This window comes from Leopardus geoffroyi, chromosome B3 (genome assembly GCF_018350155.1).
Source record: "Leopardus geoffroyi isolate Oge1 chromosome B3, O.geoffroyi_Oge1_pat1.0, whole genome shotgun sequence".
Taxonomy (NCBI): Eukaryota; Metazoa; Chordata; class Mammalia; order Carnivora; family Felidae; genus Leopardus; species Leopardus geoffroyi.
In genome coordinates, this window is record NC_059337.1 from 91,181,145 (window position 1) to 91,253,233 (window position 72,089).

Genomic DNA, 72,089 nt, shown 5'->3' on the forward strand with positions numbered 1-72,089 from the left:
CAACTGTCAGTGCATTCCTGACAGCTGAAAAACACATACTCTATTTAAGAGGCTTCAGTGAAACTAAGAGACAACAGGGGAGGGGAAAAAAAGAAACCCATGTGAGGATATTTAAGCCTTGGACATCTACACTTGTAACAACCATCGAATATACCAGCAACAAACCACATTAACGTAAAACCTCACATTAGAAACCTAGTGACCTTGGTTCTTATTGACTCATGTACTATGTTCAGCATTCAACAAAAATTTACAAGACATGCTAAATAACAAAGAAAAAGCACTGGCGATTTGGCTAAGCTGAGGACCAGGATTGCTCACTGGACTGCTCGAACTGTTCTGCCTCACTGCCAGCTGAGCAGATCCCAAAACAGATGTAGTTGCCCTACTCGATGTGTAGAATTCAAGGCCATCTCCAGCCTCCTGCCAATCCTCGCCCAGATTAACTTTGGCATATTTTCCCTCTGATTCTTGAGATGTTTCCAGTTGCGTTCCTGTTTGGTGTGCCACTTGGAAGATAAAGACTGGCAAATACAGACACTCCTCTTTGGGGTGACAAAATGTAGAAACAAATCATGGCTGCTTGTGAAAATGTCTGGGTCACTCATGTAGATGTCCATGGTAGAATATCACTCTTTGATAGAACTGATTATAATTAAGTTGCTGATCAAGGCTGTACTCCTCAGATCACTGCCTAGGTCAACCATGATATCATACATGGAAACACATACATCCTTAGGAAACTGAGCTATCATTATATGATACACCTGTGGCTTCTGCCAAAGTTTATACCGAGTTCCTCCCAGTGAAGGATGTCTCCTTGTGGTAGGTGTTTCCCAGTGTCTGCTCCATACTGCAGATTGAGTGTATTGGGGCTTGGACCTCAGCTCAGGGCTATAGATCATGTCTTACCACTGTTGGTACGTTCCCAAGTTACTGTTACCATTCCAATGGCCGACTGACCCCAGTCACAATATGGTGCCCTTTGAAACTAATCTGTATCTTTTTTGCCTACTTTATTAATTACCTACAGCCTGACAATGGTATTATTTTATCACAAAAGCAATTCAATAACAGGCTGATAGGGTATTCAACGGTCCTTCCATACTTCCTGTCATCTGTAGGTATATCTTTTATTATTGCACCCTGGAATATATTTCTCCAAAATTAACTCAAAATATTTTTTACTCTACCTACTTCACCCCCATAGGCTCTGAAGGTCACTTGGTCACTGAATGCAGCTGCTTTCAGAGAGGAATAATCTCGTCTTAGTTGCTTACTGCAATTATGATATGGATACAAATTGGAACATTATATAGGTCTGTTTAAGAAAACTCAGTATTTCAGTCTCCTTTCTGACAGAGAAACTAATCACATTCTCTCCATTTTTTGTCTTAGATTTTATATTAATTAAGGTTTTTGCTGTTGCTCTTGATATTTTTGCTTTTTCCTTTGACTGGAAGTGGTCCTCTGAAAAATACCATACATGTGAGTAGGGGTTGAGAAAATTTCTGGACTGTATCAAATGGCAGAACAAATGGGCACTTACATACTTGAGTTTGTAGAACACAGAACATAAAGGCAACCACAGAGTAGACACATTAATACATTAATTTCTACAAACATCAATCTTCTCCTTTTGACCTCAATATTAAATATAATTAAATCAGGTAGTCATTAAATAACTTTAACATAAATATGCCCCCTACCCCTAACATTGACCCTAAATTTTGGTCCTTTTTCTATTTGGACTAGGATTTTTCTTTTTTTAAGTTCTGTGCTAATCACCAATTTTTGTTTTTGTTTTTGTTTTTTGAAAAACCTGATTTATTCTAGGCTGGATCCTTTTATTTTACTTGTTTTTATTTATTTATTTTTTATTTTTATTTATTTATTTTTGTCTTAGTTTGGCAGCTAAGATCTGGATCAAATTGCATGATTCTTAACTAGAAATGAGTTTGTAAACAGCATTGGAGTTTCATTATTTTTTGGCTTTGGTGTCCTGGTTTACACCTGTTTGGATTCATCCTGCTATATTTCCCTACCTTTATGGAAATAGATTAAACAGTACTCAAAAAGCCATTTTCTTAATTCATCAATGGATTAGTAAAAAGAAAAAAAAACCTCACAGGTGTTTGACCCTCCTTCTTCAATTTTTCCACTTTATCTAGTGTGACTAAGAGGTTGGAGAAAGGAATATGGTTTATCGTCCCCGGAAGTGATTGGGCCTATAACTATGAAGGAAGAGAGTAGATTTCAAGGATGTTAGTTTTATTAATAAAGATAAACTTGTCAAAATATTTTTTTTATATCTTGACATTTGTGCATCCCCTGTGCACTTCAGCAAAATTATGTTTGATGGTAGAGAATAAGTACGTAAGGTCACTTTCTTTATGTTCCTTAGTTCATACAGAAAACAAAGGAACATGTTTAGTTACTGGTATTTTTGTAATGCTTTATTTCAACAGTGTATATATGCTTTGAGTGTTTTTAAGTCTATATATCAAAAGTAAAAGACAGAGGAATTTATGATGTATTCTATTCAAGGATGATCTTAATAAAGTTTGAAAATTAATCTTCAGAATCTCTGTATCCTTGGGATCCGACTCTGCATAAGCACATAAATCTCTGATGAAATATAGCCTGATATAACAGGGGAAAACCCTAGTATGAATTACTTTGGAGCAGTTTTCCATATTGTGTTCTCCATTCCCTTGTCATGATTTGCCTTAGTATAAACCCCGAAAGTTCTTTTTACAGCAGCTATTTAAACATAATTTATGAAAATGTGCTAATGGTTTTCATTCTCTGATAATATTACTTTTGAACAGGGTCCCTCTAGAGATATACTACATCACAACATTAAGGGCAGAAGGGAATTTACACTTTCCATCTTACAGTAGCTCATGTTTCTTTACAAAATGTGTCCCATAATGAGAAGTTACTTTGTATCTAAAACTGGCTCTTTTCTAACCACGTAACAAATTTCCTCCTACCATCCAATCATGCTGAGTTGAATGGCAATTATTTAGTTTTTCCGGGCCCTGGATTCATCTCTCAAGACTTTCTCATATATTAATACTTTCACATAAATACATACATAAAGAGACATTAATGGCTATTAAAAGCTCACCATGATGTGTGTAGTCACTATATAAGGTTATTAAATATTACTGATACATTTCCTATGCTTTTCCTTTCATCTCTATGGCTTACTTATAATCGGAAATGTGCACCTTTTAATCCCCTTCACCTATTTCTCTCATCCCCTCAAACATCCTCCTCTGGCAACCATCAGTTCTCTGTACTTTTTTGTTCATTTGTTTTTTCGATTCTACATATAAGTCAAATAATATGATATTTGTCTCTGACTTATTTCACTTTGCCTAATTCTCTTTAGGTCTATGCATCTTGTTGCAAATAGTAGGACCTCATTTAAAAATTGCTTAATGTTTATTTTTGAGAGAGAGAGAGAGAGAGAGAAAGGCAGAGTACAAGCAGGGGAGGGTCAGAGAAAGAGGGAGACACAGAATCTGAAGCAGGCTCCAGGCTCTGTGCTGTCAGCAGAGAGCCCAATGCGGGGCTTGAACTCACAGACCACAAGAGCATGACCTGAGCCAAAGTCAGACACTTAACCAACTGAGCCACGCAGGCATCCCTCTATTCATTTTATATTTGGAATTTTGTTCTACTGGGTTGTGGATTTGCTATGAGAAATGTTTGATGTATTACTTCACTAATGTGATTTGACATAAGAATTCCCTTTAATTATCTACACAGACTTACAGAGAAATATGAAGAATAATTAATATAATGAGTTACACCATCACGTTTGTAGGAATTTAGGTGGAATCACAGTAATAGATGCAGTCTAGTGAATAAGAAGTATGAATTTTACAAATGCAAATTGTCTTTATAAAATTTTTAAAAACTGTCCCTTTAGATGGACTGAATTACCCTAACACTGTACTCCATACTAGCAGAAGACTTTTCCAGGAGGAGAATCCTATACATTATTTTAGCTAATCACAGAATTATGTATCCTGTTGACAAGATCTGAATTAAAGAGGGACAGATCATACTTTTTATATATTTTAATTTTGACTATGATAATAGCATGATCTGTCACTCCATTTTCTATCTGAGAGCAGGAAGAGCTACTTCATAAATATTGGCAAAGTTTTAATAGAGGATTTTATGCCCAAATGAAGATTATTGTGAAAAATAAATGAGAAGTTGCTTGTTCTGGTCTTGCTTATCAGAAAAGGAAGACATCAGATAGATTAGGATAAATAAATCAGTCCCATAATATTTCTTTGCCTCAGTTTTTGCATATACCTCCAATCCATACATATGATTTCAAGGTCTCAGTAAATTTATTCTTGAAACTTGACCAAACAACCTCTTTTTTTCATCTTGTAAAGGAGTACACATTTTTCCTGTTCATCATCCTGGTTAAGTCTTTGTTTCAAATGGTAGAAGATATGTTGCAGAGGATAAACTAAACGTAAGCATAGTGACTTCTTTTTCCCTCTCAGTAATGCATTCCTTCTTAGATGTTAGGGTATGATGTCACATTTATTTATTATTCCTTGTCTCTATATTCTCAACACTTACTCATACTTAAATATTTTACCATTCATGGACTCTCAGACATGCCCTGCTTTTCCAGCCCATTTCCACTGGTAGCCTCCAATGAGTTTGCTTTCTCCTTTGCATAGCATGATTTGCATTAACAATTTTTAAAGCATGATGACCTTTGATTTTCATTATGGTTAATTTTGCATGCGTGTGTGCGAAACAAAGCTTATTGTCTGTATTTCAAGAAGCATTTAATCCAGAGAATTTTGCAATGCGCCATTAAATATTAATAAAGTCATGTTATACACTAGGTACTTGTGCGCAAAGGGGACTGCATTGGGTAATTAGAGCGAAATTCTAGTGTTGGGTACAAAATTTAAAGCCACATAGATTTTGGCGTAAGATTGGCCTGGCTTTGAATATCAGGGTTGAAAATACATGTGTAATTTGAGCACTTTACCTGTTATTACTGTGATACAGAGCTCAGTCATCTCAAACCTGGCCTCTTGTAGCCTCTTATACCTCTTCCTGCTTCAGTGCCTGTTTGCTTAGTTATGTTTTCAACATTACATCCAGAATGCTTCTTTAAAACAAAGATTTTTTTTTCTCCTCTGTAGAAAACACTCCAACGAGTATTCTGTTTACTATAGTAAGTTACAAAAATTGATAAGATTCTCTATGGTGTGCCCCCTCCACCCCACCCTAACTTTTTGATCCTATCCCCTACTACTTTTTCCTCAGGTTTCCTCATTGTCTTCATATTTTAATGCGAAAGACACTCACAGAGCATCTCCTAGCTACACTGTCTGAATTTTAATTACTCTCAGATACTATCTATGCTACTATCCTGCTTTATTTTCTTGTAGAATTTACCGTATCTATAATATTATAGATTTTACTCATTATTATTGCTTTTTTTCTGCACATAGCCACTAGAATGTAAGCCAGTGGGCTTTTGCTTTGTTTTATTGCTATGTTCTTCAAGCCTGGCTTGGTTGGCATTCAAGAATAATTGTTGAATAAAAGAATGAAAAAGTACAGAGCTGCTATTTCTTACATATGTGACATCATAATCTTGTCAGTAACCTGAGCATCAGTATTTTCATCTTTGGAAAGACTACAATATTATAATAATCAAAATGTCACTGAAAAAATAAAATATAATTTACCAATGGCTTAATGTAAATAATGATTGCATTGATAGTAGTTATTACTATTACTGGTTACTGTATCACTGATATTAATTATTACAATCTAGATAAATTTAGTTACATTTTTGTTTGAACCAACTACAGTAAAGAGATGCCTTCAAAGGAAATGCAAATCTGATTTTTGATAAAAATAACGCTTATCCTCCTATTATAAAAATCTTGGACACTGTGCAACTTTCAGATGATGGTTTTCAAACACTGCACAACAGTCAACAAAGAATTGAGATATATCACTAACAGAAGCAAAATAAATGGCAGAACGTGTTGGAAATCCCTTGCCTTCTACCTGGAGACAATTTCCAGACTACAGAGCTGGAAAGGGGCAAGAGACAGAGCCTCACGGTCTTCTTGAATTGAAGAGAGAAACACCAGTGTTCCAGGAGACAGACTCAACTAGAATTTTCAGGGCAAAGTGTTAGGATTGAGGAATATGCAGATAAAGAGCTTCAGAAATCAGTAAAGCATCCTTTTGTGTCTTTGAATGCCAACCTTTATATCCACAGGGTAAAATTCCATGAATTCGGGCAAAGAACAAAAGCAGGAAAGAATAATTTCTGGAAAATCATGAATGAAGCAGTTCAGTCAAATGCTTATGAAACATTCAAGTTCATACCAGTCAGACTGAAACAATTTTCTGACTATATAGGGCATTCACTAGACATAAGAAACATTCACTTCTTAGTAGTAGACTATACACTTTGCTCCAGAACTGCCCTAAAGGGGCACCTTCATGGCTCGGTCAGTTAAGTGACTGACTCTTGGTTTCAGCTCAGGTCATGATCTCATGGCTGGGGAGTTTGAACCCCACATCGAGCTCCATGCTAACAGCACAGAGCCTGCTTGGGGTTCTGTCTCCTTTTCTCTCTGCCTCTCCTCTGCTTGCGCTTGTTCTCTCTCTGACTCTCTCTCTCAAAAAATATATACTTAAAAAATTGCCCTTGTGGCGCCTGGGTGGCGCAGTCGGTTAAGCGTCCGACTTCAGCCAGGTCACGATCTCGCAGTCCGTGAGTTCGAGCCCCACGTCAGGCTCTGGGCTGATGGCTCAGAACCTGGAGCCTGTTTCCGATTCTGTGTCTCCCTCTCTCTCTGCCCCTCCCCCGTTCATGCTCTGTCTCTCTCTGTCCCAAAAATAAATAAACGTTGAAAAAAAAAATTGCCCTAAAATATGTATGTTAATAAGGCTCAAAAGTTATAGCTTAATAAATAAATCTGCCAAAACAAAGCTAGATACTCCTTAGGTTTTTTGAAGTTTATTTTTATTTATTTTGAGGGAGGGAGGGAGAGAGAGAGAGAGAGAATCCCAAGCAGACTCTGTGCTGTCAGTGCAGAGCCTAGCACAAAAGATCAGTCCCATGAATCGTGAGATCATGACCTTAGCCAAAATCAAGAGCCAGACGCTTAACCCACTGAGCCCCAAGCACCCAAGCAATGGATTTTTTTTTTTAATTCAGCTTTTGAGAAAGTTTAAGAATATTCTCTTTTTTTTAAAGCTTATTTTAAACTTTGAAAGAGCATGCACATGTGAATGTGCAGAGAGAGAGGAAGGGAAAATCCCAAGCTGCCTCCATGCTGACAGAGTGTGGGGCTCAACCTTAGGAAATATGAGATCATGACCTGAGCTGAAACCAACAGTCGGACACTTAACCATTTGAGCCACCCAAGCACCCCTTTAAGAATATCGTCTATCAAAATTACTAATCAGACAGATAAGCAGGAAATATGATTCTGGAAGAAAAATAGATGATAGAGACATGATTCATAATCATAAATTCATAAAGATAAATGTGCTCAAAGGTACAAAGAAAATAATAAACATGAGAGAAATGAACATATAGAAAAGAACCAAATATCTAAAATAAAAATTATCTGTTAATATTAGCAGATTAGACACATAGTTAATATCAGTGAAACTGAAGATATATAAATAGAAATTATCCAAATCATAGAAAATGATTATCTGATCTTAATGCTGAAAACATAATTAACAGCATTGGTGACCTGTGCCACATTATTAAGTGTTGTAACACATGTGTAATTGGAATCCAGAAAGAAAGGTTGTTCTCCACTCAGGGGAAAGAAAGCATAGTTGCAAAAATAATCACCAAAAAGTTTCCAAATTAGATGAAAAATCTTTAAACCTATAATTCTAATTTGGATAGTAGATCCCAAGCTGGATAAACATTTTCAAGAAATGAACACACACACACACACACACACACACACATCAATATATGTCATAAATGAGTTCTAGGAAACCGCTGATAAAGGGTGCTTTTTAATAATAGAGTTAAAGAGAAAATATAAAAAGGCACATTATGTTCAGAAAAAGATAAGGAAAATTAGAAAACTAAATATTCTTATCAAAATCAATGTTACTATATATGGAAAGCAATAGAATTGCATATTTGAAATACTTAAAGATTAAGGAAATGGTCTAAATCTATCTAGGATTCTATTGTTTAACAAACATATGGTACAACCACATTATGGAATAGTGCTCAACAATTAAAAAGGAACTGACTTTTAAAACTTGGGAACAACTTCGATGAACCTTAAGGGAATTGTGATGTGTGAAAGATAATTTCAAGTGAATACATGCTTTGTGATTTCATTTATATACTATGCATAAAATGATATTATAGAAAAGGAAAGCATATTTGTGGTTGTTAGGGATTAGAATTGGGGGTGGGTGGGGATACCTATGAAGAAAAATCATGAGGGAGGCCTTCAATGATGGTAGATTAATATCTTCATTGTGGTGGTAGTTACATGAGGCTACACATAATACAATTACAGATATTCTTTCTCTTTGATTGTCTCACACACACACATACACAACACACAAAAACACATACCAGTGACTCTATAACTAGTGAAATCTGATTATACTCTGTGGATTCCCTAGCTTTCATATTGTTCCATAGACATGCAAAATGTTAACATTGGTAGAGACTGAATGATGGGTACACATGACCTCACTGTACATTTTTTTGGTTATTTCCTTTAAGTCCATAATTATTTCAAAATAAAGTTTTTATTATTTATTTTAAAAAAATGTTTATTTTGAGGGAGAAAGTGAGTACGCAAGAGTGGGAGAGCAGTAGAGGGAAGGAGAGCAAGAGAGAATTGCAAGCAGGTTCCATGCTGTCAGTGCAGAGCCCAGCACAGAGCTAGATCCCATGAACCTTGAGATCATGACCTGAGTCAAAATCAAGAGTTGAACACTTAACCAATTGAGCCACCCAGGTGTCCCCAAATAAAGTTTTTGAAAACTGAGGCACATTGAGATGGAGGGGGGAAAAAGTCAACCTAGATTTTTATATGCAAATAAGATATCTTTCAAAATAATAAAGCATCATATAAAAGTTGACAGAATCCGCTTTGAACACTGATTCTGAACTATGAGAAATGTTAAAGGAATTATTTAGCTCAAACAAAAATAATATCAAATGGAATCATGGCTCCATGCAAATAAAGAAAGTTCAGAGTTGGAAAATATGTGGGTAAATATATAAGACATTTTTACATTTTTAATCTCCTTTAAAGATAATTATCTACTTAAAGAAAAAATAACTATGTGAGAGATTTATAGCATAGCTGTAAGAAAAGCATGTGCTAAAATTAACAAGGCCTATCAGGTGTGCTATTACAAATCTGTAACAATCTGTTACACACTTTTGCTAAGTCTTCTGAGTCATACCAGAGTTCCTAATTTAAGTAATTTTGCTGTTGTTTATGAGTCCTGTTATCCCTACTTGCAACCCTCTTTCCATTGCTTTAATCTGCTTTGTTTGTATATTTAAAAATATACTGCTTAAATCTAGGAGACAGTATTGTCAGACTCATTCATTTTGCCCATGTAAATCAGAATGTGTGATCAGATTTGGGTCATTAGTGTATCTAAGCCTCAGGTTCACTGCAGTCAGAAAGCATGATACATTGGTTTCAACTACTCTGACTTACCTTGGGAGATGCTCACCTTGATCAGGCATGCTGTGATTAGTAGTATAATAGAATTGCAAGTGACAAATTAGGTGAAATTATTTCTAGCTGTGTTTAGAGGCAGGAGGATAAGGAGTACATGCTGAGGACCTCCTGAAATAATCCCCATGGTGACATTTGTTTATAATTTATTTACTGGTAATAAGGTTTGGTGACATAAATATAAACAGAACAGCTTTCCCCCAATAAGAAATCTCAGGTTGTAGAAAAGGAGGGAAAACAATACAGCAAAGTTCTAACAATGAATGATTACCTTGCAATATTTTTAAGTTTTTTTATTTTTAAATTATTTATATTTAGTTAACATACAGTGTAATATTGGCTTCAGAAGTAGAATTCAGTCATTCATCACTTATAAACAACACCCAGTGCTCAACACAGGTGCCTCCTTAATACCCATCACCCATCTAGCCCATCTCCGACCCACCTCCCTGTATCAACCATCACCTCTATCAACCATCAGTTTGTTCTCTATTGTTAAGTGTCATGTGGTTTCCCTTTCTAAAAAGCCAAGTTTCTTATGTTTACATATTTTGTATAAATGGTATATAAATATACATATATACCATATAATACACAAATATATCATTTGTATAAATGGTAAAGGTAACACAATGATAATTATTTAAAAAGAAAATATTAAGTTCAATATCTGCAAAACAATCAATGTGATTCATCACATCAGTAAAAGAAAGGACAAGAATCCTATGATCCTCTCAATAGAGGCTGAGAAAACATTTGACAAAATACAGCATTCTTTCTTGATATAACCCTCAAGAAAGTAGGGATAGAAGGATGATACCTCGAGATCATAAAAGCCATATATGAAAGACCCAATGCTAATATCATCCTCAATGGGGAAAAACTGAGAGCTTTCCCCTTAAGATCAGGAACAAGACAAGATGTCCACTCTTGCCACTGTTATTCAACATGGTATTGGAAGTCTTAGCCTCTGCAATCAGACAACACAAAGAAACAGCATCCAAATCGGCCAGGAGATCAAACTTTCACTCTTTGCAAATGATATGATACTCTACATAAAAAATCTAAAGGATTCCACCAAAAAACTGCTAGAACTGATTCATGAATTCAGCAAAGTTGCAGGATATAAAATCAATGCACAGAAATCGGTTGCATTCCCATACACCAACAATGAAGCAACAGAAAGAGAAATCAAGGAATTAATCCAATTTACAATTGCACCCAAAACCATAAAATAACTAGGAATAAATCTAACCAAAGAGGTGAAAAATCTATACACTGAAAACTATAGAAAGGCTATGAAAAAAAATTGAAGAAGACACACAAAAAAAATGGAAAATGATTCCATGCTCCTGGATAGAAAGAAAAAAATATTGTTAAATGTCGATACTACCCAAAACAATCTGTATATTCAATGCAATCCCTATCAAAATAACACCAGCATTCTTCACAGAGCTGGAACAAATAATCCTAAAATTTGTAGGGAACCAGAAAAGACCCCGAATAGCCAAAGCAATCTTGAAAATGAAAACCAAAGCAGGAGGCATCACAATCCCGGATTTGAAGCTATACTACAAAGCTGTATTCATCGAGACAGTATGGTACTGGCATAAGAACAGACACTCAGATCAATGGAACAGAATAGAGAACCCAGAAATGGACCCACAAACATATGACCAACTAATCTTTGACAAAGCAGGAAAGAATATCCAATGGAATAAAGACAGTCTCTTCAGCAAGTGGTGCTGGGAAAACTGGACAGCGACATGCAGAAGAATGAACCTGGACCACTTTCTTATGCCATACACAAAAATAAACTCAAAATGGATGAAAAACCTAACTGTAAGACAGGAAGCCATCAAAATCCTCGAGGAAAAAGCAGGCAAAAACCTCTTTGACCTTGGCCGCCACATCTTCTTACTCAACACGTCTCTGGAGGCAAGGGAAACAAAGGAAAAATGAACTATTGGGACCTCATCAAAACAAAAAGCTTCTGCACAGCGAAGGAAACAATCAGCAAAACTAAAAGGCAACCGACAATAGGAGAAGATATTTGCAAACGACATATCAGATGAAGGGTTGGTATCCAAAATCTATAAAGAACTTCTCAAACTCAACACCCAACAAACAAATAATCCAGTGAAGAAATGGGCAAAAGACATGAACAGACACTTCTGCAAAGAAGATATCCAGATGGCCAACTGACACATGAAAAAGTGCTCAACGTCACTCATCATCAGGGAATTACAAATCAAAACCACAATGAGATACCACCTCACACCTGTCAGAATGGCTAACATTAACAACTCAGGTAACAACAGATGTTGACAAGGATGTGGAGAAAGAGGATCTCTTGCATTGTTGGTGGGAATACAAGTTGGTACAGCCGCTCTGGAAAACAGTATGGAGGTTCCTCAAAAAGTTAAAAATAGAGCTACCCTAGACTCAGCAATTGCATTACTAGGCATTTATCCAAGGGATACAGGTATGCTGATTTGAGGGGCACATGCACCCAAATGTTTATAGTAGCACTGTTAACAATAGCCAAAGTATGGGAAGAGCCCAAATGTCCATCGATGGATGAGTGGATAAAGAAGATGTGGTATATATACACAATGGAGTATTACTCGGCAATCAAAAAGAATGAAATCTTGCCATTTGCAACTATGTGGATGGAACTAGAGGGTATTATGCTAAGCGTAATTAGAGAAAGACAAACATCATATGATTTCACTCATATGAGGACTTTAAGACACAGAACAGATGAACATAAGGGAACCAAAAAATATATAAAAACGGAGCGGGACAAAACAGATGTGACTCTTAAATATGGAGAACAAACAGAGGGTTGCTGGAGGGGTTGTGGGAGGGGGGATGGGCTAAATGGGTAAGGGGCATTATGGAATCTACTCCTGAAATCATTGTTGCACTACATGCTAAGTTGGATGTAAATTAAAAAATTAAATAAAAATAAAAATAAAATATTAAGCTGTATGCTCAGTTTTCTTCCTCTCTACTTTCAACTTTTTTTTTTTTCTTTATTCTTTTCATTCTTAATTGTGTGTGTGTGTGTGCCTTTTGGCAATTGGGAGAAACCAAAAAACACTGGTTTACTTCAGACAATGAAAAGTTGAATTAATGAGAAGGCTTGAGGCTGGGGTTTGAGGGAGGTGATGGATAATAAAGAGATAACTCTTCTGTACACCAGAATGTTTTAAAAAAAGAATTTTAGAGAAAAAGGAGTGATTTGGGAGATTGTCAGAAAAAGTAGAATTTTGAGGACAGATAAAAACACTTTTTGGCAACATTTGCTGTTCATTATTCTCTATAAATTCCCCCAAATCCTCAGAAGACTTTCAGTTTAATGTTAACAGTGTTTACTTTCACAATGCTTATCATTTTTTCAGGTTTAATTTATACCCACTAAAATCCATATAGTTTAAAAATATGGTTCTGTAAGTTTTGACAAATGTAAAACCCATGGAATGACAATCAAAATCAAGATACAGGATATTCTCATCAATCATTTAAAAATATTTTCAAGTTACTTTAAAATAAGTCCTATACCCTGAGAAACCCCACAGTCCTGTCCCAATACCTACCAATCATAGTAACATTTCATCTATTTTATTTTGATTAAGTTTTGCTCTGTTCCTTTTTGCCTGACTTCTTTTGCCCATATTAATGGTATTGAGGTTCATAGAAGATGTTATAGGCTGTCATTAGTCCATTAATTTTTAATTGTTAAACGTCTTCATTGTATGTTTATACTATTTTTTTCCATTTCTCCAGTACATGTTGTGGCGTTTTCTCCCTGGTTTTGGTAATTATAATTTCTAAACTTAAACAACATCTGTATAAAAATAACTTTACAATTAACAACATATGTACAGACTTGTTACACCATCAGTTTAGATTAATAAATAGGGATGCTATCGTTAGAATAAGTTATCTTTAAATACATGAATTAGAAATATTCAACTTTAATTGAAATGCTGTATGTGTCAATAGTATGCCCTTGAACTGTACAAGAAGCAGAGTTTTGAGTTTTACATAAACCATTGAGGGAGTATGAAAGAAGTCAATAGACTTCTTGAACAAGGAAATTCTCATCAGTATTCCATTTTGCAGACACGTTTCTTGAACACAGATTAGAGAAGATTCTGATGTGACTGTTAATCATTAACATTTTTTGTTTAGCGTAAGGTCCAGTGATTCTTCACACTGAATTTTATGAGTTGAATGACAATTGACACAATTGACCTCTTTGTATTAAAAGGGCTATCAATAAAAATAACATTGCTCCAGGGGCACTTGGGTGGCTTCTGGTTGAGTGTCTGACTCTTGATTTCCGCTCAGGTCATGACCTCAAGGCAGGTTTTGGGCTGACAGCAAGGAGCCTGCTTGGGATTCTCTCTCTCTACATCTCTGCCCTTCCCCTGGTCATTCACTCCTGCATGCTTTCTCTCTTTCAAAATAAATAAACATGAAAAAATAATGTTGCAATATTTTCTAAGAAAATGTATAAATGCAGCACTTTTGCTTACTATTGCATTGAACCTCCAGAACTGTTTTGATTCAAAACCACAGTAGGTAATTTAGGTTTTACATCAGTCATGCCATGCAGTCTATACAAGTTTTGAAACTGAATCAATCATTCAGTAGCCCAAACAGACTACGAAGGTAGCCGAACTGAATAGTTAGCAGAGTCACAGCTCATTTGTATGTGTGCAGACCAAGCAAATGCTAAGAGAATAAAAATCTCACTGCAAGTGTATGTGCTCTTTAGGAAATGTGAATTGGTCTTGGTCTCTGTGTCAGTTTAGTTGTAAGTGATTTGGAAGGTTCAAAGGCTGGGAATGTACCTATTTATTTTGTAACATTAAGACCTAAGATGTGAGATAAATTTCCCAGTCTGTTGCTGATACATTACTACTGTACTCTGATAGAGAGCCATGCAATGGATATGGTTACTGGAAATCTAAATGAGGAAAAGAGTGATTCTTTTCTGCATATTTCACCTCAACAAGTTAGAAATACACAATATACTCCATGTAAACTGTGTTTCCTAAACTTTCATGGATACCTCACTAATTTATTTTTTTAAGGTTTTATTTTAATTCCAGTGAGTTAACATAGTGTTATATTAGTTTCAGGTGTGCAATATAATGATTCAACAATTTCATACATTACCCAGTGTTCATCATAACAATTGCACTCCTTAATCCTCATCACCTATTTAATCCATCCCCCCATACTCCTACCCTGTATGGGTATGCTGACCATCAGTTTGTTCTCTATAGTCAAGATTCTGTTTCTTGATCTCTCTCTCTCTCTCTCTCTCTCTCTCTCTCTCTCTTTTTCCCTTTGTTCATTTGTTTCTTAAATTCCATATATGACAGAAGTCATATGGTATCTATCTCTGACATATTTTTCTTAGCTTAATACTCTCTAGCTCCATCCATCTTGTTGCAAATCGTAACATTACATTCTTTTTGATTGCTGAATAATAATTCAGTGTGTGTGTGTGTGTGTGTGTGTGTGTGTAACATCTTTACCCATCATCAATCGATGGACACTTCGGCTCCTTGCATATCTTGGCAATTGTAAGTAATGCTCTCATAAACATAGTGGCTCATGTACCCCTTTGAATTAGTGCTTTGTATTCTTTAAGAATATACCCAGTACTGTGATTACTAGATTATAGGGTATTTCTGTCTTTAATGATGAACCTTCATAATGTGTTCCAGAGTGGTTGCACCAGTTTTCATACCTACAAAATGCTATATGCATTTCTAGCGAATAGCATTTGCTTGATTGCTGTGGCACTTGGATTGCTATGATTGATCAAATCACATTCCTAATCCCCTGTACTTTTAAGACAAAGTCATAATCCATTGAATCAGACCTATACAATGCATCAAAATCTGACTCTGGATAACTATCCCATCATTATCTTTAGTCAATTTTGGCTCTAGCCTTAGTACATCATTCTCACAATGAGGTTTTTCACATTATGTGGCTTGGCATTCTCGGCTCTTTTAGAACTTGCAAGGACCTCCTTGAATAGTAGGGTGGTGGTGGATGAAGTGATAAATACATGAGATCAGCCTTCCACTGACACCAATCCTGAGAGCCTGTTTTTTGTTTGTTTGTTTGTTTGTTTGTTTGTTTTGGTTTGTTTTAAACCCTCTCCTACTTTTGCCTTTTTCTTTTGCTGCCTTAGATTTTATTCTGGACTTTCTGTGGGTAAAGAGAGATTCTCTTTCCAAAATTTAGATTGAAATTATCATTCACGAATTTTCCCCTATTTATTCACATCAGCTTATATGCTTTTTCTATAGTTTTCAGTCTCTTTTATTTGAGAGAGCATGCGTTTATCTTGAAGACACATAACTTGTGTTCAGATGATTTAAAACTAACATATGCCAGAATGGGTTTCTAAGCAGTTTGTTCATTCCACAGATATTCATTTGATGATAAGTAGGTACAGGCATACTTGTAGGTGTCATGTGTACATCAGTGAATTAAAGAGTTCTGCCCTGGATACGTTATAGTCTATCAGAGGGAATATGAATACTTCAACATGAGCAAAATAAGTAAATAATAAAGTGTGTTAAAAGGAGAAAGTGCCATGAATTAAAAAAAAAAATGGTCAAGTAGGGTAAAAAGGGAATAGAGAATATTGGTAGGGATTGAGGGCAAGTTACAGTCTTATGTAAGATAGATGGGAACAGACCTCATTTTGATGATGACAAATAAGCAAAGACTTGAGAATGGTGAGAAAGCTAGCCAGGTGGCTAATATGAGGGAGGAACATTCCAGGCAAAAAGAACAGAGGATTTGCCAAGAGTGGGTCCAATGAGAAGAGTAAGTTTCCTGGAGGAGGTCACTTATCCATCCAATGAAATGAAACTTCGTGATATCTTTCTGTTTGTTATCTCTAGTTACATAATCATAAATATTAGTGATAAAAGGGAATCCTAACTACTTAAGTTACAGGAAGGAAATCAGTCCATGAGGTTAAGTGACACCTAGTGGCAGAAGCAGGACTGCCTTCAGTTGCTCACTCCAGAGTAATGTGTTGCTCTAAGGCTTATAAAGTGGTTGAAATAGATTTTTTCTTTCTTTCTTTCTTTCTTTCTTTCTTTCTTTCTTTCTTTCTTTCTTTCTTTCTTTTGTGGGGGGTGAGGGAGGGGTGACAGCTTTTAATAGACTTACACAAATTTAAGTTAACTGCTTTCACTTGAAGGGTTACCTGAAATTCTTATATTTAATGCCATATCTACTTAATGTTAAACTGTTATTTTGTTTGTAATAGAGAGCTGTTGGATATATGGAGTCCATTATGGACCCGAATCCACTGGCACCTCAGTGCACTGGAGGAACTACATTAAGGCACTATCTGCTCTGTCTTTAAATTCTCTAATATACCTCACTCAGGAGTAACAGCTTATTTTGTAATGCAATCTCATGTAAAACATTTGATTTCCAGCTGACTTTTTTCCTTAAATATAGAAATGGGGCCAGTTTGAAAATACAAGAAGGCATGAGTAGTGCTACTAGTCTCTAGTTTGCTTATTTAAGGAGGAAAATATACATTTACAGAACTAACTTTCACCACTGCATAGAAGAGTCTACACGTGTGTTAGCTTCATCGAATATTTTCATTGTCAACACAGTGACTGTAGCAACAAAGAAGAACACTTACAAATCCAGGTAGGAGCTAATGTACATAATTTGTTGCAATATATTAAGCATCATGTAGATATAGAAAGTGAGTTCAAAAATATATATAATGCTCTGTGTTTATAAGAACATAGGTGCTGCCATAAAACAGATACAAATAATGTGCAAAAGCCAAATGTAAGGCATTTATATTTTATAGTGATTAGCCATATGTTTCTGATTTGATAACGTATGCTATCCTAAAGTGAGTATTTTATTTTATGTTATTTTTATTTTTTAAATATTTGTTTATTTTTGAGAGGGGGAGAGAGACAAAGCACGAGCAGGAGAGGGTCAGAAAGAGAGGGAGATACAGAATCGGAAGCAGGCTCCAGTCTCTGAGCTGTCAGCACAGACACTGATGTGGGGCTTGAACTCAAGAATGGTGAGATCATGACCTAAGCCAAAGTCAGACACTCAAGCAACTGAGCCACCCAGGTGCCCCTAAAGTGAATATTTTAAAGTAAATAATACAGGATACAACAATGCAGAATACAACAGATTCAAAGGGGCATATGTACTCCAATGTTTATAGCAGCATTGTCAATAATAGCCAAACTATGAAAAGAGCCCAAATGTCTATATGTCTATCGATGGATGAATGCGTAAAGAAGATGTGTATACACCCCTCCCCCCCCCCCCCACACACACACTGGAATGTTAGTCATCAAAAGAATGAAATCTTGCCATTTGCAAGAGGGGGGCTACAGTGTATTATTATGCTAAGCAAAATAAGTTGATGAAAGGAAGACAAGTACCATATGATTTCACTTGTATGTGGAATTTAAGAAACAAAGAGACAAACTTTGGGAAGAAAAAAAAGAAGGAAGCAAACGTAAGAGACTTTTAACTATAGATAACAAACTGAGGGTTGATGGAGGGAGGTGGTTGGGGGATGGGCTAAATAGGTGATGGACATTGAGGAGGACACTTGTGATGAGCACTGAGTATTATATGTAAGTGATGAATCAGTCTATTCCTGAAGTCAATGTTACACTGTATGTTAAGGACTAGAATTTAAGTAAAATTTAAAACAAAAAAAATTAAACTAAAAAATCAAGTTAAAGAAGTAAATAGTATATACTAATGTCCAGTAGAAAGCCAAAATTTTAATCTCTGAGAAGTGAAAACAGGTAAAAGATGTTAACTATTGCAAGGAGGTAAAATTCTTAGGATGCATATTTTTTGTGGATTGTGAAAGAGTATTAAACATTATCAGAATCATAGGAAAACTCAATACCCCATTAAACAAGTTTAATAAGCCTGAGCTTTTGGAAAGAATATCTGTAAGGCCAACTGATAGGTCTACCTACCCTCTCCTTACCCTGCACAGCTCTCAGATGAAGTTGAAAAAAAAACTCTAGGAAATATACCAGAGTGACAGTGGTTTAAAAACTTCTAAGAGGTGAGGCACCTCAGTGGCTCAGTTGGTTAAGTGTCAGACTCTTGGTTTTGGCTCAGGTCATGATCTCACAGTTTGTGATATTGAGACCCTCAAGGGGCTCTGCGCTGACAGTGCAGATCCTGCCTGAGATTCTCTCTCTCCCTCTTTCTCTGCCTCTCCCCTGCTTGTTCTCTCTCTCTCTCTCTCTCTCTCTCTCTCTCTCAAAATAAATAAAACAATAAAAAAAATTTAAAAATACAATAAAAACTTCTAACAGTTAAAATTATTTTCTAAGTTATGCAATACTGTATAAATAGTCTATCAACTATCCAATAGTATGCCTGAAAATGAGTTAAGCATATACAACAGAATTGCTTGGGGTTAAATATAAACTCACTGTATTTATTTAGAATCACTCTGTCAGGGTTGCCTGGGTGGCTCAGTCAGTTAGGCGTCCGACTTCGGCTCAGGTCATGATCTCACCGTTTGTGGGTTTGAGACCCAAGTTAGGGTCTGTGCTGACAGCTCAGAGCCTGGAGCCTGCTTCAGATTCTGTGTCTCCCTCCCTCTCTCCCTGTCTCTCTCTCTCTCTCTCTCTCTCCCCCCCCACACACTCATGCTCAGTCTCTCAGTCCCTCTCTTTCTCTCAAGTAAACATTAAAAAAAAACTTTAATAAAAAAGAAGTCACTCTGTCATAGAAAAGTGAATTTAGGAGCTATCCTGTTAATTAAATAGATGCAGGCAATAGATACTTAATCCTTTTTAGTAATACAGTACTTGGCCCTGTAGATAAAAATGAGGAATACCTATTGTCTTTGCTCTCTAGAAATGTAATAAAATGTAGTGCAAGTCCTACATCTAAAGTAATCAATATAATACACTTCAAGTATTTTCGAGGGTATTTATACCAAAGTCTTAGAAGAGTGTATTCAATTTAACAGTCTGCAAATGTTTTATGATTATAAGAACACCAAACATAAAGATTTTAGTGATTGAAACTTTTCCTTCCCTCTCTACTTCTGACTCTGCTACTCTCTAGTAGGAAAGCCTACATGCAATATGTGAGAAAAGCCACAAATTAAGGGCGAAGGAGATAGTTCCAGCATGTATTTGTAACGAGTAAAAAAGGAGTCCCCTGTGGCCCAAATAAGAAGACATGAAGGGCATTTACTAAGGCTCTGGGATATTCAATCATTTTAAGGAAAAGAACTCATTTACTGAATCTTTTTCTCAGGTAGAATCTGTCATCCCTTTTCTCTGATGATAGAAGATGTTCTATAAATAGTTTTAAGGTGGCATCAGTTACTCCTTCGAAGTTTTTTAATACAAGAAAATGGTCTTTTGAGAGGACAAGGCATGTCTTCATGGCCATTTTAAACGGTATGTTTTTATTTTTACTTGACATTATAACAAATATTTTCTAAATAAATCTGTACTATTACAGATTCAAAAGTTTCCTACATACTCACTTATTAGGATGACTGAATATATTTTCATTCAAAATTTCAATCTATCAATTTAAGTTCCAATGTGAAGATCTTCAACAAACGTGAAAATTCCTGAGCTGTCAACTATTATGCACTTGTATTTTTTTTATTATTGAAATATAATTGGCACACAATGTTTTATTAGTTTTAGGCATGCAGTATATTGATTCAACAATTCTATGTATTACTCAGTGCTCACCATGATAATTATAGTCACCATACATATATCACCATATGGAGTTATTATGTTCCTGATTATTTTTCCTATGGTGGTTTCCAGAGGGGAGACGAATGGGGGTGGGGAGTGAATGAAATAGATAAAGGAAATAAAAAGCTACAAACCTGCACCTAAATAAGTCTTAGAGATGAGTAATAGCACATGTTGTTTTGATTTATATTATTGCCATTGGGTTTTCTAATTCTCAGTAATATTTTCTAGTACTGAGTTATGAATACAGTCTCATCTGTGATTTTACTTTTGGACTGAACAGGTTCCAGTCAAAAATCAGTAATGTATAAAACATGTACATTTTCAATATTTCCCCAAAGTATTACAATTATAGTAAGTTAAAGTTTGCTATGATTCTTAGGCATTTATTCTTTCATGTAAATTATGTCACTGTTTGCTTTATTTCTTTTCTAAATCCATGTTTCAACATTGCCATTGCTTAATCCTTAGTTAGGATTCTTTGGTTATAATAAAAAAATAGAGAAACAAAGCAAACTCCCTTAAGCAAAAACATAATTTAGCCCTCACTTGGGAGGGATAAAAATAATGTGCTTTCAAGTGAAATTGAATGCAGGAACTTAGAGAAAACATCAAAATCCATTATTTCTCTTTTTTTCTCTCCTCTGCTTCTCAACGTGGGGAGAGAAATGTAGTTGACAACTCTTTATTCTCATTCAACTAGCTCTGTTACCAAATCTGCCTTTTCCTTCACCTCCTAGCATAAAAAAAAAAAAAACAAACAAACACCAAAACAAACAAACAAAAAAAACATATCTTGGGAAGGATAAAGATATGTCTTAATTTAACATATTAAAATACTATTAGACACTATTCAATAATATTTAGACACTACTAAGGCACTATTAGTAATGAAATGTGGTAGTATAACTATAATGTCCTGGAACATGTCAAATTTATGGCCAGTGATGAAGGATACTAGGAAAGTAGCCACCCCCATATCCCATTCTCATGATTGGGTGGTGAAGGAGCAGTTCCTGGACAGATGAATGTGATGTTAAAGTATAAATCTCCAAAAGTTAGAAGCATGACTCTTATAAAACATGTGTCAACTATTTATTAACTAACTCGCTGAGTAAACTAGTATATGCTAAAGCTGGTTCAGATATTAATGAAGAGCTGAGATACATACAACTACATTAAAATGGCACAACATACAGAATATAGTCAGTGATATTGGAATAGCATTGTACGGTGACAGAGGGTAGCTGCACTTGTGGGGAGCACAACATAATGTATAAAGAAGTTGAACCACTAGGTTCAACTGAAAATGATGTTAACCATGTGTATGCAAGTGAAAAAATGACACACAAATATATATATATATATATTTTATTTTTAATGTTTATTTATTTTTGGAGAGACAGAAAGTGTGAGCAGGGGAGGTTACAGAGAGAGAGGGAGACACAGAATCTGAAGCAGGCTCCAGGCACTGAGCTGACAGCATAGACCCTCAATGCGGGGCTCCAACCTATAAACCGTAAGATTGTGACCTGAGCCAAAGTTGCATGCTTAACCCACTGAGCCACCAAGGTGCCCCCACAAATATTTTTAAATAAAGAAACTTACAGTTAATGTCTTATAGTGTTATAAATCATAACCTTTATGGGTATCATTCTACTAGACAAGAGTCATTTACATTATTATGGGCATGAATCAGTTGCTTTGCTACAAGTAAATACCAGTGAATGAAAATCAAACAAAAGATACACACTGCTAGAGAATGAGATAATCCTCATTTGGTCCTGCTGGATAACATCCAGCAGAAACTGAAAGAACAATCCACGGTCCCTTTGGCCTATTTCCAATTTTAGGTTTTTTTTCCCCTTAATTATTTGCAAAACACATAATTTGAGTCAGGGTGTCTTATTTATAAACTTATTACTTAGACCAGGCATTATATCTCTCTGAATCCTGGTTCTCTACATCTAAAAATCTGTTTACCGAAATTTGAATATATTAACGTTTCTTAGGAAGAAAAATTTTGTTTTCACCTCTGATATATATAAACTGATATATTGTCATTAAAAAAAAAACAACTTAGTATACTCCTATATGCCAGCTTTACTCAAGCCTAAATAACAGGTGCATTTTGATAACTGTTACATTTCAGATTATACTACATCGGAAATCAAAGGTCATTAAAATATGGGAACTGCTGTAAATGATGAGATCAATTAAAAGAGAAATGTGTAAATGAGTATGTTACAGAATTGTAAGTGCTATAAATCTATGTCAAATATTTTCAAGTGGCATTGAAGTTTAAAATTGGACATGATTAATCCTATATCAGTGCTTCAAGGGGAGGGAGAGGTGCTTCACAGGGATTGACCCTTAAACTCTGGAACATAGACATATGTGGTAATAAGTGTGGACAACCATTAGCTCCGATTATGTTTTTCTTACCGGATGGTATATTTTATGAGAGCAAGCTATCATGCAACATTTTTTTTCCAGTGCTGCATTCTAAGTACTGTTAGGATAGCAAGCGGGTGCTCAATATTTGTTCAATGAATAGCAAAAAGACCAACATAATCAGCAATACTCATTTTATACCTTAGTGCTCCATAATATTTCTTGATTCAAACTGAAAACCAAACTGAAAAACTTTACTACATTACAGTAATGGATATATTTTTTAAAAAAGGGTAAAACAGGGCCACGGAGTGACTCAATCACTCGAGCCTCTGACTTCAGCTCAGGTCATGATCTCACACTTCGTGAGTTTGGGCCCTACATGAGGCCTGCTGCTGTCAGCGTAGACCCTGCTTCAGATCTTTTATTCCTCTCCCTCTTTGTCCCTCCCTGACTTGCTCTCTCTCTCTCAAAAATAAATAAACCATTAAAAAACAATTAGGTGAGAACGTCCCAAAGAGTTTAAATTTTTATAATTAAAAATAATACGGTATTCAGTATAACATGATTCTTAGTCTATATTCAAAGTTGCATATGTTACAATATTAACAACATATTTTAAGAACAATATTTAGAATGGCATATTTGTTCCATTTACTTCCACAAGCAGTGAATCATTTTTTCCCACATTTTTCATCACCAGGATAACAAATAGCCCTCAACTGCTCATCAACATTCATTAGCCAGACTTGTTAACGAGTGGAAACTTAAAAAAAAAAAAAATTATTATGGGATGTTTTCTCCAATCTCATGTATTGATTTGAGGAAAATAAAAATCACTTGGAAATGATTTTTTTCAGCTGGGAACATCTTTCAGTACAGTTCTTTGCCCTTCCCTGTTAGATCTCATTTTATCCCCATGTCCTTAAACACTTCAATAGCTTTTTGCTCTTTCCATTCATAAGCATGCCACTGGCGTACCCAAGTTCCTTCTCATCTCAGTTTTGATGTTTCTGTACAATTTGATGCCTCATCTTTTTCAGCAAACATAGGGAATATTTTCAAGTAAGTTTGTTTCTTAATATCTTCAACTTAAAAGTGGCAAAATATATTGTATAGTAAGAGCTATTCTACTTACACCAGCAATTCATTTTATTGGATAGTCATTAGTGTTAAGCACTGTAATTATTTTGTCTTTTTTGGAAAATGATTGCAGCTTTGGCATCTGGGTAAAAATCTTCTACTTTTGCCTACATCTTCATTAAGTTTATTAAGTAGAGGGATATAGGTTTTTTAAGAATTACTTCCTCACAATCATTTCTCTAAATTGTTTGAGATTATTATTACAGCTTAAAGTTCATGATTGCCTGTAACTTACCAGCATTCTAATAAAATACAGCGAAAGAAATATAAATTGGTGTGATATTTAAAGCTCAAAACATCGTGTTTGTTGGTGACCTTTAAGCTTTCTTTTTATTCTTGTTTTCATTTTTGTTTCAAGTTTGTATTTAAATTCTAGTTAGTTAGCATACGTGTAATAGTAGTTTCAGGAGTAGAAGGTAGTGGTTCATCACTTACATATAACACCCAGGGCTCATCACAAGTGTCTCCTAATTTCTATCACCCATTTAGTCCATTCCTCCCTCCCACCTCCCCTCCAGCAACCCTCAGTTTGTTCTCTATAGTTAAGAATTTGTTTTATGTTTTGCCTCTTTCTCTCTCTTTATGCCACCTATGTTCACCTGTTTTGTTTCTTAAATTCCACATGTAAGTGCAATGCTGTAGTTTTGCTCTCAGATGGACTTAAGTATCCTTAGATCTGAGTTTACTTATTTTCTGTTTCTGGTACTGTAATATTTTTGCCACTGCCAAGTAAAACCCAAATTATTTTATTTTGAGAGAGAGAGGGTGAGCACGCATGTGTGCACACACAAGAGGAGAAGAGGCGGAGAGAAGGAGAGACAGAATCCCAGGCAGAATCAGCACCATTAGCACAGAGCCCGGTGTGGGCCTTGAACTCACAAACCACGAGATCATGACCTGAGCAGAGATCAAGAGTCCGATGCTTAACCAACTACAGCACCCAGGCGCCCCAAAACCAAAATTATTTTTATTTTTTTAAATTATTTTGTGTGCATTGTCATATTCAAAACCAGGAAATTATCTTAAGGGAATTATCAAACTTCACCTTGTGTTTTTTGTGCATAATAGAAATAGATGTGCTATCATTTACCTTTCATAAAATCAGTATACTCTTCTTTGGACTTTTCTCTATGAAATATTAATGAATTTGGCAATAGAGATATATTATTCTTTTTCAATACTGAGTAAATGAAAACAATACCTATGAAAATAATCCAGGCATTTTATATATCAAAATGTCTTTGGCTATCAACAAGAAAAAAAGAGAAAATACATATAATCTTTATTTATAGGTATGGTGTTTCCCTTATGCCAAGTAATAAGTAGCTTTGGAAAAATCAATGTTACAATGTTAGAATAGGACTGTTTTACAGCTTTAATCCAGAAGTTTTATGTTTTTAATTTATAGCTTAATTACTATGGGTAACTGCCACCATTTGAGTACAGCTTCCAAAGGGAACTTGATAAGTACGAAAGTATTACTATCCTATGGAGAAACTGGGATAAATGGATAGTTGGATTAAAGGTCGACTTTTGGTAAATGCCTTCATAACAGGGTCTGTGCTCACATAAACTCTTTTAATCCCCTGAAAACTTCTTGATGTCACTTTTATTTCTCAACTTAGAAATAGGATACTCGTAAGCTGTATCTACACTTCAAAATTACAAAATCTACAAGTGATAGTATTAGAATTTGAATATGGACACTTTGTGGAGGGTTTTTTGACAGTTTTTTTTTCACTTTTAAATTTCTTTTAAAATCCAGTTATAGTTAACATATAATGCTATATTAGTTTCATATGTACAATATTCAACAATTCTGTATATTAATCATTGCTCATCAAGATAAGTATACTCTTAATTACCTATTAACCAATCCCCTCACTCACCTCTCCTCTGGTAACAATTAGTTTGTTCTCTGCATTTCAGAGTCTGTTTTTTTGGTTTGTCTCTCTTTTTATTCTTTATTTGTTTTGTTTCTTACATTCCACATGTGAGTGAAATCCCATGGTGTTTGTCTTTTTCTGAATGACTTATTTCACTTAGCATTATACTCTGTAGATCATCTATGTTGTTGCAAATGGCAAGATTTCATTCTTTTTTATGGCCAAATAATATGCCATTGTGATATAGATCACCTCTTTTTTTAATCCATTAATCTATGGATGAACACTTGGGCTGCTTCCATCTCTTGGCTATTGTAAATAATGCTGCAATAAGAATAAGGGTGCATATATCTTTTCAAATTAGTGTTTTCATATTATTTGAGTAAATACCCAGAAGTGGAATTACTGAATCATAAGGTGATTGCATGTGTAATTTTTTGAGGATCGTCCATACTGTTTTCCACAGTGGCTGCACCAGTTTGCATTCCCACCAACTGTGCATGGTGCTTTTTATCCTCCTCATCCTGGCCAACACTTGTAGTGTCTTGTGTTTTGATTTTAGCTATTCTGACAGATGTGAGGTGATATCTCATTGTGGATTTGATTTGCATTTTCCTAATGATGAGTAATATTGAGCATCTTTTTATGTGTCTGTTGGCCATCTAGATGTCTTCTTTGGAGAAATACCTGTTCGTGTCATCTGCCCATTTGTAATTGGATTTATTGTTTTTTGGGGTGTTGAGTTGAGCCTTCCTTTCTCTTCTGTTTCTTGGAATAGTTTGAGAATACTGAGTATTAGCTCTTCTTTATGTGTTTGGTAGAATTCACCTATGAAGGCTCTCTGATTCTGGACTTTCGTTTCATAGGAGCTTTTTGATTACTGAATCAGTTTCATTTGGTAATTGGTCTGTTCAAGTTTTCTGTTTCTTCTTGCTTCAGTTTCAGGATGTTATATGTTTCTAGCAATTTATCCATTTTTTTCTAGGTTGTCCAATTGGTTGGTGTATAATTTTTCATAATATTCTGTCATGATATTTTGTATTTCTGTGGTGTTAGTTGTTACTTCTCTTTGATTTCTGATTTTGTTCGAGTCCTCATTTTAATTTTTGTAAGTCTGGCTAAAGTTTTATCAATATTATTGATCTTTTTGAGGAACCGCTCCTGGTTTCATTAGTCTGTTCTATTTTTTAGTACCTATTTCATTTATTTATGCTCTAATCTTTATTATTCCCTTCCTTCTACTGGTTTTGGCTTTTATTTGTTCTTTTTCTAGCTCCCTTAAGTGTAAAGTTAAGTTGTTTTTTTGAGATTTTTCTTGATAATCGACTTAGGTCTGTATTCTCTCTTAAAACCATTTTTACTGCATCTTAAAGATTTTGGACCAATGTGTTTTCATTCTAATTTGTCTCCATTTATATTTTGATTTCCTTTTTGATTTCTTGGATGACACATTCATTGTTTAATAGCAGATTATTTACCCTACTGTGTGTTTGTGTTCTTTCCAGATTTGGGGGAGCGTTGATTTCTAGTTTGATAGCACTGTGGTCAGAAAAGATGCATGGTATGACTTCTATCTTTTTGAATTTGTTGAGACTTGTTTTGTGGCCCCAAATGTGATCAGTTCCAGAGAGTGTTCCATGTACACTTGAAAATAATGTATATTCTGATGTTTTAGAATGGAATAATTTGAATATATGTTAGATCCATCTGGTCCATTGTGTCTGTCATTGAAAACCACTGTTTCCTTGTTGTCTTTTTGTTTGGATAATATATCCATCCATGTTAATGGGAGATTAAAGGCCCCTACTATTATTGTATTACTATCAGTTACTTCCTTTATGTTTATTACTCTTTGCTTTGTGTATTTGGGTGCTTTCCTGTGGGGTACATAAATATTTACAATTGTTGTATCTTCTTGTAGAACTGTTCCCTTTATAATTGTATAATGGCATTCTTTGTCTCTTGTTACAGTCTTTGTTTTAATGTCTACTTTGTTCAATATGAGTGTTGCTATCCCAGCTTTCTTTTCACAGTCATATGCGTGATAAATGCTTCTCCATCCCTTCACTTTCAAGCTGCATGTGGTTTTAGGTCTTAAATGAGTCTTTTGTAGGCACCATATAGTTGGGTCTTGCTTTTTTATCCATTTTATCATCTTCTGTCTTTTTTATTAGAATGTTGAGCCCATTAGCTGAATATGGACACTTTGAAATTTATAATCCACATCCCTTTATTCTTTTTATTGACAGCTGTCAAACCATCTTTCTTATTTCCATATATCACCCCTATGCTGTTCTTTTACTTTCAGGATTGAAGGTGTAATGATGATCGTGTTTTCTCTTCCAGCAATATTTTAATTCAAAGGTAACACCTTATACTCATTTTATCAACTGGTGAATGAAAACTGGCTTAATTTGTTTTGGAGCTTTTTATACCTGTGTTTTTAATAGCCACATTTCTTATTGTAGAGCCAATCATTTTCTTTATACAGACACTAGAATTTCTATATCTTCTCTTAATATAATAAGCAGTATACATCAGTAATTCTAATATGTTTGCTATGAGAAAATCACGCAGGTCTGAACTCCACTAACTTGTTGCTGTATGAATTTTGGAAATTGGTTTGAATTCTCAGATCATCCATTGCTTTTGTTGCTTAACTTGTCAAATGAATCCCACAAATGTTGGGATTTGTGACAATGTGTTTAAAATGGAGGGTGGGTGATGGGCATTGAAGAGGGCATCTTTTGGGATGAGCACTGGGTGTTGTATGGAAACTAATTTGACAATAAATTTCATATATTAAAAAAAAAAGTGATGCTGCTTAGTTGTGATTAGGAGTATGATGTACCTAGGGAAAAATAAGAAATAAATGTACCTACTATGTACCAGGCATTATTCTAGTCTAGGTAACAGATACGAAAGTATGTATTTTTTTCACCTTTTAAAGCATGCTTGCGCGCGCGTGTGTGTGTGTGTGTGTGTGTGTGAAGTTGATACACAATGTTACAATAGTTTCAGGAGTACAACTTAGTGAGTTGATAAGTTTATACATTAAGCTGTGTTCACCACAAGGTAGCTACCATCTGCCCCATTACTTCACTATTACAATATCGTTGACCGTATTCCTTATGCTCTGCTTTTTTTTCCATGACTTACTCTTTCTGTAACTGAAGGCCTGTATCTTCTTTTCTCCTTCACCCCTTGTGCTCATTCCCCTAGTCCCTTCCCTTTGACAACCATCAGTTTGTTTTCTGTATTTATAGTTCTGATTCTTTTGTTTGTTTGTTTATTCATTTTTTTAAGAGCGGAATCTTATGGTACCAAAATATGTCCATTTTGATTGTGATGCACTTAAAGGAAACTTATTCCCAGGGATTTAGTGTTGTAAGAGCCAACATTATACCCTCCCTTCCCCCTCCTCCCTTTCTTTCTTTCCATTATCATTTGACTTTTTCTATCCTTCAAATAAACAGTCCTAGTTCAAATCATATTGAATCATAGTTGAAAGATAAAGGGAAGTAGGTTCAAGGAAGTATAATTAATAGCCTGAAAATGGACAAGTTGTTCAACAACTTTCTCTCCCACATGTGAAATAGAACTTTCAATATATTTAAATTTAATATATATGTATAGATAATATATGTATATACAGTACATATAGTAAATATGTCTGAGCATAAATATGAATTATTTTTTGCTATGTTAACCTATTTATGTCCTATAACCACAACAATTTATTTACAATATCACTGTTGAGTATTGTTGATGCCTGAAAATGTAATTCCCTCTCATTATTCTTAGTAGTTTTTTGGTTAAGGCATAGCGAATGATTGTGACAAAATCATTTTTAAGATACCTGCAGAGGCAGGAGTAGAATTGATTATAGTTGGCTGTAATATAAAGAAATGTTTATGACAAGCCCTGATATTAACAGAATCTAAATTATTTGAAGAGAGAAATTCTTAATAATAATCTATCATAATTAAACTAAGTCTTTAATTACCGGCTTTCATAATTAGATTGGGTTATTAGCCCCATACTTATTCCTGGTATTGACAAGTATTTTAATACTTATTGACAAGTATTTTAATTTCATGAAAAATAAACCTCACTGTTTTCCAATTTTGTCATTTAAAATGTGTTTGAGAAGTATTAAAGTACTTTTTACTCAGGTCTGATAGAAAAATAAATTGTAAATATCAGATGCTTAGAGTTTCCCTGGGGATTTGTTTTACATTTGGCTACCACCTGCTTTAGTAAAGCATATACAAATATAAAAATTCATCTAAATAATTAATCATTAATTAAATGACGTTTCAAGCACAATGATATTTGTTACAGAATTTGGGAAATTCTTATTCACTGTGCTGAAAACCTTGTAAACAGAGAATTTTAGTGGGAGTTTTATTCACTTATTTGGTCAATATAATTGAATAATAGAATATCGGGAATTTTGGTCATCGGTTCATTTCTTGGGATGACCTTGAAGGTGAGAATCTAAATTACAGTTGTTTGGTTCTGCACAGATAATTATTAATTTTGCTATATTTTAGCATTTTAAGCTAATTTTATGTATTTTTTAAACAAGGTAGAATACCAATAATTGTCTTTCTTTTTAAATTTTTTTTAATGTTTATTTTTGAGATAGAGACAGAGTGTCAGTGGGTGAGTGACAGAGAGAGAGAGAGAGGCATAGAATCCAAAGCAGGCTCCAGGCTCTGAGCTGTTAGCACAGAGCCCGATGTGAGGCTCAAACTCACAAAGCATGAGATCATGACCCAAGCTGAAGTTGGACGCTTAACCAACTGAGCCACCGAGGTGCTCCCGATAATTCTCCTTCTTAAAAGCTATTTTACCGTTACCTCTTAATTAGTCATTTAATACTGATGAGCTCTTATGGAATGAAGTTCCTCGATTTATTTACAAAGGATCATTAGCACTTAATAACAAGTCACACCAAAAACTTAGGTGGAATACAATTATGCCTTAAAAATGTGTGTTATATATTTATAACTCCATCTAGATCTTTATTCATAAAATCACTTATGTATGGCAAAATATACCATAAAACACTCACCAGAGAAGTCATAGACATGGCAAAATGTAGATTTATGATATTAATGGCAGCAAAAGGTGTAATACAACAATCTTGTGGAAAGATGTGGAAATTCATTAGTAGCAAGAGATAAGTAAATTATGTTAAACTGTAGCTCTTTCAATATATCGGACTGGGAATAATGAAACAAAAATTGTTTCTTTCTCCCAGAGACATGACTTAGAAAGTATTCTCATATATGGCAGACACAGTTATTTTGAAATTAAGCAATGTCTGTTAAAAATTAAATTTGATAATAAAAATATAGACAGTGTGTGAACTGGTCTATTCCAACTCTTGGAACCTCTAGATTAAAAATAATGGCACCATGGTGTAAAGACATATCTGCAGTAATATTTGTTAAATATTGCCAAGAAAAAAATTGAAATAAAATACATACCCATGAAAGGGCTACATGTAGTATGTACATTACAACATATAATGAAGTAATTAAAATGAAAGAGAATATTTTCAAATAACTTGGGAATTTTTCTATATGGTGTCATTGTGTGAGAAATGCGGATAATAAAAGACTGATCTTATTTTGTGTACAAAAAACAGCTTCTGAAACTCCCCCTGTGAATAGAATAATATGAGTTCAGGAAGAAAAAAAAAAAAACAGTGAAGAATGCATACTAATTTGCTAGCAAATATTGAGGGTTTTGGAAACTGACTCATGTGAGCACAGTTGGGAGTGGAGAGAATAAACCAAGCAATGGAGGCCAGGGGAGGGGAGAAAAATGAAAGGAAAAAATAAAAAGAAAGATACATTTGATTCTGATATATATGTATATATTAAATATATTATGCATATATTTAATTATATATATATAATTATAAATATATAAATATTTATATATATAAATTATATATAATTAAATATATACATATATACCAAAACATTAATATATCTTTTAGATACATTTTTTGTTCAGTAGATACATTAAGTATGTTAAAATCTGCAATGTGTATTTGTGAGAAGGAGAGGAAGAAGGAATGTGTATAGGTTATAAAATAAAAGGAATAAAATACAATAGTTGCAAAGAAAGGGTCCTATATTCACTTATGTAATTTCTAATATTTCAAAGTAGCTCTCCAGTGAACTGTCTCCTGGAAGACTAAGACATTAAAAGAGGAATTGTTAGGGGCGCCTGGGTGGCGCAGTCGGTTAAGCGTCCGACTTCAGCCAGGTCACGATCTCGCGGTCCGTGAGTTCGAGCCCCGCGTCAGGCTCTGGGCTGATGGCTCAGAGCCTGGAGCCTGTTTCCGATTCTGTGTCTCCCTCTCTCTCTGCCCCTCCCCCATTCATGCTCTGTCTCTCTCTGTCCCAAAAATAAATAAACATTGAAAAAAAAAAAAAAAGAGGAATTGTTAGTGTTTATGTGGGTGGTATAAACTGAGATTAACATTACATGGACTTAGCTATTTTATATCAATTAGGGAGATAATATTTGGCACGAGAAATAAAATAATTGCTCTAGTCAGAATGAGTTGACCATTACTGATGGACCTCAATTGCACTGTGGATTGACTTACCTTTAGAACATACAAATGTGGGCTCCGCTTCTATTTTTCAGGATTAGGAAAATAGAAACAGTATTTTCAGAGTGAAAAGTTGATATTTGTCTGCTCGCCTGGGTAGCTCAGTTGGTTAAGCATCCAACTCTTGATTTCAGCACCGGTCATGATCTCGTGGTTTGTGAGATGGAGCCCCGCCTTGGGCTCTGCACTGACAGTGTGGAGCCTGCTTGGGATTCTCTCTCTTTCCCCCCTCCCTTTGCTGCTCCCCCACTTGTGCGTTCGCTCTCTCTCTCTCTCTCAAAATAAACTTAAAAAAAAAAGTTAATATTCATTTTACCTTTGATTATTTCCAACATAAGAGAACCACAGAAAACTTAAGGAAATATCCTTTATATAATGACACAAAAATCAGTGGCTTATGTATTCAAGGAATAGTAATTAAAGTATTAAAGTATGATGGAGAGAAAACAATAGATACACACAGTCGTCTCCTAATGCTCAAAGAGTTAAAACTTACGTCCGTCTATCAGATGAACTGAAAAGTCAGAGGGAGGACTGGATATCATTGTATTTCTTTTAAAAAGCCTCGTTTTGGTGAAACATGAAAGAGTGGCAGAAATAGTATTTGCCAAAGAAATATGGTGGTATTTTCAAAGATTCAGTCCTTACTGCAACCTGTTTTCACATTTCCAGATGTTGGTGTGAATTCTTCAGGCTATAGGAGAATACAATCTTTCACAAGTTCAAATAAAAAATTTATAAGCAGAATTTGTTTCCAGATAAAACACAGAATTAATTCTCACAGAAATATAAAGATTGACTCTAAAGTTGAAACTTTTTGATTAGCTGTATGTACATATTTATATTCTTATATTTTATTTTTTATTATTTTTAAATGTTTATTTATTTTGGAGAGAGAGACAGACAGAATGAGAGTGGGAGATGGGCAGAGAGAGAGAACGAAATACAGAATCTGAAGCAGGCTCCAAGCTCTGAGCTGTCAGCACAGAGTCCGATGTGGGGCTCGAAGTCACAAATGGTGAGATCATAACCTGAGCCAAAGTCAGATGCTTAACCAACTGAGCCACCCAGGCGCCCCATATATTCTTATATTTTAAATGAGGCTAGAATTTTTTAAATATTAAAACATGTAGTGTTATTGACTTAAATAATTTTACAAAAAGATTATTTACACTGCAACCTTAGAATAAAGATTTGAGCTCAAAATATGAGATTTTACTCATTATGCCTTTTTATTTTCAATAATTACTTTTGCAATTTATTACTTGAATGTGTTATAAAATGTGTTCATATGTATGTATGTGTGTGTGTGTGTATATATATATATATATATAACATATATATATATATATTGCTGAATATAGTTGGCATATTGTGTTACGTTCATTTCAGGTGTACAGCATAGTGATTCAATGTCTCTATATGTCATGTTAAGGTCGCAACAAGTGTCGCTACCATTGTCACCATACAATGCTATTACAGTAGTATTGGCTATGTTCCCTTTGCTGTAAAATGTGTCCATATTAAAATTATTTCTGGTCTATAGAATTAAAGATTGGTAGTGAGCTTTCTCTTGCTCATGGTACCCAAAAAGCATGATAATATACATGGTGAAGAGCATGCCATTCACAATAACTCAAAAAAAAAAAAAAATAAAGCAAAATCAAGTGTGTTATCAACAGCACCACCCTGAACTGAATAGACTGCATTAGGAGTTCTACACGAGTATAAATCTCTTCTTCATTCTAACTTTTGTTTTTCAAATCTATCTTTATTTTTTTTTATTTTTTTTTTTTTATTTTTTATAATATATGAAATTTATTGTCCAAATTGGTTTCCATAAAACACCCAGTGCTCATCCCAAAGGGTGCCCTCCTCAATACCCATCACCCACCCTCTCCTCCCTCCCACCCCCCATCAACCCTCAGTTTGTTCTCCGTTTTTAACAGTCTCTTATGCTTTGGCTCTCTCCCACTCTAACCTCTTTTTTTTTTTTTTTTTTTTTTTCCTTTTTTCCTCCCCCTCCCCCACGGGTTCCTGTTACGTTTCTCAGGGTCCACATAAGAGTGAAACCATATGGTATCTGTCTTTCTCTGTATGGCTTATTTCACTTAGCATCACACTCTCCAGTTCCATCCACGTTGCTACAAAAGGCCATATTTCATTTTTTCTCATTGCCACGTAGTATTCCATTGTGTATATAAACCACAATTTCTTTATCCATTCATCAGTTGATGGACATTTAGGCTCTTTCCATAATTTGGCTATTGTTGAGAGTGCTGCTATAAACATTGGGGTACAAGTGCCCCTATGCATCAGTACTCCTGTATCCCTTGGATAAATTCCCAGCAGTGCTATTGCTGGGTCATAGGGTAGGTCTATTTTTAATTTTCTGAGGAACCTCCACACTGTTTTCCAGAGCGGCTGCACCAATTTGCATTCCCACCAACAGTGCAAGAGGGTTCCCGTTTCTCCACATCCTCGCCAGCATCTATAGTCTCCTGATTTGTTCATTTTGGCCACTCTGACTGGCGTGAGGTGATACCTGAGTGTGGTTTTGATTTGTATTTCCCTGATAAGGAGCGACGCTGAACATCTTTTCATGTGCCTGTTGGCCATCCGGATGTCTTCTTTAGAGAAGTGTCTATTCATGTTTTCTGCCCATTTCTTCACTGGGTTATTTGTTTTTCGGGTGTGGAGTTTGGTGAGCTCTTTATAGATTCTGGATACTAGCCCTTTGTCCGATATGTCATTTGCAAATATCTTTTCCCATTCCGTTGGTTGCCTTTTAGTTTTGTTGGTTGTTTCCTTTGCTGTGCAGAAGCTTTTTATCTTCATAAGGTCCCAGTAATTCACTTTTGCTTTTAATTCCCTTGCCTTTGGGGATGTGTCGAGTAAGAGATTGCTACGGCTGAGGTCAGAGAGGTCTTTTCCTGCTTTCTCCTCTAAGGTTTTGATGGTTTCCTGTCTCACATTCAGGTCCTTAATCCATTTTGAGTTTATTTTTGTGAATGGTGTGAGAAAGTGGTCTAGTTTCAACCTTCTGCATGTTGCTGTCCAGTTCTCCCAGCACCATTTGTTAAAGAGGCTGTCTTTTTTCCATTGGATGTTCTTTCCTGCTTTGTCAAAGATGAGTTGACCATACGTTTGTGGGTCTAGTTCTGGGGTTTCTATTCTATTCCATTGGTCTATGTGTCTGTTTTTGTGCCAATACCATGCTGTCTTGATGATGACAGCTTTGTAGTAGAGGCTAAAGTCTGGGATTGTGATGCCTCCTGCTTTGGTCTTCTTCTTCAAAATTTCTTTGGCTATTCGGGGCTTTTTGTGGTTCCATATGAATTTTAGGATTGCTTGTTCTAGTTTCGAGAAGAATGCTGGTGCAATTTTGATTGGGATTGCATTGAATGTGTAGATAGCTTTGGGTAGTATTGACATTTTGACAATATTTATTTTTCCAATCCATGAGCAGGGAATGTCTTTCCATTTCTTTAAATCTTCTTCAATTTCCTTTGTAAGCTTTCTATAGTTTTCAGCATACAGATCCTTTACATCTTTGGTTAGATTTATTCCTAGGTATTTTATGCTTCTTGGAGCAATTGTGAATGGGATCAGTTTCTTTATTTGTCTTTCTGTTGCTTCATTGTTAGTGTATAAGAATGCAACTGATTTCTGTACATTGATTTTGTATCCTGCACTTTGCTGAATTCATGTATCAATTCTAGCAGACTTTTGGTGGAGTCTATCGGATTTTCCATGTATAATATCATGTCATCTGCAAAGAGCGAAAGCTTGACTTCATCTTTGCCAATTTTGATGCCTTTGATTTCCTTTTGTTGTCTGATTGCTGATGCTAGAACTTCCAGCACTATGTTAAACAACAGCGGTGAGAGTGGGCATCCCTGTCGTGTTCCTGATCTCAGGGAAAAAGCTCTCAGTTTTTCCCCGTTGAGGATGATGTTAGCTGTGGGCTTTTCATAAATGGCTTTTATGATCTTTAAGTATGTTCCTTCTATCCCGACTTTCTCAAGGGTTTTTATTAAGAAAGGGTGCTGGATTTTGTCAAAGGCCTTTTCTGCATCGATTGACAGGATCATATGGTTCTTCTCTTTTTTTTTGTTAATGTGATGTATCACGTTGATTGATTTGCGAATGTTGAACCAGCCCTGCATCCCAGGAATGAATCCCACTTGATCATGGTGAATAATTCTTTTTATATGCCGTTGAATTCGATTTGCTAGTATCTTATTGAGAATTTTTGCATCCGTATTCATCAGGGATATTGGCCGGTAGTTCTCTTTTTTTACTGGGTCTCTATCTGGTTTAGGAATCAAAGTAATACTGGCTTCATAGAATGAGTCTGGAAGTTTTCCTTCCCTTTCTATTTCTTGGAATAGCTTGAGAAGGATAGGTATTATCTCTGCTTTAAACGTCTGGTAGAACTCCCCTGGGAAGCCATCTGGTCCTGGACTCTTATTTGTTGGGAGATTTTTAATAACCGATTCAATTTCTTCGCTGGTTATGGGTCTGTTCAAGCTTTCTATTTCCTCCTGGTTGAGTTTTGGAAGAGTGTGGGTGTTCAGGAATTTGTCCATGTCTTCCAGGTTGTCCAATTTGTTGGCATATAATTTTTCATAGTATTCCCTGATAATTGTTTGTATCTCTGAGGGATTGGTTGTAATAATTCCATTTTCATTCATGATTTTATCTATTTGGGTCATCTCCCTTTTCTTTTTGAGAAGCCTGGCTAGAGGTTTGTCAATTTTGTTTATTTTTTCAAAAAACCAACTCTTGGTTTCGTTGATCTGCTCTACAGTTTTTTTAGACTCTATATTGTTTATTTCTGCTCTGATCTTTATTATTTCTCTTCTTCTGCTGGGTTTAGGCTGCCTTTGCTGTTCTGCTTCCATTTCCTTTAGGTGTGCTGTTAGATTTTGTATTTGGGATTTTTCTTGTTTCTTGAGATAGGCCTGGATTGCAATGTATTTTCCTCTCAGGACTGCCTTCGCTGCATCCCAAAGCGTTTGGATTGTTGTATTTTCATTTTCGTTTGTTTCCATATATTTTTTTATTTCTTCTCTAATTGCCTGGTTGACCCACTCATTCGTTAGTAGGGTGCTCTTTAACCTCCATGCTTTTGGAGGTTTTCCACACTTTTTTCTGTGGTTGATTTCAAGCTTCATAGCATTGTGGTCTGAAAGTATGCATGGTATAATTTCAATTCTGGTAAACTTATGGAGGGCTGTTTTGTGACCCAGTATATGATCTATCTTGGAGAATGTTCCATGTGCACTCGAGAAGAAAGTATATTCTGTTGCTTTGGGATGCAGAGTTCTAAATATATCTGTCAAGTCCATCTGATCCTATGTCTCATTCAGGGCCCTTGTTTCTTTATTGACCGTGTGTCTAGATGATCTATCCATTTCTGTAAGTGGGGTGTTAAAGTCCCCTGCAATTACCACATTCTTATCAATAAGGTTGCTTATGTTTATGAGTAGTTGTTTTATATATTTGGGGGCTCCGGTATTCGGCGCATAGACATTTATAATTGTTAGCTCTTCCTGATGGATAGACCCTGTAACTATTATATAATGTCCTTCTTCATCTCTTGTTACAGCCTTTAATTTAAAGTCTAGTTTGTCTGATATAAGTATGGCTACTCCAGCTTTCTTTTGGCTTCCAGTAGCATGATAAATAGTTCTCCATCCCCTCACTCTCAATCTAAAGGTGTCCTCAGGTCTAAAATGAGTCTCTTGTAGACAGCAAATAGATGGGTCTTGTTTTTTTATCCATTCTGACACCCTATGTCTTTTGGTTGGCGCATTTAATCCATTTACATTCAGTGTTATTATAGAAAGATATGGGTTTAGAGTCATTGTGATGTCTGTATGTTTTATGCTTGTAGTGATGTCTCTGGTATTTTGTCTCACAGGGTCCCCCTTAGGATCTCTTGTAGGGCTGGTTTAGTGGTGACAAATTCCTTCAGTTTTTGTTTGTTTGGGAAGACCTTTATCTCTCCTTCTATTCTAAATGACAGACTTGCTGGATAAAGGATTCTCGGCTGCATATTTTTTCTGTCTAGCACACTGAAAATCTCGTGCCAATTCTTTCTGGCCTGCCAAGTTTCAAAAGAGAGATCAGTCACGAGTCTTATAGGTCTCCCTTTATATGTGAGGGCACGTTTACCCCTTGCTGCTTTCAGAATTTTCTCTTTATCCTTGTATTTTGCCAGTTTCACTATGATATGTCGTGCAGAAGATCGATTCAAGTTACGTCTGAAGGGAGTTCTCTGTGCCTCTTGGATTTCAATGGCTTTTTCCTTCCCCAATTCAGGGAAGTTCTCAGCTATTATTTCTTCAAGTACCCCTTCAGCACCTTTCCCTCTCTCTTCCTCCTCTGGGATACCAATTATGCGTATATTATTTCTTTTTAGTGTATCACTTAGTTCTCTAATTTTCCCCTCATACTCCTGGATTTTTTTATCTCTCTTTCTCTCAGCTTCCTCTTTTTCCATAACTTTATCTTCTAGTTCACCTATTCTCTCCTCTGCCTCTTCAATCCGAGCTGTGGTGGTCTCCATTTTGTTTTGCATTTCATTTAAAGCGTTTTTCAGCTCCTCATGACTGTTCCTTAGTCCCTTGATCTCTGTAGCAAGGGATTCTCTGCTGTCCTGTATACTGTTTTCAAGCCCGGCGATTAATTTTATGACTATTATTCTAAATTCACTTTCTGTTATATTATTTAAATCCTTTTTGATCAGCTCATTAGCTGTTGTTATTTCCTGGAGATTCTTCTGAGGGGAATTCTTCCGCTTGGTCATTTTGGATAGTCCCTGGCGTGGTGAGGACCTGTAGGGCACTTCCCCTGTGCTGTGGTGTATAACTGGAGTTGGTGGGCGGGGCCGCACTCCGACCTGATGTCTGCCCCCGGCCCACCGCTGGGGCCACAGTCCGACTGGTGTGTGCCTTCTCTTCCCCTCTCCTAGGGGCGGGATTCACTGTGGGGTGGCGTGGCCCGTTTGGGCTACTTGCACACTGCCAGGCTTGTGATGCTGGGGATCTGGCGTATTAGCTAGGGTGGGTAGGCAAGGTGCACAGGGGCAGGAGGGGCAGGCTTAGGTCGCTTCTCCTTAGGTGATCCACTTCAGGAGGGGCCCTGTGGCAGCGGGAGGGAGTCAGATCCGCTGCTGGAGGTTTGGCTCGCAGAAGCACAGAGTTGGGTGTTTGCGTGGAGCAAGGAAGTTCCCTGGCAGGAACTGGTTCTCTTTGGGATTTTGGCTGGGGGATGGGCGGGGGAGATGGCGCTGGCGAGCGCCTTTGTTCCCCACCAAACTGAGCTCTGTTGTCCGGGGGCTCAGCAGCTCTCCCTCCCTTTGTCCTCCAGCCTTCCCGCTTTCTGAGCAGAGCTGTTAACTTATGCCCTCCCAGACGCTAAGTCGCGCTTGCTGTCGGAACACAGTCCGTCAGGCCCCTCCGCTTTTGCAGGCCAGACTCCGGGGCTCTGCTTGGCCGGCGAGCCGCCCCTCCGCCCCGGCTCCCTCCCGCCAGTCCGTGGAGCATGCACCGCCTCGCCGCCCTTCCTACCCTCTTCCGTGGGCCTCTCGTCTGCGCTTGGCTCCGGCGACTCCGTTCTGCTAATCCTCTGGCGGTTTTCTGGGTTATTTAGGCAGGTGTAGGTGGAATCTAATTGATCAGCAGGACGCGCGGTGAGCCCAGCGTCCTCCTACACCGCCATCTTCCTTGCTTGTCCCACAATTTCTTTATCCATTCCTCAAATCTATCTTTAAAAATACCTATTAAGACATTTCATAATTTTGTCAATATGGCATGTCAAAGTATTCACATTGTTTTTGTAGCCAATAAAAGTTTCCCTGCTGCGATGAAAAAATAATATAGTCAAAATAGTCCCATAATTGTTGTTCTATTGCAGAGGGTACATGGTTATTGATTTGCCGTGCCCTAATTTTCTCTTTCCCTCGAGATAACCTTATAAAAGGTCATTTCTTTCCTTCAACAGGTAAATGGCATATTTACAAGTTGACAATATGTAACCTTGTAGTAGGATACCAAATGGAGCATAGCAAAAACAAATGAAACAATTTGACTGGCTGATAGCCATTTCAAGCTATGCTAGTTTCAAGGCAATTATAGCAGTTAGAACATATCCGACTATTCAAACATTAACTGTATTTCTGTTAGTGCAAATCTATAACAATTATGTGATTAAAGTAATCTTCAATACTATGGAACAATTCCCATTACCTCATGTGACATATATAGCTAACTGGCAAAGGAAAACTATGAAATTGTGAGAAATTGTTTTCTAATTTGACCAGATGAATTATTGTGGTTTGTCTCAGGAATCCAGTTCAATTGCCTAAGCACATTAATTTCATCAGAAAATCAAAGGGAATGGCAGAGATAATCTTTAGAGATAGAGAATTTCTTTACTAAGAGCTTTTTTCCCTTTCTGTGAAATTATAGTACAAAAACTCTGTGTAAGCATAATTGTTGGGTTTGCCTGTAAGTATTGAAAATCTAAAGCAGTGACACTACTATTAAAAAATATTAAGAATTTTATTGATGATACTTTGGTTCATGGTTCAGTGATAGTCACTTAATAATCTTTTCTAAAAACAGTGGGTTGATACCTATAGTGTGAAGCAATAGAATTATTAGGCGAATGCTTCTATAATACTATATTATATTAATTGCACAATTCATTGCTTTAAATTCTTGACATTTTCCAGGGATTCAACTAGGCACTGGAGAGGTAGTAAACAAGATACAGGCCTTATCCTTAAAGCTTTTATGTTCTACAGGAACAAACACACCAGACAATAAACATCCCAACGCTTTTTATAATTTAACACATACAAAAGTATAAATAAAAAATGAAAAGAAGTCAAAATTGGATGAAGAGGAGCTGGTGCTAATTTAGCTGGGAAGGGCAAGAAAGGCAGAACATCTTTTATTAGGGGTATTTGAGATGAGACTTGAAAAATGGAAAGGAAGTAGCCACGTAGAGATCTAGAGGAAAATGTTCCCAAAGATAGAAAAGCAAATGTAAAGGCTCTGATATGGTAATAAACTTAGCATATCTCAGTAACATTTAGTGGATGCTGTGAAGCATCAGGTTCTCCTGTCCCAGGACATAAGCATTTTCTAAGCTACTAGAAATTGCTGGGAATTTTGCCGGAGAGAGTTGATTATCTTTATATCTGTCTATTATGGAGTAAGATTGAAGCTCTAACATGAAAGCAGAGTTAGGAAGGGCAAAAAGCAAAGTCTTAGGGGTACATTGAGACGTCTGATAGAAAGAAGGAAAAATTAAAAAAAAATTAAAAGGCACAATTAGAGAATTAGGAGCAGCAGTGTGATGGTAAATGTTTAACAACTGATTTGCCGGCGTGAGGAGAGGTGATTTGCAGTGTTTGTCGGCTCCTGGGATGCCAACACTCCCTCTATGGCTTATTTCAACCTATGGAAACAGTATCACTGAAGGAAGAGTTAGAGACATAGAGCATATGTCTCTAACATATAAAATACAATTTCCATACACAGGCAATTGACGTAGACAACCTCAAGAGTATAATAGTAGTGTGATGTTCAGGACTGATAAGTTTTAAGTATTCGTTACTTTTGTTTTAATATTTCCTTTTTTTAAGTTTATATAACTTTATTTTTATTATACATGCATATATATATATATATATATATATATTTAAGTGTATTTATTTTTGAGAAAGAGAGAGAGCATGCAAGAGTAAGAGCTAGGGAAGGGGCAGAGAGGGAGGGGGAGAGAGAATCCCCAGCAAACTCTGCACTTTCAGCACAGAGCCTGACGCGGGGCTTGACTCCCAAACCGTGAGATCATGACCTGAGACTCTTAGCTGACTGAGCCACCCAGACGTTTCTAATTTTTTTTTTAATTTTTTTTTCAACTTTTATTTATTTTTGGGACAGAGAGAGACAGAGCATGAACAGGGGAGAGGCAGAGAGAGAGGGAGACACAGAATCGGAAACAGGCTCCAGGCTCTGAGCTATCAGCCCAGAGCCTGACGCGGCGGCTGGAACTCACCGACCGCGAGATCGTGACCTGGCTGAAGTCGGACGCTTAACCGACTGCGCCACCCAGGCGCCCCTCTAATTTAAGTTTTTAATGGCTACTTTCAATAAGTGGCTTACAAAATACATGAAAATTTAAAAATCATATGAGTCTGTTCAAACTAGCAAGCACACCAGTGGATGGCAAGCAAGTGGGTTACTGATGCAGGTTGGGCCACAGACACTTGGATAGAGCTAGGAGTTCAAACATTTTTTTGAGAGGGAATAATATCTCTGAAAGAAGAAGTAGAGGAAGCAGGATTGTGCAGGGGGTGATGCCTGATTGTGATATGGACCTAAGGAAACGATAGCCAGCCCATTGCTGAGCTTTGGAGCAAAGATTGCCTATTAGTGGAGTCATTGTCATTATATATATATAATGGTCTGCTGGGCCACCATTCCTCTCTTGAAGGGACATCAAGTGGCACATTTGTGTGGGTTACACAATTATCATGAGATAGGGAATGACCAACTATGATCAGTTATGCTCTGTAATTGAGTCAGACAAAAAAAGATAATTTACTATAGGGAGTAATGAGGTGTAAGCCATTGTCAGCCTTCATGAGTGGTTTTCAACCTGACATGAGAAAAAAAAAAAAAAAAAAGAGGAGTGGAAATTTTAGGCATAGATGTTTCTTTCATGTATTAAAAGGGAATGTATTCAAACTAAGATTCATATATTTAACCTGAGAAACGGTGATTGTAGAGTAAGTGGGAGCATAGAATAGAAATGTTACAAAACATATGAAAAATTTCACAAGCAACTAAATTAGAAAAAAGAAAGTGTCCTTTGGAATAAGAACAGTTTGGTTGAAAACACATATCTCCATTTTTTTTTTTTTTTTTTTTTTTTAAGGAATGATCAGTAAATAGTTCTGGTTTTTATTATGGCCCTCTTTTGAAGTAAATCTGGAAGGAAGAGCTAGAATTTTTGTCAAAAAATGACAATAGACCTAAAGAACACTGGAAAAATGATATTTCCTCTTAGGTTCTCTCACTTTTGCGGGTCAGAAATTATTTCCCTGAACCTGGGGGTGGAATGCCTTTGTATTGGACAATTGTTTCTACTTCACTGGCCTTTCAGTGGTGAAAGGACGCTTTAGTGAAATAAGTTTTCACTGGGGAGTTTTAACACATTTTCTGTCATTAAGCTAACAAGCAGCTGAGGAAGTGGTAAAAACTGTTAATCCCTCAGCTGATCTGTGCAGAGCTCCCAGTGTTGATATATATGTAAAGGTGTTGGTAAATGAATATTGTTAACATCACATTTAAAAGCTGTGGAAATGAGAGGCATCACTGTGAAACTCTAAAAATCTAGATTTTTATTTCTTGTTTTCATTGTTTTTAATTTTTAAATTTTATTTAGATCCTAGTTAGTTAACATATATTGTAATATGATTTTAGGAGTAGAATTTAGTGATTTATCACTTACCTATAGCGCCCAGTGTTCATTGCAACAAGCGCCTTCCTTAATGTCCACTACCCATTTAGTCCATCACCCCACCCAACACCCCTCCAGCAACTCTCACTTCTCTGTGTTTAAGAGTCTCTTATGGTTTGCCTCCCTCTCTGTTTTTATCTTATTTTTCCTTCCCTTTCCCTATGCTCATCTATTTTGTTTCTTAAATTCCACATGAGTGAAATCATATGATACTTGTCTTTCTCTGACTCTCTCAGCATAGTACACTCTAGTTCCATCTACATTGTTACACACGACAATATTTCATTCTTTTTGTTTGCCGAGTAATATTCCATTAGATAGATAGATACACACACACACGCACACATACCTACACACACATGCACACCACATATTCTTTACCCATTCGTCACTCAGTGGGCATGTGCACTCTTTCCATAGTTTGGCTCTTGTTGATAGTGCTGCTGTGAACACTGGCGTGCATGGGCCCCTTCGAATAACCATTTTTGTATCCTTTGGATAAATACTTAGTAGTGCAATTGCTGGGTCATAGGGTAGTTCTATTTTTAATTTTTTGAGGAACTTTCACACTGATTTCCAGAGTAGATTTTATTTTTTGAAAGATGATTTTCATTTGTTCCTCCAACATACCATGTTTGCCTCTGCATTTGCTATTGCCTCTGGCTGGAAGGCCATGAACAAGACCTTTTGCATGACTGTTTCCTACTCACTCACACATCAGCTCCTTAAGCCTTAGGCAGATCACCAAATTGAACTATCCTTCTTCCCAGTCAAGTTCTACCATATTTTTCCAACAGCACTTATTAGTTTTTGAAATTGTGTGGTGCATTAACTTTTATTCTTAATTATTCTAATGAAAACAATGACCTCCTCCTCCTGTTCATTGCTCTATGAATGCCGCTCTCAGCAGCTAGCACATAATGAGGCGCATCGTAGGACCAGAATAAAGAGGTCTTAAATGAATGACAACTCATTTAATACTTTCTTTATAGTTAACATTTGCTAAGGTTTAAAAATCAGCTTATGGGGCGCCTGGGTGGTGCAGTCGGTTAAGCGTCAGACTTCAGCCAGGTCACGATCTCGCGGTCCGGGTGTTCGAGCCCCGCGTCAGGCTCTGGGCTGATGGCTCAGAGCCTGGAGCCTGTTTCCGATTCTGTGTCTCCCTCTCTCTTTGCCCCTCCCCCGTTCATGCTCTGTCTCTCTCTGTCCCAAAAATAAATAAACGTTGAAAAAAAATTAAAAAAAAATAAATAAAAAAAATCAGCTTATAAACAGTCCATTTTTTCTCATCTCCAAGAAAGGGATATTTTAGCTTCTCTACTCACTTCTCCTCTGACACACACTATGTTGTCTTTATGTTTTCACCTTCCACTTACTATTGAAAATAGTGTAATACCAGGCTTAACATCAATAACCACAACTACTTCTGGACAAAATTAGCAATACCACTAATTACCAAACTGAATGGAATATTTTGGTGTTTGTCTTACCTACTATAAGTTTAACACTGTAAACCTGCTTCTCTGCCATCTCCATTGGCTTCTAGGATACTTCTTGATCATTTTTCTCCTCCTACACCATAAGCATTAAATCCACGTTTTTATCATAGGCTGTTTTTCCCTCTGTCCACTTTTAGATGATTATAATAGTCCTGTCCATGTTGTTCTCTTTGATTTGTGTTTGCATTCTAGCTGCTTTCTTATCCTGTTCCCTATCCCTCCTGCATTATATGTTTTCCTAAATAATTTCACTAGTCACTAAACTGGCCTCCCAGAATCTAGGTTTGTCTCCGATCCTCTACAAAGTTGTCAGAAGAATTTCTCCAAAACAATACTCATACTGTAGCTTGAAATTTAAAATGGTTTTCTTAACCAGGTAATAAACTTGCTGACAGTGGAAAATGTGAAGGAGTTTGCTCTGTCACCTCCACATGTAGTTGACAGAAAGTGTTCAATAAATATTTAAGGAATTGGGGTGCCTGGGTGGCTCAGTTGGCTAAGCATCCGACTTTGGCTCCGGTCATGATCTCATGGTTCGTGGGTTCAAGCACTGTGTTGGGCTGTGTGCTGATGGCTCAGAGCCTGGAGCCTGACTCATAGTCTGTGTCTCCCTTTGTCTGTCCCTCCTCTGCTCATGCTCTCCCTCTCTCTCAAAAATAAAGAAACATTATTTATTTTTTTAATATTTAAGGACAAGGGGCACCTGGGTGGTTCAGTCAGTTAAACTTCTGACTCTGGCTCATATTACAATCTCACAGTTCATGGGTTAGAGCCTCGCATCAGGCTCTGTACTGATAGCTGAGTCTGGAGCCTGGTTTGGATTCTGTGTCTCCCTCTCTCTCTGCCCCTCCCCCACTTGTTCCCTGTCTCTCTCTGTCTCCCAAAAAATAAATGAATAAATAAATGTTAAAAAATATTTAAGGAAAAAAGAAAGAATGAGAAGGAGGGACAATTGTTCAAAACAATGACAAATTACTGTGAATAATGAACTTTCTCATTCCCTTGAAATCAGAACTTTAAAAGAGACCTGTATAAAAGGTAAGCACTCTGGTATTTATAACTAGTGATCAAAACTCACAAAAAAAAAAAAAAATAAAAGGAATAGCCCAAAAAATGCACTTTAGAAAGCTTGGCTGCAATTAATTACAGTAATTAATATAAATAGCATATGTATATATCGATTTACACGGGTATATACATTACACATTTACTAGCAACAGGAAACAGAAACAACATCACAGAGTTCTCCTTTTCTTCCTCCTTGATTTGGTATTCAAGGAAAGCAGTCTCTGTAAAAATGAAAGAAGAATGAGACTGATGGAGCAGAGTTCTGGAAGGGAGAACTGGGATCATAGGAGGAATTTCTTGTTTTAAATGGAAGTGAACTCAGCATATTTTAATGCTGTTGGGAAGGTTCCTTTAGAAATGGAATAAGTAAAAAGTAGAGATAATCTTAAACATACCTATGCCATCTAATAGCCATTTTCTTAGGAACAGGTTTGTAAATTTGTTGAAAACACCTACCAATAAACAGTGATCCTTAGAAAGATAACACATCCATACATTTTTACTTAATTTACAGTATGTGTAGTCTTTCTAAATTATTATACTTAATAATCTAGTTTATTTTGTGCTTCTTGAACAAGTCATAAGATAGAAATATTAATATACTTATTGGAAAGCAAATAAGGCTTGCTTGCTCAGAGTGACCATCAGTGTGAGAAAATAATTTTCCTGGATAACAATCTCCTAATGAAAACAGCATTATAGCTTTCCTTTATACTCTTATTTGTCAGAAGGTAATTTTCTTTTGGCATCTTTTGATTTTAGGGTCCCATTTTCTGGGAAATTTTAAATGTTTCCAGAACTCTTATATATAAAATAGAGTGTTTTCTGTTTTGTTTCAGTGCTTTAAACAGGGATACTTTAGGAAAAAATAACACTACCTAGTAATAAAGATGGCTTTTTTAAGGTACTAGGCATTTATATATAAATAAATGGCAAATTTTCTACTTATAGTTGGACATGAAACAAGATTGTTAACACAGTTCCATAGACTTCCTCATGATAATTTGTATTAATATATTTATGGAAGACAGACAGCCAGGGTTCAGAGAGGCTAAAACACAAGCCATAATGTTTTATTCCTAAACACAATGTAAAGTTCAGAGGTAAGAAAAACATATACTCAGCTATGAGAGAAAAATTCAAATGTTAATTTCGTAACATGAAATACATTTGTGGTCACTGAAATGAAATATGTGGAGCCTGTTTGTAATTCTTTCTGAGAACTACAGTTGGATATTGGAATAATATTGGAATAATAATATCTGTGCTCTTTATTCCCAAATGAATACACACACACACACACACACACACACACACACACACGTACGCACATATACACACACATGATTATGGCACAAATGTTAGTATTTGCATGACTTTTTATTTGTGAATCACACTGGTTCTTAAACAACTTACATAAAGGGACACTGAACTCAAAGTTATGTATTATAATCCTTTATTTTCTAAAAACAATGACAATATTGCAGTAGGATGAATATGATAAATATTGCCAATTCATATCTCTAGAATTACATTTTATAGTAAGAATAATAGATAAGGTCAATGATGCTTTAATTGCTCCATATAACTTTAGCTAGTGAGCACATTATACACACATTAGTAAGAACTCTACTAAAAATGAAATTCAAACAATAACAAATGTATTCTAACTTCACTATTTAAACTGCCCAGCTATGGGGCGCCTGGGTGGCGCAGTCGGTTAAGCGTCCGACTTCAGCCAGGTCACGATCTCGCGGTCCGTGAGTTCGAGCCCCGCGTCGGGCTCTGGGCTGATGGCTCAGAGCCTGGAGCCTGTTTCCGATTCTGTGTCTCCCTCTCTCTCTGCCCCTCCCCCGTTCATGCTCTGTCTCTCTCTGTCCCAAAAATAAATAAACGTTGAAAAAAAAAAAATTAAAAAAAAAAAATAAACTGCCCAGCTAGCTCAGTTGGTAGAACATGAGACTCTTAATTTCACTATTTATATTTTGGAGAAAATTACCAACTGTACTTTAATGGTTATTTGTCTTTATATGTTACAAAAGTGTGGGGGATATATGACACATGATGGTTTAGAATTTCCTAATGAACTAAGGAGGAAGCTGAACCTAAGTCTTAGTTTAATCATAGTTAAATTCAATTCATAGATTAAATGAAGCAGGCTGTGCTAATTCTCACAAAATTGGCACATAGTGTTTTTCAAAAGGATGTGCTGTGAAGGAAGGAGATGTAATTTGGAAGAGGTTTTTGAATTTTACAATAATGCTCTAAAATATAAAACATACAAAAGTAATATTTATATAATGAAAACTACAAAAATATAGCTCCATAAAAAATCTTGGTAGCCTAGTGGTATTAGGCCGAAGTTACAAAAAGGAGGTCGTTCAAACCAAATTCTACAATTATCTTGATCCGTGGATGATACATATAACACAGGCAATGGATTCAGATGGATCTAAATTTAAATCCGGTCTTCCTGCTGTCCAGCTTGGTAACATGGAGAGTAACATGAATGACCTTATCTTCTACCTAACTTCCCTCATCTAAAAACGAGCCGAGGGGCGCCTGGGTGGCGCAGTCGGTTAAGCGTCCGACTTCAGCCAGGTCACGATCTCGCGGTCCGGGAGTTCGAGCCCCGCGTCGGGCTCTGGGCTGATGGCTCAGAGCCTGGAGCCTGTTTCCGATTCTGTGTCTCCCTCTCTCTCTGCCCCTCCCCCGTTCATGCTCTGTCTCTCTCTGTCCCAAAAATAAAATAAACGTTGAAAAAAAAAAAAAAAAAAAACAAAAAAAAAAACGAGCCGCTTGTGGATTCAATGGGTAGTACATAAAAATGACTTTGCATCATTCTAGTTCATGAGGGAATATTCTGTGAAAATTGGCTATTTTTTAAAAAATTGACATTAGATGCATTAGATATGGCACATTCACCAATGCAATATTCTTTTATATTTGGTTCAATCTTAGAGGATTTTTAGAAACATTTTAAACCTAGTTTAAATTTTAATGGTTACTAAAAGTGGTCTCAGTGCTTCAAATTTATTCTATTTATTTCCCATTTCATCTCATCCATGGATTAGTTTTTAACTGTTTTTTTTAAAGAGAATATTTAAATTATAATTTATATTTGCTGCACATGCTGTTAGGCTGTGGTGCGTGTTCCACTGCCAAGACAGGTATTTAAAGAAAATAGGGCTAACCCTTGACTGGATAGATGAGGCTATTTATAAAACTTCCAGGCTTCATTTACTGGTCTGGTATGTACTAGTATGAATGCAAAATCTCTTCTCATTCTCCCTTAAAAATGTAGCTTTTGAATAACAAGGACTAACAAAATCAAAATTGTATGGGCCAGACAAAAGTACCTTCTCAAATTTTACAAAGAGGTCCAAGAGTCTAGGAATGTAGTCTATCAAAAATAATATATTTCAAAATGAATAGTATTTTAGTTCCATATAAGAAACATTTATTTTTAGGAAATCAGAGGTCTTTATTTTTCTATAAAGTATATGTCATTCAATATTATGGGCCTACATTATTAGAAATGATTTACACATTTTCTTTCATGTCTAACCAATACCCTCTTTGTTTTAAAGGTGAAGAAATTGTAGGAGCACCTGGGTGGCTCTATCGGTTAAGTGTCTGACTTCAGCTCAGGTCATGATATCACTACTGAGTTCGAGCCACGCAACGGGCTCTGCGCTGACAGTGCAGAGCCTGACTGGGGTTCTCTCTGTCCCTATCTCTGCCCCTCCCCCACTTGCTCTTTCTCTCTCAAAATAAATAAATAAACTTAAAAAAAAAAAGATAAACTGTAACATTTAAAGTCACTTCTCCAAGGTGAAACAGAAAGTGGCCTCCTGGAATTTAAAAATAATTGTCTCACGCCAAAGACTTTATTTTCCTTTACTTCACTATAGAGTCCCTGCAAGCCAATGAACTAATGTCTTGTTATTACTAAAGGAAATATGGAGATTTTTCTTATTCTAATATGTGATATTCAGTATTAACTTCATTCATCAGTATAGTGACATAATTTTGTACAATAACCATGGTTTGATTTTGAAAATACAACTTGGATATTTAAGAGCTACAGCTCACAAGTTATTATTTATAATTTGCTTTATGTTTTGTAGGCTAATTCTTAGTCATTATTTGCAAAACACTTTTCAAATAAAGTGATACTATTTTCTTCATTATAGTTGTGAAAAAAATCTGACATCCAGAGGTTAAGTGATTTGCTAAAGGCCAAATAAGAAGTTAATGGCACAGTCAGAATTTAAATCCTTACTATTCACTAGGTTATTTTGTCCCAATTTAGACATACTAGAGAATAGAAAGAAAGAGACCAGGAGGTGGTGAGAAGGGAATGGGGTAATGGAGAAGGAGATGGAGAGATAGAGAGACTGAGAAATATTAAAAGGAAACATTATAAATTACGGCAGAGTCCAAATAAACTTAATTGCCTTCTACATCACTAAACCTGAATGTGTTTCTAGTATATGTGTAAGGGAAAAAGTGGGAAAAGATCACATTTCAAACACACAGGACAGGAAATTGTTTTGAAATGCTAGGCATACATTATGATATAGACTCATGTGAAATAAAGAATGATTCAAATACGTATATCTGAAGATCATGCAGGATTTTGAGACAATCAAGTATATTTGAAGTCCAATGCTTCAGGAGACAAGAGGGGTCTCTACTTTTAAAGCTTTCTACAGGAAGAGCCAAACATAAGTGTTCTGATACGCATAAGGCAAATAAACAGGAGTGTCCCTATTGTCTGAAATCTTATCTACGTGGTAAAAACATCTTCAATAGCTTGGAATTATGGAGGCAGTTTATAGTAATTGTAATCATTGAAAACCTTTCCAACCAATCTCGTTACCCCATCCATTCATGAATTTAGGTTTTGTTAGTGTCTCTCCAAGTTATTTAAATAACAATTGTTATTGGGAGTTAAATGCCTAGTGAAGACATTATCATTCTTCCTGTTTCATTTATTACCAAATTTCTGAGATTAGTGTATGACTTTCTACAAGGTCTTTGTAATATAGTTGAGTGATGATATCAAAGGCAGAAACTAACCATATAGATCAAAGAAGTAGTGCATAGAGAGGACAGGCCCTGAAAATTGTACAGAATTATCCTGGTGTAGTTATTCTTCACTAGCCAGACTCTTAGAAGCAAAGCATATAGAGAGTGTAGAAATCTGTGACTTAAAAGGCATCATTGGGAGTTAGCCAAGACTTTAAACATAGGAATTCAAGAAAAGTTACATAAAATGGAATGATTGAAAGCTAGCAGATGGTATGTCTTAATATTAAATACATTGACTTTTGTGTCTTGCCTGGGAAATGTTCAGGAATAAAGGTTGAAAGTGGAAAAAGAATGCAAAGAGAAAAATGCTTTGAATTAAAACTTTGGATTGTATTATCTTGTTTATTAATAATTGACCTTATGACCTTAGAAGAGAAGCAGCCTTTCTGAATATTATTCTTGAATCCATTAGATATTTATACTTACCTTTTAATATTCTTGCTGGATTTTTATTAGATGATATAAAAAATGCTTTGCAAATTTTATAATACAAGTGAACTGTAAGACACTCAGGATGTTGTGGATACTTGGTTCTAAGACTGAGCTTAAAATCCACTACCTAGAATATTTTTGGTGCCTCATTTTCAGGCTTGTAGGCATGAGGTTTCCAGAAAGTAGGGATTTCATGATTTTCTTTTTATGCTCTATGATAGGTTTTAATTACATCCAGAAAAATTCTTTTATTATTATTATTATTATTATTATTATTATTATTATTTTAGACAGAGCAAGCTGGGGAGAGGGGCAGAGGAAGAGAGAGAGAATTTCAAGCAGACTCCATGCTCAGCATGCGCCTGACAGGGGCCGATCCCATGATCCTGGGATCACAATCTGAGCTGAAATCAAGAGTAAGATGCTTAACTGAGTCACTCAGGCACCCCTGCTTTTAGAAAAATTATTAATAATTGGCCAGAAAATATGATAGTGTCTAGTTTTGTAGAAGATGGTGAAAAAAGTTTCCCCTAACAGTTAAAAAAAAGAAAAAAAGTAGAGTATCTGGTTTATTGAAATATTCTATAATAGACTAAGTTTCTAGTCTTGGATTTCTTTTTTATTTAAATTTTTTAAAAATTTATTTATTTTTGAGAGAGCGCACGCACACGAATGGGGGAAACAGAATCCAAAGGAGGCTCCAGGCTCTGAGCTGTCAGCACCGAGCCGGATATGGGGCTCAGACTCACAAACCGTGAGATCATGACCTGAGCTGGAGTCAGCTGCTTAACCCACCTAAACCACCCAGGCACCCCGGATTTATTTTTTAATAGCTAATAAGGACTCACAGGGTTATCTGAAATAGAAGTTTTAAATATACATATTTTGGTTTCTTGAGGTAAACTTGAATATTCAAGGAAAAGATGTCATAATTGTAGCAAATATGAAAGGTAATTGGAGGAGTTTGGGATGTTTTTCCCCCATATGATTGATACAGAGTTAGAAATGTAATGTGTTTGCACCTGGAACTTTGTGCTCATTGGAAAACGTTGGCAGTTATTGAGGCGGCAGCCTGCAGGGCATATGGCTTCGGTTCATGGAATTGCTCCGACCACACATAGACTCTGGTATTCTGTGAACATGAATGCTCTATTTAAAGAAATGTGACTGGATCGTGCCTCTGCATCATTGGTGTCAACAGGAACAGAAAGTAAGAGTCCTTGTCATTGAAATATATTTGGACTAAACTCTGCCCAAATGTCAGGGCTCTTTCATTTCTCATGGATTTTATATAGAAACCCATGAGTGAAACAGCTGTCATTTTGCACGAGCTGGAATATAGTTCTAGGCATGGGGTATTAAAGAAAAAGAAACCCAAAACCTATTTTAAAGAGAATATCTTTTATCAGTAGGTGAATTTATAATTCAAATGTTTGTGTTCATCAAATTAAAATACAAATGTAAAGTAGCAATTCCCTAGAAAACAGACCAGAAAATTACACTGCTATCATTTGTTCTCTGTGCTTTTTTTTGGTTTGTTTATTTATTTATTTTGAGAGAGAGATAGAACGAGCAGGGGAGGGGCAGAGAGAGAGAATCCCAAGCAGGCTCCATGCCATCAGTGCAGAGCCCAATGAGGGGTCGAACTCATGAACAGTGGGATCATGACCTGAGCCGAAATTAAGAGTCTGATGCTTAACCGGCTGAACCAATCAAGCACCCCTGTTCTCTGTGCTCTTTTTGCCATTTGATTGTTTATTAAAAACCTACCTATGATCGAAAACAATAGTATTGTGCTAAATCAAACCAAAAGCTAGTAAGCGGCTAAGGTATTGAGTATCTTCTATTATATTCCTTGGTTTTCAAAGACAAATACTTGAATTCTGCAATTTAAAGATAAATATTTTCTTCATCTACTGAAAATGGAAATAATAGGACTCTGAAGGTAATTCAGCATGTTGGCATGGATCTGAAGGATAATTCTGTAATCTTAAAAAATTATAGTGACCTAATGACTTTGAGCACCATGTATCAGGGTAACATATATGACTATGCGGATGTGTGTATTTTAAGAGAGATATAGTAAAGATATAACTTCTGATTTAATAAGAGTGGTATTTTCATATGATGCCTCAGCTATTTCTTTATATATCAACCCCCAGTGACTGGTGATAATATGAATATCCGGGATATTTGTAAACTGAATACAAAACTCATTGAAAATTTTTCTGAAATAAATTTTTCCCTAAAATTGTGTATAGCAGCCTTCCTTTTAAAAGTTTTTGCAGGGGCGCCTGGGTGGCGCAGTCGGTTAAGCGTCCGACTTCAGCCAGGTCACGATCTCACGGTCCGGGAGTTCGAGCCCCGCGTCAGGCTCTGGGCTGATGGCTCAGAGCCTGGAGCCTGTTTCCGATTCTGTGTCTCCCTCTCTCTCTGCCCCTCCCCCGTTCATGCTCTGTCTCTCTCTGTCCCAAAAATAAATAAACGTTGAAAAAAAAAATTAAAAAAAAAAATTAAAAATTAAAAAAAAAAATAAAATAAAATAAAAGTTTTTGCAGTATTGTGTCATTGATCACAAAGCTAAGAAAATAACGCATAACTCTCATAAAATGTATTTATAACTGTATTTATATTTCCAAAGCATTTCTAAAAGAAACTAGTCAAGCTTAACATACTTCAAAATATTTTCTTTTTTTTACAATCTTGTTTAGAATCATCAGCTATTTTGTAAAGGTCAAAATAAATTAATTAAAATGTACTTAATAAGTCTCTCCAGAGTTTAGTTTTGTTGGTTAGCTTTTTAAAACGACTGTGTGCTTATCAAGTGAGAAAAACTGCTTTGCAAAGGAACAAGAGGTTCTGTAAAATGAACTTATGCAAGCATCTTGAGTTGCTTCACATAAGGTGACAGGAGGAGGGCCCCATGTCTCCCAACCACAGGATGGGTGCTCAAGCTTCGTTTTACACAACTCTCTTGACTTTTTTTTTTTTTTAGCTCAGAACGTATTTGTTACACACACGGGCTCCAATGCCCTGAGTGATATCCAGTCTCCAGGTGCAGACAAGCTGACTTTCCAGGACATTCCTGTAAACATCTGCCACCTAAATTGATACTGTCCAATGTCGACCTGCAAATATATTCTCCAAATAGCAAATTAGCGTTCCCTCGATAGCCATTTTAAGAGGGAGCTCACAGTGGAAAAGGGTCTTACTCACTAGAACGAAATCCATACCACATCCAGTGGCTGCTCTGGTCCTGGTATCCCCTCTCAGTGAGTGGTTTGGAGACTGGGGTATCCTCGCGCTACTGACCTGCTGTACGTTTTTTCTCTTCTTTTTCCAAAAAAAGCCTCCTCCTTAACCTAAGCCAAACCTCTGACAGATAGTAGCCCTCAAAGGGCCCACCTATCCAGGAAAGTAAGCACTGTTTCTAAATTTTATAAACATTACTATGTTTTGAGATAGTTCCTATTTTCAACGAAAATATAATTTTAAAAATGTCAAGAAGTTTAGAGATACATAATCTAAATCCCCAATGACATTAAAAGCTCACTTAATGAATGGACTTTTTCTATTAAATATTTCAAACATAAAAATAACTTCAGGGGCGCCTGGGTGGCTCAGTCTGTTGAGCGTCGGATTTCGGCTCGGGTCATGATCTCACAGTCCGTGAGTTCGAGCCACCCCCCACCCCCGTGGGGCTCTGTGCTGACAGCTCAGAGCCTGAAGCCTGCTTCGGATTCTGTGTCTCCCTCTCTCTCTGCCCCAACCGCATTCTATCTCTGTCTCTTTCAAAAATAAACATTAAAAAAAATTTTTTTAAATAACTTCAAAGGATAGTAGCCATTTTTACCCTTTGTGAAAAGACAGTTAATGCTATACATACCTCACAACCATCCCTTAAATTAAACAAGTCATGTATCACACCTAATAGTCCGTGCAGGTGATGCCAATGTGTGAAATTGACCAAGTATGGCTTGTGGAGAGCATATTCCCTCCCTAATAAAGTCAAACAATACTAAGTTTTATCTGACCTGTGTTTATATGAGTTACTTTTTAAAGAAAACTGTACTTTATTTTACTTTAAGACACTCTGAGCCAATAAAGCAAACAGCATCATATCTCTACATGCAAATTTGTGAAGATTAAGGCATTCTGAAATAGTCCGTGATTCCTTTAACATGCAAAAATTAGTACATTGTACTTTTTTAAAGACTTTGTATTTTGAATTGAAGATGGTTTAGTAGCTTTAAAGATTTGTGACTAATAAAGACATTGCTTTAATTTTCAGTCATTCAAATCCAATGTTTTAGCAAGTAACCTTTTGATATTATTAAAATAAAACTCAGTGGAGAACAGGCTTGAGAATCTCTTAAGCAGATAAAACTATTTAAGCCATGTAAGAAAAACTAAATCTAACTTTTTTTTTGTGAATCTAAGTGAAATTAGGCGATTTCTTATAAATGTTTCTGATAATCATAAAATAATCTTCAGTCATCTTTTTAAAATGGTATGAGATAATTACTTTTAACTAATCCTCTTCCACTGGAAACCCCAGATATAATAACCAGTTGTTATAAAGGTTAAGTTACTTCCTCATTTTGCCTTTAAACCTTCCTGTAAGATCATGCACCTTAACTTCATAGAGGTTTTAGATTTGAAAGCACGCAGTTCATGATCTGTTCTTATGTGCACACTAGACTTACTAAATACTAGTTTATTAATCTAGTGTTTTAAAATTTGCTATTTCTGAATTTTTTGCAGCATGTTTGTTAACCTAAATGAAGAACAGTAAGGCATTGTATTTGTTTATTATATTGGAAAATAAAGAACCAAATTCTACAGGTGTTAATTATTTCGTTGGTATAAACAGTAATTCATATTAAGTAATTAATACATTTCAAATATAAAGTACATTCTCAGAGACCTCTCCAGAAATGTTCACACAGAAGAGAATAACTATAGCTACAAATATTTTAATATACATTTTAGTGTATATTTTCTTTAGATGTGTTTTCTTAGCATAGTAAAAATGAAAAGGGATAAGTTTTGGTGGCATTCTAGAAATAGATAAATATTTTTTTATTTTATTTTATTTTCATTTAAGAAATAAAAGTAATTTAAGAGCTTGGGTCTTCCCTACAATGTGGAGTGAATACCTATGGATTTGTGTTGTAGCTGTTGAATCCAGGAATATGTATCCTTTTATATCACCTGATCCGATATACAAAATATTTGTACATTCTTATGGCACATATGAAATAATAGATTATTGTGTAAAAATGTGTGAGCTTGTTTCAATAAATTATGTAATATATTAAATATATCATTTTATAGCATGCATTAAAACAAGAATTTCAAGAAGTATATTTTGAAATTATACTTAAGGGAAATTTTGTTAGTTTCAAGTAATTAAATGTTGGCCTTAGTAGAAAGGTACCATTTCAAATTACAAAGTTGAAGTTGTCTGCAACTTCATAAAATTCTTGGTAAAATTTTGGTCTCTAAGAGCAAAAACTTTCTTGTATCTACAGCAATTATACCCAGTGTTTTGTTCAAGTTTAATGGAAAATGCAGAGCTGAATGTACAGAAAGAAGAAAAAGTTTCAGCTTAACTTGACTTTGATTTGATGAAAGCAGTCAAGTTTCCAATTCCAGTTCACTGTGTATCTGGATTTGGCTTTTCAGTTCACGAAGCCCAGCTAGCAAATCAATACAAATTATCACTAATTTGTCAGAATGTGATAAATGACTTAATGCCAGTGAGCTGCCACTGATCCTTATGTCATCTCTGTCTGCCTGGGTCAGCACATTTTCTTAATGCTCTGAGAACCTTAAAAAAAGACAGTACAATAAAAGTTATGTGCTTAATATCTTAACCCAAGTTTGTCCAGTAAAATGTGCTTCTGCTAAAAATAGCGCATTATGTAATGTAATACATTATGTTTGACTCTATGATATTCTGGGGTTAACAATAATGGTGAACTATCAGGAAACATGCAACAAACATGAAAAAGATGTAGCCATAAGGTTCATTATTTATGCATTTCTTTCCATAATAATTGTTTGGCAAGCGCTAGGATTTTTTTTCTTTCAGTTATCTTATTTTTAACATTTTATTCACAACTGGCTGAATCATTTATCTTAGTCACCTAATACAGATGATTAATGAGATAATGAACAAAAAGGTCACTATTTTATCACTGCATAGATTAACTTGCTTCTAAAACACAAAATATCCATTTTAACATAACAAACTCTACCCATTAACCCTGTTGTCATTGTTTAGAGGAGAGGCTAGAGAAAAATGGCATGAATGATGACTTAACCTGGGCTCCCCAAAAGAAAAGAAAAATAAACCAAAACAAAACAGTGTCTGAAGCCAAAGCTTACATGATCATGCTTTATTGGAGGGATGCAATCCCTGGGAAAATGGATTTAAAAATTGGAAAGAAAGGCAGGGAAGAGCAAATATAATGTGGTGTGTTTACCAGCTGGCTATAGCTTCCCAATAAACACATCTGCTTTCTCAGTTAAATGCCATGTCTCCAGAGATGTATTATGGAACCATTGAATTTCTGGATGACCCCACATTCCCTTCTCACTTATTCAGAGATACCTCGTGAGACACTGCCTCCCTGGCACTTTTCTGTTCTGCTGCATAGCCCTTCCAGGTACCGTGGAAGAAGTCAGAGCTTGTGTGTGTGCAATATGGTCAGAGATAGAGCAGTCTGTTTTGTCAGCTGGCACCGTATACGAGGGCTTCTCATTCCATGGTGACTACAGCGTCACAGAGAGCAGCAGTGGCTTTTCAACTACCGGATGGCATGAGCCAATGGAAGAGTTGTTCTGGCCTAGAAGTAAGGCAATTGGCTAAAGCTTGTCAGAGTGTCAGGGAGGCATAGTTGGCATAAGAATAAACTGAGTTTGGTATAATGGTATAACTCAATCCATAATCGATTTAGGCAAAGAACTCAGGGCATCTCAGTCTCAAAATGGAAGGGCGGATTTGGTATAAGTAATTGTAAGAGGAAGATAAATGTGGAGTAAGGGAGTTAGTGAATATTAGGAGAGGAGGGAAAAAAAAGAACACTTCAGGTATATTGCACTTGTGCTCAGAATGGAAATATTTTTTATTACATTTTGATTACAAATAGTTTTGATTACAGTACGCATTGTTTTATTTCTTGCTGACTCAAGAGACAGACTACTTCCACTGTGGGGACCACTTCCTCATCTTTTTGGCCTAAGTTCTCCCTACGCTATCTCAAAAAAAAAATAGGCATAATTTCATAGTTTGTTCTATTCCTGATATCTCATAAATTAGCATACCTCTTTTAAAATGTTTTATGGGTTTATTTAACTTTTATTGACTATAGCACACATCAGAAAAGGGCACAAAAATAAATGTACAGTACAATGAATTATCATGAAGCTGACTAAACAAGAAATTTAAAAAAATAAAAATAAAAATAACTAAAACCTAAACCAAAAAATGAAATGCTAGTCTCCTGATATAGTCCCTCTCAATCATTAACCCTTCTTCCGTTCTATTATTACAATTCATTTAATGTAATATGGTCATTGCAATATATTTTATAAATGTGTAAAATTGCATATATACACAAAATTGTGTGTCAATCACTGTGGATTTGTTTTGCCAGGATTGTCTATTTATATACGTAGAATCATACAGTATGTGTTCTTTGTGTCTGACTTTCTTTGCACAAAATTGTGAGATTCATTTATGTTTTCCATGTTTAGCTCATGCATATATAGTAGTCCATATATAGATATATAATATTTAATTGTTTAAAATACTATTTATATATCCTTCATACTTTTGAATTGTTATTTGTTTTTAATTATTATGAAAAAAGTCATTATGAATAATCTATGTATGCCCTTTGATGCATACATATCTGCAATTCCACTGGATAACGTCCCCCAGGAATACAATAATTGGGTGACAGAATATGTATATTTTTAATTCACTAGAAGATGCCAAAGAATTTTCCGCAAAACTTCTAGCAATTTATAGTCTGAGCAGAAGCGTGTTAGTTTCCATTGCTTTTGCCAAAACTTGACCTTCAGACTTTTTTTGGTCATTCCACTGCATGTTCAGTGGTACACATAAAGTGGTTTCACAGTGTGATTTTATGGTTTGAGCATCTTTTTATAACTTTATTGGTTGTTCTATATATTGTGTTCTTTGAAGTGCATATTCAAGACTTCCCCATTATTCTATTGAGTTATCTTTTATTGATATTTTGGGGCTTATTAAATTTGGGTAATAGCTCTTTGTTAGTCAAATATGAGGCAAATGTCTTTTCGTATTATCTGGATTTACTTTTTACCCTCTTAATGGTATCTTTTGATACCTTAGTCAATTTATTAATTTTGTTTATGGTAAGCATTTTTTGTGTCCTCTTCAGGAAGAACTTTGCTATGCAAGGTTGTATTTTAGAAGCGGAATCATTTGACCTTTCACATTAGAGTAATAATCCCCTAGGGCTGGTTGTTTGGAAGAGAGTGAGTTTTGGGTAAATTTTATTTTTTAAAGCTTTTTGGGGAGACACCTAGGTGGCTCAGTCAGTTGAGCATCTGATTTGGGCTCAGGTTCATGAGTTCGAGCCCCAAATCGGGCTCTGTGCTGACAGCTGTGCTGACACAGATTCTGTGTCTCCCTCTCTCTCTGCCCCTCCCCCGCTGATGGTCTCTCTCTCTCTCTCTCTCTCTCTCTCTCTCAAAAATAAAACATTAAAAAAATTTAAAGCTTTTTTGAAGTATAATTTATTTTCTAATTTTTCAAAGTGTAACTTTTATAAAAGAAACTGCATATTCAGAAGTGTATATGTTGATGAATTTGGTATTTGTATAAACCTGGAAAGCATTACTCCAATGAAGATAATATAATCATGGTCTGTTAAGAGTTTCCTTATGCCATTTTGCTGTCTTCTGTCCCAGATGGCCACTTGTCATTTTGTGTCACAATAGATCAGTTTACAATTTCCAGAATTTTGTATAAATGGAATCATGTAATATGTAGGTTTTTTCCTTGTTTGTTTCACATTGTTCATTTGACACAATTGGTTCCATTCACGTTACATATATCCATTTTCTGTTTCCCTAGGCTGAGTAGTATTTCAGTGTTTACCCATTCACCTGTTGATGAATATTTAGGTTGTTTTCAGTTTTGTGTTATTAGATGCCCAGACTTGGTATAAACATTCATATTAGGTCTTGGCATGGACATACATTTAATTTCTCTTGTCCAGCCCCCAAGAGTAAGAAGAATATATATATATATATATATATATATATATATATATGTGTGTGTGTGTGTGTGTGTGTGTGTGTGTGTGTGTGTGTGTGTATGTGTGTGTGTAATAACTATAGGCTTAACTGCCAGACTGTTTTCCAAAGTGATTGTGCCTTTTTTCATTTCTTTAAGCAATGCAAGAGAATTAAAAAGGTTATCCAATTATTTTATCACCATTTTGTTAAAAAAATATTCTTTGCTCATTGATTTGTTTTGGCATTTTTTTTTCAAAATCAGTTGATCAGATATGTTTGCGGATCCATTTCATGACTCTGTACACTATTCAGCTTTGTATATATATTTATCTTTATGCCAATAAGACAGTATCTTAATTACTGTGACTTTATAAGTCTTGAAATAAGGTTACAGAAATCCTCCAACTTTTTCTTTTGGCTGCTATAGAAACTTTCTATTTTTTTTTAATGTTTAGTTACTTTTGAGAGAGCACAGGAGCAGGGGAGAGGCTGAGAGGGGGAGATAGAGTATCTGAAGTACCTCGGTGCTGACAGCAGAGACCCAATGTGGCGCTCAAACTCACGAACCATAAGATCATGACCTGAACCAAAGTCAGACGCTTAACTGACTAAGCCACCCAGGTGCTCCAGAACATTTCCTTTTTCATAGAAACTATAGACTAGCTTGCTCTTTCTTACCAACCACAACTGGTGACGTTTTGATCAGAATTGCAATCCATTTTGGGAGGATTGACAAAATCACGATATTGAATCTTATAATCCATGTTTATCATATACCACTCCACGTATTTAGGTCTTTAATTTCTCTCAAGAATTTTTGGAAGAGTTCAGTGCACAAGTTTTGTTCATCTTTTTAAAATATATCTTAATTGTTTTATGGTGTGGCTACATAATTTATTTTAATTTCCTTTTATTTGTTATAATATAGAAGTACAATTCATTTTTATGAAAATCTTCTAATCTGCAAACTTACTATCTCACCTATTAGTTTTTGTAGATTACTTAGATTTTGTATAAAAACAATTATGTCTTTTTTGAATAAATACAATTTTACTTTTTTGTTTTTGGTCTGTATGACTGTTATTTCTTTTTGAACGCCATACTACTATATTTCAGTACAATAATGAAGAGAAATGCTAAGAAACAAACTTTCTTTCCTTGATCCTGATCTTAGGTACATATCATTTAGCTGAGGATTTTTGAAGATACGTGAGGCTGTTGCCTCATTTTTACCAAAATGCATCAACAGAATGATAAATTATATGAATGGGAGACTCTTCTTTAACTAAACTTTGGGAACTGGATGAGCTACAATTACTCTTTTCATCTTATTTTAGTTGTTTGTTCTAGGTGCAAATCTTTAGAATTACCTAAAATCTTTCAACTGGTTAATTTAAACCATCGTCAGATTCCTAGCAACAAGGAATTTCAACTTTAATAAAGGATACATTAGGAGCTCCTGGGTGGCACAGTCGGTTGAGCATCCGACTTCAGCTCAGGTCATGATCTCATGGTTTGTGAGTTCAAGCCCTGTGTAGGGCTCTGTGCTGACAGCTCAGAGCCTGGAGCCTGCTTCACATTCTGTGTCTCCCTCTCTTCTGCCCCTCCCCCACTCATATTCTCTCTCTCTCTCTCTCTCTCTCTCTCTCAAATAAACATTAAAAAATAATAAAGGATATGATAGATGCAGGTGTACTCATACTCATAAATTTCGTACTCATAATTGTTCAATATGGTCTATCAGAAAACCTGATTGATCCTAGAGGCACGCTATATAGGACAAAATAACGTCACACTTCCAATAGTGTCAGTTGATGCAAGCTGTACATTGAGCAGAAGGAGATTGTTATTCTGTGATTAATTGGCTAATACATTCTTTGGAATGTTTCTCTCAAAAAGCCATTTTGCTTTCACATTGGGCAAGATTCCAATGCATACTTTACTGTTCTCTTACAGAGAAATTCAGACTATTGTGTTTGTTGTTATGGTTCAGGGAAAAGAAACTAAGGTTGTATTTATTATTAGTTATGTTGATAAAATAACGATGCTATCTTAGTCTGGAAATCAGTCTAAGACCAAGTTGCAAATGCTTGGTAAATACTCGATAAACGAGTCAGGCTGATTAATCTGACTGAAGTATGGGGACCATCACAAGTACTAAAATATTTAGGTATAAATTAGGTAGAAATATTTGACTTTATCTTATAGGGTCCATTTCTGTGTTGAAATTCCTCATCTCATTCTTTAGAGACTTCAATATATTAATCATAGTTATTTTCAGTTCTGTATCTGATAGCTCAAACATCTGAGTCCCCTCTAAGTCTTTGTGTTTATTGTTGACAATGTTTGTATGTGTGTGTTCCATAATTTTTGATTGCATGCATAAATCAGTTTGAGAACAGGAAAGATTCAGATAGTGTTTTTTTTACCAGGAAATGGTTATGTGTGTCTTATACTAGGCTGCTAGTGTTGGCGTGTAAATTATTAATCCACTCATGGTTTAAGCTGAGTTTGTGTTTCATGGTTGTTGTGGTTAATTTTAGTGCACTAATGGCTCTACATTTATCTTGCAGCTGGATTTATGGAGGGGTTTTCTCCCTTTTCTGTCTCCCCGGCTTTCAGCCTATCGTGTGCACCTGTGCTTTAGAGAAGGTCTCTTTCCATCCTCTTGCTCCTGTTCCACTAGCAGTTCACTATTTCTTGTTCCTGGTGTTTGCTGGTGTGATGACAGTAGGCAGGGGCTGTTCTCTTTTATGTTGTCCAGCTTAAGTGTTAGGCAGGCTCTGTGTTCCTAGGTCTCAAATATGCTTTCTCAGTGACCATGCCTCTCCTTTCCATTGTAGCCAAACTTTGCCTTGTATCATTTATGGATTTATATTGAGATTTTCCTGATAATCTTCTCAAAGTTCAGGGACTTATTATAGCCTTGCTATAGGCTTCGGACACACTCAACTCACATTGTTGATGGATTTTTTTTTTCTTTTACACTTCTGCCAGCTGCAAAGTGTCCTCATCTATACCCTGGGAGTATGGATGTCACTGATTTTTCTCCAGGGTCTTAGGGCTTATTTTCTGTACGGGGAGCGTCTAAGGGTGACTTTGTGCCATTCCTGTAGCACTGGCCGCTACACTCCTCTACACTGTATACCAACAGTACAGAGGTTTTCTACCACCTCCCATCTCACCCCAACTGTCTTGTGAGCACTGGTGAAGGTCCGTAGAGTAGGTCCCTTGAGTAGGTGTGAACTGCCCCCTTCCCGTGTCTCCCATTTTCTATCCTCTCCCTTTCGTTCACATTCAACGTCAAAATGTGTCATTTATTTCTAAGTTTATATAAAAATTAAATATCATTCAAGTAACACTGTTCTTCCTAGGTAGAGAAGTTAATTTTAATTTGTATGTGGACAAATAAGTGCGGAGGAGGGTGATGAAAACATTGAAAATAAGGGAGAAAATAAGAAATTGAAGTACAAGCTTTCCTTAAAACAGCATGGTTGTCCTGTCTGAAAAGTCATTACCAATGGAACTGAATAGAAAGGCAAGCAATATGCTGAAGTACATATAAAAGTTTATTTCAAATGTGGCCTCTCAAATAACTCATGGAAAGATGGAAGTCTTTTTTTTTTTTTTAAGTTTATTTATTTTGAGAGAGAGGGAGACTGCATGAGCACTGTTTGGGGCAGAAAAAAAGAGAGAAAGAGAATCCCAAGCAGGCCTCAAGCTGTCAGTACAGAGCCTGATGCGGGGCTCAAACTCACAAACTGTGAGATCGTGACCTGAGCCGAAATCAAGAGTCAGATGCTTAACTGACTAAGCCACCCAGGCACCCCCCCAAGTGGGAGTCTTAATAAAGAGTTTTGAGACAACCAAGAAGTAGATATTACATTTATATACTACATAATGTATTGCAAAGATATCTATATAGATCAGATGTAAAAATGTAAAACTATGAAACTACATAAGTATTCCAAAAATGGTATGCCTGGTTTACATTATAACTCCAAGACTGTGGTCACAAACCGATAGTAGAGAGACAAATTCAATTTGGTGTTTACCAGTGTTTAACATTTATTGTTTGTTTGTTTTTTGGTTTGGTAATTTTTGCCTGTAGAAAATATACTCTCTTTTGGATACATTCCTATCCCTCCTTATTGCCTTTTACCTAACTTTATCTATAGGGTCGCTGAACCTATTTTAGCTCTCTGATTCACAAATCCATCAAATAATATCTGTACCAAATACAGGGAAGGAAGAGGTAAATGCTCACTTGCCACAATGTCAGTGTATTCATTCTGAAGAAATAGTATCAGTAGATAAAGTGAAAACGTCCTTTAGAGACAAAAAGGATTTTATAAAACAAGTTAATACTGAATATGAGATATTATGTTTAATTTTATATATGTGTTGGGTAAACAGACACATACCAGAATAGAGCACCTGATCGTACCCAAACTTACCACTCCTGTCGTGCGTTAAATACACAGGTTGCCCTTCCTGTGTGTACACATCTTTCATGTCAGGAGAGCCATAGAAACTGGAGAAAGACAAAGAAAATGGCAACAACTGCCAAGGGATGAGGAATTTGTCAGGCTTGACAAGAAGGAAATAAGTGAACAGGGATTAAGGAGAAAACTAGAAGCGGTAGAAAGTATAATTTAATATACTTTATTTTTATTTTTTAAGAAGTTTATTTATTTATTTTGAGACAGATACGGAGGGGCAGAAATAGAGGGTGAGAGAGAGAAATCCATGCAGACTCTGTGCTGCCAGTACAGAGCCCAATGCAGGGCTCGAACCCCCTAAACCACAAGATCATGACCTGAGCCGAAACCAAGAGTCAGGTGCTTAACCAACTGAGCCACCCAGGTGCCCCTAGAATTTAAATCAGAGTAAGGACAAAAGCTAATCTTCATGATCTCTCACCTCACTTTCCCTTCTAGCCCCCTGACACTTGTCAGAGTTGAGTTAGGAAGATAGCGGATATTTAAACTATGTGCAAAATCAGAATTCGAATTTAGACTTGTCTAGATTTTAAAAGCTAATGATTTTAAATGCTAAACACTTTGTGTTTAGGGATGCAGACATGGCCTTGCCATAAGGACATGACTGGAAGTAAAGCAATATAGTTTGATGAATAAAATTTAGTATTTTTACAACAAGAATTTACGTAATGGGGCTATTCATCATTATTCTATACAGAATTTCAAAATGAAAGCATTGTCTTAATTATAATGGCCCTAGTATAGTAATTATGTGTAACTTTGTGTAAAAAACTCACATTTATGAGAAGTTACATAATTTTTTAAAGCAGACATAGAAAGTTTTACTATAAAAATTGTAAATTATATTTAAACTTTTCTGTTTTCCTTAAACACTTAGGCAAATTTCAGAAAGAAGTTTTATTACATACTGATAATTTCTTCCATAAAACTTGATATTACTGTGCCTTAAATTTTTGCAATAGAGACTTTTTCAGTGAGTATGTCCTTTTTATCAGAAAAGTGGTTGCCCTTTGATTTTGAAGCTATATGGATATCATCATGTCACATAGATTCTGAAAAGCACAAGCCTACATTATGTAGATGATTAGAATAGTACTGTAGTGCTATAGTTCTTGGTGGGATTTCATCACCAGGGAAATGCTTAGTTTCCACTGAATAGTTATACTTCACTTTCACTCTGTTCTTAATAGCAAATGTTTTAACTAAATATTTTAACTAATATTTTAAACTAAATTTTGGAGAAACAGAAGAGATTAGATACTTATCAAATACTTAGGAGAAGTAAACTACTGATCTAGGCAGAGAAACAATGCATTATTAATATATTTTTTTAAATGTTTATTTATGTTGAGACAGTGAGAGAGAGAGAGAGAGAGAGAGAGAGAGAGAGAGAGAGAGAGAGAGAAAATGTGTGACCAGGAGAGGGGCAGAGAGAGGGAGACAGAGAATCCCAAGCAGGCCCTGTACACACTTCTCAAAGAGTTGGCACTGAGAAATATTGACTGTGAGTGTAAGGAAAAATATATATATTTTTTACATTATAGAATATTTAGAAATAATAGAGGCACGCCTGAATGACTCAGTTGGTTAAGTGTCCAACTCTTGATTTCAGCTCAGGTCATGATCTCACCATTGTGTCATGAGATTGAGCCTCTCATTGGGCTCTGTGCTGGATGTGGAGCTTAAGATTTTCTCTCCCTCTCTCTCTCTTTCCCTCCTTCCCTCTCCCTACCACCTTCCCTCCCTCTGCCCCTCTCCTGCTCTTGGTCTTGAAGGAAGGAAGGAAGGAAGGAAGGAAGGAAGGAAGGAAGGAAGGAAGAAAGAAAGAAAGAAAGAAAGAAAGAAAGAAAGAAAGAAAGAAAGAAAGAAAGAAAGAAAGAAAGAAAAAAGGGAAGGAGGAAGAGGAGAAAAATTTCTATACCAAGTATTAGGTATAGTTTGATGGGAAACATGATAGTTTGGAAACTTTATTTTGGGAGCTTTTTAAGATATGGAAAAAGGTATAATTTTATAAGTTTTAGCACACATAATAAAAATACATTTATAATCCATATGGATAGAATAGATCTGGAAATATGTCACTTCCAAGTACTCAGAGTTTGAGGTTAAAGAATGTATTTAAAAATCACCGAAGTTTTCTCTTCTCTCCGGCTTCACTGAAGCTTGGAAAAGGTAGGTCCTTACTACTTTGTCTATTTTTGTCTTGAACCACTCTGCCAAATGAAATACTAAAACCTTCAGAGCAGATTAGAATAATTTCAGATCAATTAAGTACACATAGAGAAGAATTTTCAGGGAAACTTTAGTAGAGTCATGCTCATACTTTAAAATCCAAACTTCCTTGTATGACTGTCATATGCCTTTCATATCTGTTCAGAGATGATATTCTAAACCATTTAATTCACTAGAGATTTCAGACCAGATTCTTCACTGTGTTTTGACTGGACTATTATTTCAACACAGGGTCAGTTTTGTACAAAAAAAATGAAATTATAATGAATTATGTTTATTTAGAGTTTGCAAATGAACACATTAATTTGAGTCACACTTGCCAGAAATACATTGTTTCCACATAGCTGTTATTTTGGATGTTTTTACTATCTGGAATGTCATCAGAGCCTAGTAATTTGAAATGCCCACTGGCAGTACACACTTCTTGCAATTCTACATCATCATAATGCTTAATTTAATAATGGGATCCAATTTGTTCTCTGAGTATGAGCATTTTAATTATGTGAAATATAAATAGGGAAAGCTTGGTAATAGAAACCTTTTCCCTCTGAAAGGTAATTCACAGATCCATATTTTTCTCTCACTTCATCCACCATGTTATTGGTTCTTAGTAAATAATTAAAAATGAAGAATTTATTCGTCTAGAGTTAGAGACCATCCAGATAAAATTTATCAGTTTCATAATCTGAGTCTTAAAATACACCTCTAGCCATATATTATTGTAACTGCTAAAATCAAATGATGTAGACAAGGTAATAAGATGATAGTATAATATGGCTAGAGATATATGTGAAACAGTAAACATGAAAGTTATAATCCATATGGCTTATAATAAAGCTGGCAATGCTTTTCCTTCTAGAGACCTCCAAGGAAAGGATGAATTCATTAACATATTTATATTTACAGTAACTCCAGGATGTAATATTTGAGGAACGGATTATGAAAATGCAACTAACACGTATATTTCTTTTGTATGTTTTATCATTTTGAGATATATGTTTTTAGATTTGTTCTTATAACACATTATAGTTATTTTCTTTAAAAAAATAAAACATAAAACATATAGGTTGGAATCTTCATCAAAGTTTGCCATAAACTCTAGGATTTTATTGTAGACAATTGTATATATGACTTAGACTAGGTCCAAGGGCCAGTCAAAGGAGTCCTTGGCTTTGTGCAGAATAGAAATCAAACTTGATCCAGGAGAAAGTGAGAGCAGAATTTATTAAGTAGCATAAGTTATAGAGTATACCAGATGGGGTGATGGGAAGTTCGGAAAAGTGAGTCTCTCTGTCACTTGGGGTTAGAAGTTTATATTGGAAGAGGGTCCAGGGTACATGTTTTTTTCAGGCATCCAGGGTAGGGTCCAATCAAAGGTGACCATCAGGTATTATTACATAAATCATCAAAGACAGGCCACTGTAGACCAAAGTTTGTTCAAAGCTAATGTCCTGGTACATGCTTGGGATCTGTTTATTCTTAGATATTGTCAGGTGTATGGGCACCTAGGATGAAACTCAGAGAATAATCAACTTTCTTGATTCTCCTTTGGAGTGGGAACATAGCTTCTTTGGTTTACTAGGATTCAAGGTGAAATACAGAACATGAGTAAATGGGGCCTAGCAGGGAAACAGCAGGCATGGAAGCTTTCTAAAATGAAGTCCATTCAGTTTCCCTATCTCATACATAGTAAGGAAGAATGAGAAAACTCATAAATAGGAAATAAAGCCTCAGATAAATTTATCTAAAATTATCATAGACACATTACCTTTATTTGGATTTTGTTAAGTCATTATATTATGTTTTATTCCACCCTTGAAGTATGGTAACAAGAGATCAGAAATCATATGTTTACCCATTGCTGTATTATATGCAAACTCTAGAAAGCACTTTACATACCATAGGTGAATTAGATTGTGTTAGAAGGACACTGATGCAAAGGATTGCTCAGAGTTTGTACTAGTAGAGTTAAAAAAAAATGACCAGTGGGGCACCTGGGTGGCTTAGTTGGTGAAGCTTCTGACTTTTGACCAGCTCAGGTCATGATGTCATGGTTTGTGAGTTTGAGCCCCATGTTGGGCTCTGAGCTGACAGCATGGAGCCTGTTTGGGGTTTTCTCTCTCCTCTCTCTGCTCCTCCCCTGCTCATGCTCTCCTTCTCTCTCTCTCTCTCTCTCTCTCTCTCTCTCTCAAAATAAATAAATAAAGCTTATTTTTTTAATGACCAGTAATCCAAAACATTGTTCTAGAAAATACTTCCCTTAAGCTATAATATAAATGACTAAAAAATGCAAGCCTTCTTTCTGGTCATAGAATTATAGATTTTCATGACAGGAAATAATCTTTGAAAGCCAAATTATAGATCATTAATCGTGTTCATAGGCAGTGCAAATTATCCTACCCTGCTTGGTACCTGTATCTGAGACTTTTAGTCTACCTTTCATCTTTGCTGAATAGCTGGTCTTCCCTATCAGTTCACTGAATGAATCCTCCTTGTTCTTACCTAAAGTACAACTTCTCTGTTTTGTAATGAATAGCATTTTTTTCTCCACTATGTAAGTCCTCTTCTTATGAAGTACACTCTTTTTTTCCTCTGTAACCATTCACTCCCACAGAATAAAAATATGTAGTAATGTGTAGATATAAAAATAAAATAAGGAAAACATTCATACCACACCTTCTTTATCCATTCATCTATGAACACTTGGGTTGTTTGCATATTCTTGGCTATTGTAAATAATGCTGCAGTAAGCACAGGGGTGCATATATCTTTTTGAGTTATTTTCTTGGTAGGGTGGGTAAATAGACAGTAGTGGAATGACTGGAGATGACATTTCTATTTTTAATTTTTGGGGGAAACTTCGTACTGTTTTCCACAGTCCCTCCACCAATTTACATTTCCACCAATAGCATAGGAGGGTTCCCTCAACAGTATTTCTTTTTTTTTTATTTCCTTTTCTTTTCTTTGTTTTTTCATTTCTTTTCTTTTTTCTTTTCTTTTCTTGTCTTGTCTTGTCTTGTCTTGTCTTTTTGATAGTAGCCATTCTACTGTTGTGAAGTGATATCTCATTGTGGTTTAGGTTAACGTTTCCCTGATGATAGTGATGTTGAACATCTTTTCATGTGTCTGTTGGCCATCTATATATCTTCTTTGGGAAAATATCTATCCTGCCCATTTTTCAATTAATTTTTTAATATTTATTAATTTTTTGAGAGACAGAGAGAGACAGAGCTTGAGTGGGAGAGGGACAGAGAGAGAGAGAGAGAGAGAGAGGGAGACACAGAATCCGAAGCTGGCTCCAGGCTCTGAGCTGTCCACACAGAGCCCGATTTAGGGCTCGAACTCATAGACTGTGAGATTGTGACCTGAGCCGAAGTCAGATGCTCAACCTACTGAGCCACCCAGAGATGCCTCTATCCTGCCCATTTTTTAATTGAATTTTTTTGGTGTTAAGTTATATAGAATCTTTCCATATTTTAGATGTTAACAATTTATTTGATATATCATCTCCCAGTCAATAGGTTGCTTTTCCATTATGTTAGTTTCCTTCACTGTACAAAGCTTTTTATCTTGGTATTGTCCCAACAGTTTAATTTTGCTTTTGTTTCCCTTGTCTGATGAGTGATATCAATAAATGTATTGCTAGGACTGATGTTCAAGAGATTACTGCCTATGTTTTTCTTTAGAGGTTTTATGGTTTCAAATCTCACATTTATGTCTTTATCCCATTTCAAGTTAATTTTACTGTGTAGTGTAAGTAAGAATGTGGTC